The sequence below is a fragment of the Moschus berezovskii genome, chromosome 6 (assembly GCF_049115385.1).
Source record: "Moschus berezovskii isolate FMDL1 chromosome 6, NW_MosBer_1.0, whole genome shotgun sequence".
Taxonomy (NCBI): domain Eukaryota; kingdom Metazoa; phylum Chordata; class Mammalia; order Artiodactyla; family Moschidae; genus Moschus; species Moschus berezovskii.
This window is the reverse complement of record NC_142465.1, coordinates 109,832,005-109,903,849: the sequence shown is the minus strand read 5'-3', so window position 1 is coordinate 109,903,849 and position 71,845 is coordinate 109,832,005. Positions and strand designations below refer to the sequence as shown.

The window sequence follows — 71,845 nt, the reverse complement described above, 5'->3', positions numbered from 1 at the left end:
TGATGGGGCAGCTGAAACAGAGAGGGGCCACACGGCCTGCAAGTGCTCCTGGCAGGATGTGAACCCAGAATGCCTGGCTCCAGAGTCTATACTGCTAAATACCATACTGTGCCAGATACAAACATACAGCACGCGCCTCACTCACAGAGAACTGAGCAGTCTGGTGGGTGTATTCCCAAAATTCACTACTCTTTCAAAGTGGGGACCCAGCAATCCCACAGCAGGACATAAACCCTGAAAAGATCAAAATTCAAGATGACATATGTAGCTCAGTGATCACTGCAGCACTGTTTATAGTAGCAAAGACGTGGAAGAAACCGAGATGTCCACTGACAACAGATGAATGGATTAAGAAGTTGCGGTACATATAGACAATGGAATATCACTCAGCCATAAAAGGAACAAAGTTGGGTCATTTGTAGAGATGTGGATGAACCTAGAGTCTGTCACACAGTGAAGTAAATCAGAAGGAGAAATAGACAATTGCTTTCAGCTGATTTATTCGATCCAAGAAAACTGTATGTACATTAAATTATACTTTCTTGGTGAATATGGCAAGGAAACAATCTACAGGCTTCTAAAACAGGAGCCTCGGAAGACCAACAACATCTTCGGTCAGAAAGTAAGAAACTCACTGGGAGAACTCAATACATGAGGCCCCGCAGTAGCGCACACCACATCTCAAGTTTGCTGTTTCTGCTGGAGCAGCTACACCCATCACAACCTTGGTCCTCTGTGACAGGAGTCTGATCACCAGTTCTCGCAGTGGATTAGTGACCCGAGACAAGAACAAATCAGCTGAAGGAGAGAAACATAAACCATCACGTCGGGCTGTTGGCAGAGATCCTGCTGCCCGTGGTTCAGAGGCCAGATGGCAAGAGATGAAAATGGGCTCTGCGGGCGGAAGCAGCGCTGAGACCCACACGGGCCAGGCAGTAACACACACACACACGTATCAGGGCTCCAAGCACACATACACACACACACAGAGACGTATCAGGGCTCCAAGCACACACGCACACACACACACACACACACACATGTATCAGGGCTCCAAGCACCCTTTGGTCACCCGGCGACCCTCATACTGCCAGACAGCTGGAAACCTGCCTGCTCTTTTCAGGCAAAGCAGGCAGGCATAGGGCCATCTGGGCTTGGGCAGCCAGACTCCAGGACTGGTCTCGGAAACAGGTAGGGACTTAGCTCCTCATACAATTCAATTCATGTCTTTCTCACCCTGATGGACGGGATCCTCTATCCCACTGTAGGAGACAAATCAAAGAGACTAGTGTCTCTGGGCTCTTCCTCCTTGATAGATGCAGGTATAGGTGGAGATACATGTACAGATGCAGGTATTTGTATACATATACACGGGCTTCTCAGGCAGCTCATCAATAAAAGAATCCATCTGCCAGTGCAGGAGGTGCTAGAGATGCTGGTTTGATCCCTGGGTCGGGAAGATCCCCTGGAGAAGGAAATGGCAACCCACTTCAGTATTCTTGCCTAGAAAATTCCATGGACAGAGGAGCCTGGTGGGCTACAGTCCATGGGGTCGCGAAGAGTCAGACATGATGCACACACACACACACACACACACACAGATAATTGTGTATGAGTGAACCCAAAACAGAAGTTCATTCTAAAACCTCAGTTTAGGGGGCAAGGGAAGTTTGCTCTCCACCCAGACAGTCATCACACTCTGCATCCACAGGTTCCCCATTCATGGATTCAACCAACTGTAGATTTAAAATATTTGCAAAAAATAGTCCAGAAACCTCAAAAAAGTGAAACTTGAATTTTCCACATGCTGACAATTACTTAAATAGCATTCACAGCTATTCACAGCTCATTATTTTAGGTGTTATAAGCGATCTCCATTCCATTCCGTTCCATTCAGTCGCTCAGTCGTGTCCGACTATTTGCGACCCCGTGGACTGTAGCCTACCAGGCTTCTCCATCCATGGGATTCTCCAGCGATCTAGAGATGATTTAAAGTATACAGAAGGATATGTGTATACATGGTAGAGTAGAAAGACCCCGGGCTCACTTCCCTTCACGAGCACACCAAAAATCACAGCTATCTGCAGAACCACAGAAGAGAAAGACCAGAAGGGTTCAGTAGAATCTGATCATTGCCAGATGAGCAAAGTCCCTTGGACTGCAAGATCAAACCAGGAAGTCCCCAAGAAAACCAACCCTGAATAGTACTGGGGGGACTGAAGCTGAGACTGAAGCTCCAATATTCTGGCCATGTGATGCAAAGAACCAATTCATTGGAAAAGACCCTGATGCTGGGGAAGACTGAGGGCAGGAGAAGGGGGCAACAGAGAACGAGACAGTTAGATGGCATCGCTGACTCAGTGGACATGAGTTTGAGCGAACTCCGAGAGATGGTGGAGAGCAGAGAAGCCTGGCGTGCTGCCATCCATGGGGTCACAGAGAGTCAGACACAAATGAGCAACTGAACAACAGCAATGGCTGCATGAAGCGAGAAATTTAACCCTGAAGGAGACCTCAATTATGAGGTCACAGGTTTCAAATAAAAGGAAGAGCTTCTGGAGGATGGAGAGCTAGAATTACTCTGCTGCAGATTTCAAAAGATGTGACCTAGAGCGTTAAATAAAAAAGAAAGAAAGGGGACTTCCCTGGTGGTTCAGTGGTTAAGACTCTGAGCTTCCAACGCAGGGGGCTCAGGTTTGATCTCTGGTCCCTGGTCGGGGAACTAAGATCCCACATGCTGCATGGCCAATAAAGAAAAGAAAGATAGAAAAAAGAGAAGCTAGCAGCCCCCTCCTGGACTTAGACGTGGCCTTCTCCCCGAGGAGGACCGTGAGAGTGGAAGAGCTGGGTGAAATCAGAAATGGCCTGGGTGTGAGACAGCTGGTCTCCTCCTCGGTTCCCTTGGATGCTGGCATCCTTCAAAACGCCTCCTAGGCCTCAGATCACTTCCTACGACTACCTTAGGTGAGCTCGTTCACTTCCAGGGCTCAGACAACCTCTAAACCAAACAAGGCCTTCAAGTCTCTATCTCTGGTCCTGCTCTTCCCCTTGAGCTCCATCACCACCCAGAGAAGTCTTTTAAAGGGCAATGTATCAAGATCAGACTTAATTATTTCCCTGTCTTCATTAGTCAGGACTCTCGGTCGCTAGTGTCAGAAACCCAAGAAGAACTACCTCCAGCAGAAAGGGTAATTTATGGGTTCACGTTAACCAAACTGTAGGACAGGAGGGGATGAAATTGACTCCAGGGATGCCTGAAACCAGAGGCCAAAAGGCCACCAGAACTAACTTCCTTCTGGGCCTCACATCTGCATCTCTGCTAAGGTTACACTTTTTTCTACTGAAGGCTGTTTCTTTCTCCAAATATTAGAGACATAACCATTAGCATCGCTAAACTTGCAACTTGACAGATTCACCATCAGATTTAAAAAAACAGCTCTTTCCCTAGTGACAATTCAAAATTCAGAATTATCAGGCAAGGTCTCAGATTGGGGTCACATGCCTGTATGTTGGTCAAACACTCCAGACAGGGTGGAGACAATAAGATAATATGATTGAACCAGCTTGTATCTGGTATCCAACCTTAGACCAATCGCTATAGCTAAGGAGATGGCTTTTTATTAAGTGTTTTATTATTTTTAAATTTACATTTAAAAGGCAGTTCTCGGGAAGTCTGACATATTGAAGTTGGGGCAAGGGAGAGCAGGTGCATCCAGGTGTGTCTGCTGTTCCCAGGAGATGGGAGCTGCGCCAGGTAAATAAAACATTGATGTCCGCTGCATTCTGCAAGGATGCTTGCACTCTTTTTCTTAGGCTGCATGTGGATTTGTGGGGTCTCGAACCTCGGCATCAAGAGCGTAGAGCCCTGATCACTGGACCTCCAGGGAATTCCCTGTGCCGGTCATCTTGATCTTGATCTCCACCAACACCTCGATTTATCCCGTCTCACCAATCGTGCCTCAGCTTCCTAAGAATTTTGGTCAGCTTCCCAAACAAGATCCAATCTCCTTCACTTAGAACATGAAGCCCCTCCCAGCCTGGCCCGAGCCCTCTCTCCAGCCGTATGCCCTGTGATTCAGCTGTTCCACTCTCTGCTTCCTGAACAACCACACGAGGCTGCCATGCCTGCACACTGTTCCTCTGACACGACTGCCTCCGTCCCTTCCAGCCTCATACACTCGCCCAAGCTCATGTCCGCCTGGATTGCACTGTCGTTTCTCACTTTGTCAGCTGTATATCTTCCTTCATTGGAAAAAACCCTAATGCTGGGAAAGACTGAAGGCAGGAGGAGAAGGGGGAGACAGAGGATGAGATGGTTGGACGGCATCACTGACTCAATGGACACGAGTTTGAACAATCTTCAGGAGATACTGAAGGACAGAGAAGCCTGGCGTGCCGCAGTCCATGGGGCTGCAGAGCCGGACACGACTGAAGAACCGAACAAGATTAAGGTTGGACGTGGCCTTACCCTCAAGTTAAAATCTACCTGTTCTCCAGGCACGTCTGACACCTCTGTATGTCCCAGGACGTGTGAGTTCATCTCTCTGATCAGCACTTATCACACGGAGTTATCATTCACTTGTTGAACTGCGTGTCTCTTCACTTGACCAAGAGCCCTCAGAAGGCAAGGACCACACGTTGTTCACCTTTCAAGTTGGTCCTAGCACCAGCCTGGTAGCTGAACGGCTATCCCCTGGCATACAGTGGATGGCCAATCGATGTTTTTTTTTTCTTTTTTTTATTGAAGTATAGTTGATTTACAGTGTTTTGTTAATTACTACTGTATGGCAAAGTGATTCAGTTATACATATATAGCATTCTTTTTTCATATATTCTTTTCCATTATGGTTTATCATAGGACATGGAATAGAATTCTCTGTGCTGGACAGTCGGACCCTGTTGCAATGTTTAATGAATAAAGCAACAATGAACAGTTTCTAATTCTGAGCATTCATTTGGTAGTTTTAATAACTGAAGCCTGATCTTACCAAAACTTCTCAGTTCCTTTTATTCTTTTTAGGATATGAGAGTGAGTTAAAGGCTAATGAGTGGGTGGATTTGGTTTCATTACTCTCATCCCAAACACTTTATTCGGATTTGCCAAAGTGAAAGTGAAAGTCACTCAGTTGTGTCTTTGCGACCCCATGGACTATAGAGTCCATGGAATTCTCCAGGCCAGAATACTGAAGTGGGTAGCCTTTCTTTTCTCTAGGGGATCTTCTCAACCCAGGGATTGAACCCAGGTCTCCCGCATTGCAGGCAGATTCTTTACCAGCTGAGCCACCAGGGAAGCCCAAAATGCTACTGCAATAACCACCACCCCATATTGCTGTATATTTCTGAAGCTTCTTCACATCATATTAGTCCAGATAGTGTACACATTTTTATCTTCCCTGAGTTCCAAAGAGCACACTGTGCCACTGGCAGGTAAATGAACCATAAACCTGTGGCACTGGCTACACACTAAATAATGCAAATACCTGGTTTTCTGTCCTGAGTTTTCCTCCTTGATTAGCAGATTCCAAATAGCTGTGATGTGTAAATTGTTATCACGATGAAGGGCATTTATTTTTGAGTGATCTAACTTTGCATGTGCATTGGAGTTGATTCGAGGTGAACGCCCCCCATCTCACTTCTCTGCAATTTGCTTTCTCATGTAGAAGACCAAGGCATGAAGTCAGCCTCTTGGGATGCCACCGTATTCTCTCTGCTCTAGATGGGGAGGTACCATCCCGGGTTGTGCCAACTGCCTTATCCTGCATGACCTCAGTCATTAGGGGAAATTTCTCAAAATCTAGATCCCCTATGAGGTTCTTCCCAGCCCGTGGGTGACAGCACAGCACACCCCTGGTGCTATCATCCCTCTTATTACAATGGACCAGACTCTCAAAGGGCATCCGGCAAGAGGGTCCACACTCTCTCAAACAGCTCTGGCTACACTGAAAACACCCTCGCTCTCGGCTACCTCACCCTTTATTTCAATATATGCTGCTTCTTATTTGGTGTTCTGTCTACTTGCCTTTTTATGATCCACATCTGATGCTAAGCCAGAGAGTTGTGAACATAAATTGCTTTGCAGAGGTGACCTTGCTTTTATTTTCGACAGCTTTGAGAGAGTGGGAACTGTGTTTCACAGAAGACAGGAGCTGGAAGGGGCCTTAGACCACCTCCTCATTCTACAGACATAGAGCTGAGGCCCAGGGGGAGGAAGTTACCTGCCAAGGTCGGGGAAGAGCCAAGATGAGACCTGGGTTAATGCAGGTGACTCTAAAACCAACAAAGAGACGTGCCAGTATTGAAGGCAACAAGCTAGGTTCTGCCAGAAGAAAAGAGAAGAAAATGGTTCAGATGGTACAGAATCTGCCTATAATGCAGAAGACCCAGGTTCAATCCCCTGGGTCAGGAGGATCCCCCTGGAGAAGGGAATGGCAACCCACCCCAATGTTCTTGCCTGGAGAATCCCATGGACAGAGGAGGCTGGCGGGCTACAGTCCATGGGGGTCACAAAGAGTCGGGCAGGACTGAATGACTAATTCTTGCACTTATGCTGAGGACCTGACCGCAGGTGATGGCAGGTTCTTGACCGCAGGCCATGGTCACGTAGGAAGAGCCGAAGCATTAGGTGCTATCGCTGTTATGGTTGACTATGAAAGTGTAGGAAGGCTTCTCAACAGAGAGTCCTCGGGCTGGAAGGAATGTCTGAAATCCTGCTAACCTGGCACGCAGCATGCTCTGCCGCCAGCGCACCGGGGTTGTCTGGAAGTCGGGAGGTGGCATCCAGATCACAGATGGGGTCTTCCTCGTGCTGCCTGACCTATCTGTGCCTCACTGCTCCTCTCTGGCAGCTCGTGCTCTCAAGCTCTTTAAGAGGCGAAGGTCTGTGTTGGGCTCTGTTCTGGCTACGCAGGGTCACTTCTCCCAAACGTTCTGAGCCTCCACCTTGGCCTGAAGGGATGGACACCCACCTCCGGGAAGAACTCAGCCAGCCAGAACCGGGCCCCAGCGTGGAGCTGCCAACATACGTCATACACTGTGCGGAGCGCCTTCATACGCCCAGTCTCTGATACCTTACGGTAACAGCATTAAAAGACAAAGAGGACTTCCTTGGTGGTCCTGGTAGTTAGGGATCCACCGGCAAGTGCAGGGGACATGGGTTTGACGCCTGGTCCAGGAGGATTCCGCATGCTGAGGGGGCAACTAAACCCAAGCACCCAGATTACTGAAGCCGGTGAGCCCTAGAGCCCATGCTCCTCAATAAGAGAGGCCGTGCTCCTCAGTAAAAGAGGCCAATGCAATGAGAAGCCCATTCACCACAACTAGAGAGCAGCCCCCACTTGTGGCAACTGGAGAAAGCCCATGCGACAGTGAAATAAATAAATACACCAATACGAAAAAAAGACAAAGCAGCAGCAGCTCGGAGGAGCTGCGTGACTTCTCCCAGGAACGTGGTTAGAAAGGGGCTGAGCTGGGTCTGTCACGCAGGGTGGTCTGAAACCTGTATTTTCCATGACAGCACACTGCCTTACAAACAGAAAATGCTAAACCCATGACACATATATTTTTTAAATGTTGATCTTACAACACATAGTTGTTTTTGTTTTTTAAATGGAGGGTATCAGTGCCAAGATCAGACAATGACAGCCATGTTACAACAAAGATGCAGGAAAAGCTAGATCACTGGCCGGGTGACCACAAAGCCTGTGTCTGGGGTCTCCGCCAGCTCTGACCCTGACATGTGACCTCGGGAGTCAACTTCCTGTCCTCGCGGTGACAGGTTATTACCTAACCCTCCACCCCACCTCCATTTCACAGGAACAGTATGAAAGTTTACCTTTTAAAACTCTGCAGTGTACCAAGTGCAATTCCTTGGACTTTGAGAGAGGGATTTCAGAAATGCATATTGTGGGACTTCCCTGGGGGGTCCAGTGGCTAAGGCTCTGCACTCCCAATGCAGGCAGCCCGGTTTGATCCCTGGTTGGGGAACTAGGTCTCACAGGCCACAGCTAGGACTCAGCGCAGCCAAATAAGTCAATAGATAATATTCAAAATTTAAAAGAAATATGTGTTGATATGTCAAAGATTCCCATTTTAAGCTAAGTTTATGGCCCAACTTTTGGACACATGCTTGGTACAGAACATAGCATAGGCAGAATGTCGTAAGGTGCTGACTTTGCAGTGGAGTAAGGCAAGAAATCACGACCACCCCCAAGAAAAAGAAATGCAAAAAAGCAAAACGGCTGTCTGAGGAGGCCTTACAAATAGCTGTGAAAAGAAGGGAGGCGAAAAGCAAAGAGGAAAAGGAAAGATATACCCATTTGAATGCAGAGTTCCAAAGAATAGCAAGGAGAGATAAGAAAGCTTTCCTCAGCGATCAATGCAAAGAAATAGAGGAAAACAATAGAATGGGAAAGACTAGAGATCTCTTCAAGAAAATCAGAGATATCAAGGGAACATTTTATGCAAAGATGGACTCAATAAAGGACAGAAATGGTATGGACCTAACAGAAGCAGAAGATATTAAGACGTGGCAGGAATACACAGAAGAACTGTACAAAAAAACTGTACAGGTAATCACGATGGTGTGATCACTCACCTAAAGCCAGACATCCTAGAATGTGAAGTCAACTGGACCCAGATAATCATGATGGTGTGATCACTCACCTAAAGCCAGACATCCTGGAATGTGAAGTCAACTGGGCCTTAGGAAGCATCACTATGAACAAAGCTAGTGGAGGTGATGGGATTCCAGTTGAGCTATTTCAAATCCTAAAAGATGACGCTGTGCAAGTGCTGCACTCAATATGCCAGCAAATTTGGAAAGCTGAGCAGTGGCCACAGCACTGGAAAAGGTCAGTTTTCATTCCAATCCCAAAGACAATGCCAAAGAATGCTCAAACTACCGCACAATTGCACTCATCTCACACGCTAGTAAAGTCATGCTCAAAATTCTCCAAGCCAGGCTTCAGCAGTACATGAACCATGAACTTCCAGATGTTCAAGCTGGTTTTAGAAAAGGCAGAGGAACCAGAGATCAAATTGCCAGCATCCGCTGGATCATTGAAAAAGCAAGAGAGTTCCAGAAAAACATCTATTTCTGCTTTATTGACAATGCCAAAGCCTTTGTGTGGATCACAATAAACTGTTGAAAATTCTGAAAGAGATGGGAATACCAGACCACCTGACCTGCCTCCTGAGAAATCTGTATGCAATTCAGGAAGCAACAGTTAGAACTGGACATGGAACAACAGACTGGTTCCAAATAGGAAAAGGAATACCTCAAGGCTGTATATTGTCACCCTGCTTATTTAACTTATATGCAAAGTACATCATGAGAAACACTGTGCTGGAGGAAGCACAAGCTGGAATCAAGATTGCTGGGAGAAATATCAATAACCTCAGATATGCAGATCACACCACCCTTATGGCAGAAAGTGAAGATCTAAAGAGCCCCTTGATGAAAGTGAAAGAAGAGAGTGAAAAAGTTGGCTTAAAGTTCAACATTCAGAAAACTAAGATCATGGCATCTGGTCCCATCCATGGCAAATAGATGGGGAAACAGTGGAAACAGTGTCAGGCTTTATTTTTCTGGGCTCCAGAATCACTGCAGATGGTGATTGCAGCCATGAAATTAAAAGACGCTTACTCCTTGGAAGGAAAGTTATGACCAACCTAGACAGCATATTAAAAAGCAGAGACATTACTTTGCCAACAAAGGTCCATCTAGTCAAGGTTATGGTTTTTCCAGTGGTCATGTATGGATGTGAGAGTTGGACTATAAACAAAGCTGAGCACAGAAGAATCCATGCTTTTGAACTGTGGTGTTGGAGAAGACTCTTGAGAGTCCCTTGGACTGCAAGGAGATCCAACCAGTCCATCCTAAAGGAGATCAGTCCTGGGTGTTCACTGGAAGGACTGATGTTGAAGCTGAAACTCCGATACTTTGGCCACCTGATGCAAAGAGCTGACTCGTTGGAAAAGACCGTGATGCTGGGAAAGATTGAGGGCAGGAAGAGAAGGGAACAACAGAGGATGAGATGGTTCGATGGCATCAGCGACTTGATGGACATGGGTTTGGGTGTACTCCGGGAGTTGGTGATAGACAGGGAGGCCTGGTGTGCTGCGGTTCATGGGGTCGCAAAGAGTTGGACACGACTGAGTGACTGAACTGAACCGAAGGCAAGAAAGAAGTTACAGGATTAGACATGGTGATTTTATTTAATTTGATGACTGGAGAGGGAAGCTTTGAAGAGTTAACTATTTTTGTCTTTATGGACTCAGAAAGTACTCCGAAATTATTTGCTGCTGCTGCTGCTAAGTCACTTCAATCATGTCCGACTCTGTGTGACCCCATAGACGGCAGCCCACCAGGCTCCCCCGTCCCTGGGATTCTCCAGGCAAGAACACTGAAGTGGGTTGCCATTTCCTTCTCCAATGTGTGAAAGTGAAAAGTGAAAGTGAAGTCGCTCAGTCATGTCTGACTCATAGCGACCCCATGGACTATAGCCTACCAGGCTCCTCCATCCATGGGATTTTCCAGGCAAGAGTACTGGAGTGGCTTGCCATTGAGAAAAGAAAATAAAGATTCAGTGACAGTATGGGAAAAGGTTATCTGGGCAAATATTTTAGAGAGGTTAGATGTGCTGTGCTGTGCTTAGCAGCTTCAGTCATGTCCAACTCTTGGCAACCCCACGGACTGTGGCCCGCTAGGCTCCTCTGTCCATGGGATTCTCCAGGCAAGAATACTGGAATGGGTTGCCATTCCCTCCTCCAGGGGATCTTCCTGTCCCAGGGATCAAACCTGGGTCTCCTGCATTACAGGCAGATTCTTTACTGACTGAGCCACTGTTTGGACATAATGCCAATTTAAAAAAAAAAAAAGAATGGGACAAAGAAATTTTCCCCCCAGTCCTTCTGAGAGCAGGCTTCAGACAATACCCCATCACACTGTTTGGTGGTATCTAAAACAGAAGAGAAGATGTGTATGTTTTGAAGAATCTGATGTAGGGGGTTCTTACATTCTGTGCTTCAAACAAAAAGCAATTGCTTTAAAAATAAATAAAACCAGTTAAGAGGTTACTGTTGGAAAGGGGCTCACTTTTCCCAGAAATTAATACAGAAGGGATGAATGCAGGCCCACATGGACTTGAGCAGAGGAGACCAGAAACTTTCTGGGGGGTCCTTTCCCCTTGTTCTCCCCAGTTCAGCGCTGGGAGGCCAGCACCTGACTGCTGTGCACAATCTGGGTGAGATGCTGCCCTCTAGTGTCCACTGCTCACAATAGCATCTCACCGCCCAGATGCTGGTCTAATTAGGAACCCCCTGTAATGCGATGGGCATGAGTTTGAGCAAGCTCCGGGAGTTGGTGATGGACAGGGAAGCCTGGCGTGCTGAAGTCCACGGGGTCACAAAGAGTTGGACACGACTGAGCGACTGAACTGAACTGTAAGGTGGCCTCTGTCCTCCAGCCAAGCACAGTCACCCTACAGATCAAAGCCAGGCAGAAAGGAGAATCAGCGTTAAGGAGCTTGTTGAATTAAAATCATCTTCTTTGAGAACTATGAGAGGAGTGCGTACAGCGCTGAGATGTGAGGATGTCGAGTTCCCCTGCCCCTCCTGATTGTGGACCGCACGCGGATAGAGCACGGAACACGCACAGAACACCTGCTCCCTGGGCCTATCCTGGGCAGACACAGTCTGAAGGGTGCAAGGAATGGGGAGGGGTGGCAAGTCCAACCTTCACACTGAGTTCTTAACCCAGCCTCGTGGAAGCAGGGGTTTGGGAGTTCCAGGCAGGATGGAAAACTTCTTGGTGGCAAGCTGATGAGCAAACTAGACTGACACAGATGGTCTTTCAGTCTTGACTTGTGGCTTGGAGTTCCTTGAAGGAAGGCAGGGTTTTCACCTGGCACACTGTCCATATAGATACTCAGCTAGCGTTTGGTTGCATGAATTAATACATTCACTTAATACTTCTCTTAAGGAAGAAAAACTAGTTCAAATAAATAATTAATGGGCCCAGACAGAAAAAGAGAGCAGCCTCTGGCATTTAGAAAGTGGCCATAAACTTGCAGTGGGTCACAAAGAGTTGGACGCGACTGAGCGACTGAACTGAGCTATGAACTTGCAGAATACCAACCTCAGGAGAGGTTACGAGGAGGCTCTGGCCAGATGAGACAGAGCAAGGCCACTTCATAACTGTGTCTAAGCACAGACGAAAATAAACTCAGTGAGCCACCCACGGAATACCAAACACCCACCCCACAGCCAGAAGGAGCGTCTGCTGCTCCGTGACCAAGTCCAACTCATCCTCCGGCTTGTCTTCCTGTCCCACAGATAAGACTCATCAAAATGCCCAGTTGCAGACTTGCATGCTTCTTGGCAGCCTCCAATCTTGGGCAGAGCCCCATGTCCTCAGAAGCTCCCCCCAAAGCCTCAAAAAGTTCTTCCTAAGCCCCGCTTGCTGGGACTCCCCACAGCTCCAGGTCTGGACTCTCATTGGTTACAACCCTGATTGTTTAGCTCCAAGGCTGCTTCTGGGGCTGTTTTGCTGAAGGGCACTGACCAAGTAAGTGATAAGAAGAAAACAGCGCCCAGGACTCCAAGTTCTGTGTGGAACCTGTCAGGCTCCCAAGAGCTCTGGGTCTTAAACGTTGACACCAAATAACCCTTCCTGAGGCATTCTCCCAAGCACTCCACAATCAGCTCACGACAGGAGGTAGGCACTGTTGTTGTTTAGTTGGACTCCGTCGTGTCCAACTCTTTGCCAGCCCCCTAGACTACAGCTTGCCAGGCTCCTCTGTCCATGGGAGTCTAGGCAAGAATACTGGAGCGGGTAGCCATTCCCTCCTCCAGAGGATCTGCCCAACCCAGGGATGAAACCTGTGTCTCCTGCACTGGCAAGCGGGTTCTTTACTGCTGAACCACCGGGGAAGTCTAGGCGCTGTTATTACCCCCATTTACAGACGCAGAGGTGCAACATGGAGAGGTTACATAACCTCTGCCTCTGCAAGGTCAAACAGCTGGCAGGAGATGGAAGCAGGCTTCAGCCTGGTTATCTGACCCCAGAGCCCAAGCTCCAGATAGACGAGACTCTGAAGGACTCTGAAGGGAGGAATGTGCATGCGGTTTCTGGGCTGGCAGCGGGAGCGGGGGGAGGCATGAGCAAAGGCCCAGGAGCAGGAATGAACAACTCTGCACAAGCAGCATCGAATAAAAATCTCTGCAACATCCGCTGATGCCCCAGTCACCACGCCGCCTCCCTTCCCCACCCCCAACCCCGGCACTGACCCAGCCCCCTGGAGGCCAGACCTCAGGGCCAGATGCAGGCACTGGGGTCACAGATTCTGGTTCTTGAAGTGGCTGGGATACTGCCATCTTCACTTGAATGATAAAGAATGTTCCACTGGCCCACACCCACACCTGTTCCTCATCTCCTGGAACCTGGAGGCATAGAAGGGTACGGCCAAGCCCAGAGTCCCCCTAACTAGCACCCGCCCCTCTTTCTGATCTGTGTGTCTAGATGTCACTTCTCAGGGAAGCCTCCTCTGATCCCCTGGGATTGGTTACATCCTTGGTCACAGGCTGCCAAGCAGCCTTAACTTCCCCTTTACTAAAGCCTGTGACAGTTCAGAATGTCCTCCTGCTGGACTATGAGTCACACGGGGCTGGGGCTATGCTGGACTGGGTTGCTTGCTGCCTGACTCACCCTGCAACTCAGAGACGTGAACTTGAGGGGGACAGATTGAGTAGCGGGAGATTCGGGGAGAACTAGGTCAATCCTTTTCCTTTCCTGTCCCAAACCCTTGCCTCTTGACCCTCAACCAAGTCGGGTGTTTCTAGAGAAATCCAGCCACAGGTTGTTCTTCTACCAAGAGCCCGGTCAGTCCCCAGTAAACTTCACCGTCTGAGACGTGACTGTTCGCCTCTGGTGAGTTATCCAAGGTCACCCGAAGCCAGCAAAGTCAGAAATAAGACTCAGATTAGTGCTCCCAAGATGGTCCTTTTCTTAAATGAATAAAGAGGAGGAACTGGGCTGGACATTGATTCTCTAAGAAGGTTCATCAAATGCGAACTGAGAACGTCTACTGATTCTGTATGGGACCTGCGGAGATACTCAAGTGTCATGAGCCCTTCAGGACAAGGTATTTCTTAAAAAGGAACAGGGAAACACAAGAAGCACCATCTGGGTTCATGGTTAACATTGCAGAGAGGAGCTGAATTCAACTCTGGGTTGCAACTCTCCTGAGCTGGCTTAAACAGCGGGGTGGGAGCCGGGATCAGCTTGCTGTGTGGCCTCTCGCTGGAGGGCAAAGCACAGCGGAAAAAGCTGCAGAGAACACAAGCGTCGTTAGCATATCCCTGCATGTTCCCTTCTCACGAGAAGCCATTAAAAATAAATAAAACCAGTGCTAATTTCTTAGATCCACAGCCACACAGGGAGAAGGTTCAAATAAAAGCCAAGCTCTTAGCCTGCAGGGCTAAGGAACGAAAGCCAGGCAATTAGAGCTGAGAAAACGCTTTACATAATCTTGAAGCAGGAGGCCGAGCTGAGTCATATTCAGGAAGGAGCCCTCAGGTGTTAGGAAGAAGCAAGATGCCTTCCCACCTGGGATGGATGGAACACAGGACAGCAGGAGTTGGGGGAGAGGCGGGACACACCAAATTAACTCCCCAGCCAGCTCCCAGTCTAGAGTCTGGGAATGAGGCTCCCTGAGGAATAGCGGGGGTTGGTGATGAGCTGTGAACATCCTTCCCAGACATTTGGGACTCACCTCTCCCATGGACATCATTCTCGATGAGCGGGCCGCCCCCGAGAGCCGTGTACCTCGTATTTCTCCGAAATGTTCCTCTTTTCCGTCAGCAATGCCCAAGCATTATGATCCAGTGATCCGCGGGAAGTGAGGCAGGATGGCTTCTTTCACCAAACCTTTCCCTGCATTTAGGGCAAAGTCACGTTGTTGAAGCTTCTGATCAAAAATAACTTTTGACAAGGCTTCGCTTTTCTTTTCCTTGCTATCTTTTCATTACCTTCCCTTCTTCACAAGTACAGGGATGTATACTTGCATCTAGAAACGGACTATCTTATGCAAAATACAATGTTTATTGAAAAATAAATAAATCATCCTTCCCCCAGGGGCCAGAGGGCAATCTGGGATGGAAGGGCGACCAGAAACACTCACTATAAGATGGATTTTAGCGCTGCTCTTGGCAATCTGTGTGTGTGTGTACGTGCGCGTTTAGTTGATCAGTCATGTCCGACTCTTGGCAACTCCATGGACTGTAGCCCACCAGGCTCCTCTGTCCATGGGATTCTCAAGGCAAGAATACTGGAGTGGGTTGCCATGCCCTCCTCCAGGGGCTCTTCCAAACCCAGGGATCAAACCCAGGTCTCTCGTGTCTCCTGCTGATCCACTCGGGCAACCTGGGAGGTGACATCAAATACCTGGATGGCTCAGACACATTTCTGTAAAGATATCACCTTTCTACATCATCCATCACAGCTCAGCAGAATTTTCATCATAATGAGTCCCAATAAAAGTCCAATTTAGACAGACCGGGACACAGCTTCAGCAAACGGAAAACTTGACTTGTTTCTGTGGGTAGGTAGTCTTAAGTCATTCTGTTTTGCCTTTCTCCCAATGTACAATTAAGGGATCTTTTAACACCTCCCTTTTTGACCAACAGAAGCCGAAAGATTAAGTGAAGTGTCTAACTCGCTTCAAAAAGACATACTCGGGAGGGGCTGGAGGCCGGTGGACTCAGGAAGCTCACTCTTTGGGTGAGGGCAGACAGCCTCCTGGGTTTTCCTCTGGGCCAGGAGTCACCGAGAGTGAAGGTGCCAGGCCCTGGTCTGTTTCGGAATTTTCAATTGCATGGAGTAAATGTTTCCGCCACGGGTTATGCGTTTAGCTGTTGCTTGTGATGATTCAAACTGAGAACAAGAGATTTCCCACACCTGCAAGTGGGTTCTGTAAGAGTTACAGGAAACAAACACCTCAAGAGTCCATTAACTGAGCTGAGAACTGAGGTTTAAATAATGCAAGGTGGAGATGAGACACAGACGCCGCAGAAAGAAATATATAACATATGCAGCCCTCCATGACCCGCTAGAGGCAGCGCTGATTACTCCAGGTACAAAGAGTGTGAGTCCAGAGCGGCTCCCAGATCTTGACCATCCTCACAGGAACAGTCTAGAAATGAAAGCGATGCTGATACAAAACCTTCTTCGTCATCACCACAAGATTTAGGAGATTGTTTCTTATCAACACATTTTTTTTTTACCCTGGGGCTAATATTACCAAAGTGATAAAGAAAAGTTACTATCAGCTGCAGTTTATTCAGGGCAGAATTTTAAAAATCATTTATTCATGAATCTGGAATGGATTCCCTCTCCCCCAATCCGCACACACATGATGACAAGAGGAAAAGATGGCAAACAGTGGTGTCCGGTCTTATTACACAGTGATGATACAATTCTCAAAGCAGTCTACTGATCACAGCAAAGAGGACGCTAACATCAATGAACTCAACACGATCACGTTTAAGAAGTTCATCAAAATCGGGTCTTTCTTATGAAAGAGGATTTGGAGTACGACCTCAGACAAGAATAACAGCACAGTTCTCTCTTACAATGTCTATTTCACCGCGCTCTGCCTATACAGAGGAGCTAGCTAGTGAAGTTCAAAGTTCACCTGGGGGGTTGCCTTGCAAGTTTCAACCGCAGGCTTTTAGTCTCCTGGAGGTCAGATCAGCTAATGTCCAGAAGTTGTGTGTGTGTGTGTGTGTGTGTGTGCTCATGTGCGCACGCACACACATGCACTCAATCACTCAGCCCTGACTCTGTGACCCCATGGACTGCAGCCCACCAGGCTCCTTTCTCCATGGGATTTTCCAGGCAAGAATACTGGAGTCAGTTGCCTTTTCCTTCTCCAGAGGATCTTTCCAACCCAGGGATCCAAACCATGTCTCCTGAGTCTCCTGCCAAGGAAAGTGAAAGTCGTTCAGTCGTGTCCAACTCTTAGCAACTCCATGGACTATACAATCCATGGACTTCTCCAGGCCAGAATACTGGAGTGGGTAGCCTTTCCCTTCTCCAGGGGATCTTCCCAAGCCAGGAATCGAACCCAGGTCTCCTGCATTGCAGGCGCATTCTTTACCAGCTGAGCCACAAGGGAAGCCCAAGAATACTGGAATGGGTAGTCTATCCCATCTCCCGCAGTTCTGACCCAGAAATCAAACCGGGGTCTCCTGCATTGCAGGCAGATTCTTTACTGAGGATAAAATCTACAACAGTTATTCCATTCAAGCATTGGGGAGGCCATCAAATTAAAACCGGAAAAGATAGCTGTGTTGAATTGGGGACTGTGTGAACATCAGTTTGTATGTAAGTAAGAAATAAGTAGGAGAAAAAGATTTTCAGCATCTGCCTTCCTAATGTCTCTGAGGTCATTTTTGTAAGCAAGTCCACAGAAGCGGTGAGCCACCTCCCACAGGGCAGCAGCCTGGTGACTTTCTCTCCTGTATTTCCATGGTGACTTCCACATGTTTATAAAATGTGTCCTTTCTAAAAACACTAACAGCACTTCATCAAAACCAGTTGTTCCTCTGCACATCAGAGTTAGGAACTCTTGGCTGTCACTTGGCTTCAATGTACTGGACATACAGCTTCCAGTGTTCCAGGTGTCAGTGTGCATGACTTACTCTCGGTACAGTCACATGCCCTCAGGGCTGCAGTGAGTCTGGGGGAGGTGGCAGCTGAAGAACCACCTCACCTAACCTGCTCCCTACGCCTTATTTGTATTATGTCTTTGCAGTCCAAGTGACAGAGCTGAGTGTCCCAGGTGTGGACTTTTACTGGCTTTTTCTTAAGAAGTTAAATCACCTTCACCACCTTTCAGCCCAAATTGGGTGAAGGTAATGGAGATGGAATTTAGTACCAAAGTGAGTTCGAAAAAGGTTTTCCAGGAAAGATACCAGTATTCTGGGGATTTCTCTGGTGGTGCGGTGTTAAGACTCTGCTCTTCTAAGGCAGAGGTGTGTGGCTTCAATCCCTAGTCAGGGAACTAAGATTCCACATGCCCTCGAAGTGCAGACAGAAAATAAATAAATAAATCTAGGAACTGGCAAAATTAAAAAAAAAAACAATGTTCTTCTTTTTTTCAGGTATAACCGCAGAAAATCAAGGCTTGAAAAACTCTTTAACAATCATATGACCAAATCCTCCACCCGACACCTGAACTCCTATGTAACACCTCTGCCAAGCTGCTGTCCTGTCTCTGCAAGAATAGCTTTAGGGGCAGGAAGTTCTTTCAATGTCACTTATTCCTCCTTAAAATAGAACAGCCAGGCAGATGGAGCAGGTAAACAAACTTCACTGAGCACGATTATGAATTGTACCTAATTTTTCAAGACAGTGAGCAGACTGTCTACTGCTACTCAAAAGAACAAATCAGATTTGTTGCAAGCATCTCAGGCTTTCTGCGACGATTCAAAATGGGGAATTTAGAAGTGTGGGTTTTATAAATCATAGCTGAATAGCTGTGCATTTGGTGGGGGGAGGATCGGATTAAATATCTCTTAGAAGTAATCATTGTAAGGCCCCAAAACAAAGGGAAAGTACGTGCCTGGTGCTGGAGAAGACTCTTGAGAGTCCCTTGGACAGCAAGGAGACCAAGCCAATCAATAGGATCCTAAAGGAAATCAACCCTGAATATTCATTGGAAGGACTAATGCTGAAGCTCCAATACTTTGGACAGCTGATGTGAAGAGCCGATTCACTGGAAAAGCCCCTGATGCTGAGAGAGACTGAGGGCAGAAGGAGGAAACAGAGGATGAGATGGTCGGATGGCATCACTGACTCAATGGACGTGAGCCTGAGCAAACTCTGGGAGACAGTGAAGGACACGGAAGCCTGGCGTGCTGCAGCTCCTGGGGTCCCAAAGAGCTGGACACGACTGAGTGACTGAACATGTACTGTAAGAAAAATTTCCTTTTGAAGATGCAGTAAGTACCTTGTGCAGTGAGTCTGGATGTAAGAATTGGGAAGTTCTAGGGGATAAGGTGCCTGCTGATTGCAGTCAGTGGGGCTGCAGGAGGCAGAAGAGGCAAGCAAGGCCAGTCACACCCCGCAGTGACTCTCTGCCTCTCCCAAAGGCATCAGGAGAGGGTACCCTGTCTTGATCCTCTCCTTCTGGCCTGCTTGGCAGCACTGCCAACGATTCTTTTGTGTCTGATTTCTCTCAAGTTACTCAGGCTGCTTCAAGGTTTTAAACTGCCTCCCACCCTCCCAAAGACTAACAAAGCAACACATGGATCAGTGGAGGTCATTTCAGAATTTGTTTACAGAGGCTCAGTTCCTCTGAAGGGACGCTTCTATGTCCACATTTTTATTTTTTGATCATATATAGGAATAAGTTTACTTAACTGAAAACATTCACCCTAAAGACACACGTGTAAACTTTAAAGATGGAGTGACTCAGACGATTCCATTTTGAGCACCGCCCTTAAACAGCAGTGGCATTGCGCTTTAACAAACATCAGTGACGAACAAAAACAGAACAACAACAAACCAACCATAAAGTCAGTGTGTCTTTTTATAGAGAGGCCTCTTTCTGCTTCAAAAGGATCAGAGGAGTAACACTGATTGGCGAGATGATCGGTGAGCAGACCTCCCTGCGAAAAAGAATATAGCTCCCTCAACCGCAGAGACTCAGATGTGAAATCAGTGAAAGTCTATCAGGTACTCGGGGTAGATCTGGTTGGCGTCGAACACCACAAAGACCCTGGGATTCCAGGTGTCATCCACGCAGCTGTCATACAAGTTTACATAGCTGCCGTCTTTGGAGGGAGGGCGCATATATTTGGAGTCTCCATTTATGTAGTCTCCAATCAGCACTCGGGCGAGAAACATGGATTTGTGTGTTCTGAACAGAGGCCGCTGTTGCAGGCTGACCCCGTGGATCTGGAATGTGTTTCCGTGCTTTACGTCATCTTTGCAGAAGCGGCTGGAGTAAGCAGCATCTCGAGCAAAATAGGTTCCTTAGACAAAAAGGGCCCCGGAGAGCCAAGGTTACTCCAAGGAATGTATGAAACACAAGTGAAAATACTGTGATGGCTAGGGGGACAGACACATGGAATCGTATAGCCAAAACAGACGTGGAATTCCCTCGACTGTAGGTATTAAAGAACAGAACAGAAATCTGTCTGTTGTGGACAGCTGCGATGCAGGCAGCCACTGGGGTATGTCTGTTAGTACAGACCAGTCCCCACCACCAAAACCATCCCCATCCCCACCAAAATGCAACCGCTAGACTAGTGGTATTCAAAAAGAATATTACAGGGACTTCTCTGGCAGTTCAGTGGTTAAGAGTCCAACCATCCAAGGCAGGGGTCCCGGGTTTGATCCCTGGTTGGGGAACTAAAATTCCACATGCCACGTGGTGTGGCCAAAAAAAAAAATCTTATAAATAAACCCAATATGTAAGACAGACACAAGCTGCATCTGTGATTACAAGTGGCAGGACCCGCCTCATAACTGCTGGGACTCCCCACCCTCTTCTATTTCCTTCCACCCTTTCTGCACCTGTTACCCACCCATCTGAGCACCCATCACTGGGAAGCACAGTGAAGCCATGGGTCTGCACAGATGATTTCAAACCCCAAGAAACCATGTTTCTATTTTACAAGGTTGACAGTTCAATAACATTTTTGGAGATGATAGAACCCCACATCCAGGAAAAGATTTCTGGAGAGAATGCAATGCAGCTCACACCCAAATGTTCCAGAAGGACAAGCTCACGGATCCACTGGCTAAACTGGAATCTCCATGAAGTGTCTGACTCTTACAAGTTGGGAGGTCTAGGAGGCTGCCCTCAGTAAGGGAATACTTACCCAAAACACTTTGGAAATGAATTGCAAAGTACCCTATTACCCAAATCCAGTGGGATTTATGTAACACCTTTCTGATCCTCTTATACAGTTAAATAAAGGGAATGGCCTTTTCAGCCGTTATTTTTTAAATTAATGCAGCCCCTCTTGCTGGAGGGAAGGTACAAACAAGGACCAAGCAATGTCTGCATACATGCTAAGTCGCTCAGTCGTGTCCGACTCTTTTTGACCCAGTGGACTGTAGCCCGCCAGGCTCCTCTGTCCACGGGACTCTTCAGGCAAGAATACTGGAGTGGGTAGCCACATGCTCCTCCAGGGGGTCTTTCTAACCAGGGATCAAGCCTATGTCTCCTGCCATGCAGGCAGATTCTTTACCACTGAGCCACCAGGGAAGCCCAAGTTAAGGTCTACCTCTTAATGTTAATGTTTCCCCTCCCCTCTCTCCTTAATGTGCTTGTCTAGTGAGCAAAGACTAATGAACTCAGACTTCTACAACATTAGAAAAAAAGGGGAGGATTTCCCCCATTATTCCTTAAAGCTCATCAACATTCTAACCTATCATTTTCTAAAACAACAAAAAACAGACCTATGGACCATGTATACATTAACTGATTTATTTTTTAGTGTTCTGTGTACTTGACATAAAATAGTTTGGTGTACAGAGTTATCCATGGAAAGGACTTATAAGTGGAAACTAAATGTCATAATGCAAAAACGAGCAAATCTAGACATGATGCCCCATCTTAATGGCTGGGGCTTGGCGGCAGCTGTGGGGGGTGGTTATCTGACCTCAGTGAGATGTGAAGTCTTCCTTCCATCTTACACAAGCAGGAAGTGGCTTTCTGGCGGCTCGGAAATTCTGGGGGTGTGCCAGGAACCCAGCATTTAACATTTGCCTGTAACATTTATGCCTCTCGAGCCCCTGATTCATCAACACTCCTCTCTCAAAGAGAAGCTGTCTCCTAGCACTCCAACCAGGTTCGGATGATTACCTTTTCCAAAGAGAGCACCGTGGATGCCGTTGACTCTCCAGTCAAAGTTGTGAATGCAAATCGCCTCCACGAACTCACTGCTGGTGCCATGGAACAGCATTTGTTCGTTAATCTGAGGCACGCCTCTTTTTTTCTTGAGCTGAGCCTTTTTCCTAAAAACACAATGCACAGACACAAAACACACAGAAATCTACTGTAAGTGGCATCATTGATTCTTCAAGGAGTGAAGTGCAATAGAAAGGGTGAAAGAGAAAACGGTAATTTAACATCTACCATAAGTGGACATATAATAGCTCTGGAAAAAAGATAATCTCAGATGCTCTTGGGACATCTAAATTGGTTCATCAAAAATTACTACTTTACAGACAAGGGTTAAAATTATACCCAAAACTACAATATAAATCAACTATACTTCAATTATTTTAATTTTAAAAATTAAAAAAAAAAAACAACTATAGATGTCCTAGATGATGCCCCATCACAGTAAAATGACTGATTGCTTAAACCAGTCAAGCTTTACCGACACCTAAAAATGACACTATAGACAGTAAATAACAGAGTTCACAGAGTATTTAAATAGTGAAATTCCTTGAGCAAGGACTATGCCTCGATCATTTTATCCCCAGAGTGCAACATGTTGGTTGAATTGCACGGAATTTTGAATCTGCGGACTGGAAGTGACATAAAACCATCCAGTTCAACCCTCTTCCCAGTGGACAAAGCTATTCCAAAACATACAAAGATATACCATGTAGGACTTACTGTAAAAGCAAAAAACAAACATACTGAAAGTGGCCTAAAATCCTCTCAAGAGAAAAAACTGAACAAATAATTACATATTTAGATATGAAAATTAAAATAATGAAATGGGTATACATGTATTAACACTGATAACTCTTTTACAGACAACATTATTTTTCAAAAGAATGATGCAGAGAGAGACCTATAACTCAAAATAATAATGTGTTATTGTAGAAGTATACAAACGAAGGTAGTAAAAACTATCAAACTGTGGATAAGAACGGTGGTCCCCAACCTTTCAGGCACCAGGGACCAGTTTTGTGGAAGACGATCCTTCCACAAACCGGGGTTGGGGGATGGTTTCGGGGTGACCCAAGCAAATGACATGTATTGTGCACTTTATTTCCATTATTATAGTATCAGCTCCACCTCAGGGGGTCAGGCATTAGATCGCAGAGGCTGGGGACCCCTGCTATACAGGAAGTTGGCGGCTTACAGAGCAGCTCTCCCCGGGGATGAGGAAGAAAAACCAGGTCAAAACACATGGAGAAGAGGACGGGGTGCCGCTGGCAGTGAACACCATTGAGCATTTGTGCTTCGCCATCTCTGAGGCTGCAGAAAGTCTCAGAGGCCAAGGAGCGGGGTTCCGAGTGGAAATGGTCTCACCTGCAGAAGAACTCCCACAAGTCTAGGTTTTGAATTCTCTGAATCCTTTTAATTCTGTTGCGGTCCATTGTTTTCCCAAAGAGACTAGCAACTTCATTGTATTCGTGTGTCTGAGTGTGCAAAGGAATAAGCTGGAAAGAGAAGTTGGCACTGTGTTACCAGGGTCCTTCCCACCTCTCCCGCAGGCGGGCGGTCGTCGGGTGCCGCCCTCACCTGGTAGGGCAGCTCGGTGTTCACGTTCTCCCAGTGTGGCGGCATGGGGATGGCCTCATTCTCACAGATGTAACTTGAGGCAGAAAAGACGAAACAACATTTTAGAAGCCAATTATAATCACTGTCAATGACTCAGACATTTTCTCCCAAGCTGAATTATCATGTGACAAAAGCAATAACGTGTCATCCTTGTTTTTTTTATTTTAAAACGTTTACTGAATATTGGCTTGTGTGCAACTTTTTTAGGGGCTGCGTTGAGAAATCTGAGGGGAAACTTCAAAAATGATCTTATTTCAATCTTGTTTCCTGAATTTGCCAGTTTCTTTTAAATGTAGGAAAACTTCAGGTGAAGAAAAGTAATTTCCAAGAAGAAAATCAACTTCTTGATTAAAATAAAACTCCTTCAACAGATTTACAGTGTCTATTAAATACCATCCAGAACCCTCAGCTACATGTTCAATGTCCTCCAATATCTATTACTAACTCAAATCTAAACCGTTCTCTCTTATTGTCCACTAGGCCCCTGCACGGTCCTAATTAATTCACCTGAAGCAGAAGCCTGTAAAGTCATCTACCATGTTTAAGCCACTGGATGTGAACACAGAAAAAGGCCAATGACCTTGGGGAGCTTGATGGCAGAAGGTTATAACTGATACATGAATCCTGTCTGGTGACTGGAGGTTGTGGAAGAAATGTAGCAACTTCTAACCTGTCTTTAACTTATTTTTTTAACTCATTTTACCTTTGGGGACATCACACAATCATGATTTACAGACGGGGACAAGAGTTTGAGCAAACTCAGGGAGACAGTGAAGGACAGGAAAGCCTGGCGTGCTGCAGTCCGTAGTGTCGCAGAGTCGGGCATGACTCAGTGACTGAACAACAGAGGTGTAAGAAAGTGAATGGTGGACGGTTTCCCTCCCTCCCCAGTCCTCGGTCTAGTTCTCACCTCGTGCCTCCCCGCCGAGGAATCACTGCTTTTAGTCTCCTGGGTATTCTAGAACTTGAGGTATTCTATGGGGGTTTTTGTTTGTTTGTTTTGCACACTGGAATGGTAGCATATTCCTGTGTCTTTTGCAGCTACCCTATTTTTTTCACTATGTTCTCAGAGACCCTTCTGTATCAGGGAGAGGACTCCCTAGCACACAGCCTGGTACAGGGCAGATACTCTGGACACTGGAGGATGAAGGCGTGCATTCTACTGGACTGATGCAGGGTACCCCAGTGTGTGGACACACCCCCTCCTACTGATCACAAGTTCCCTATGGATGACATTTAGCTTTTTTTCAACTCTTTGCTGCCATTAAGGATGCTACAGAGAAAAGTCTGGCCACTTGTCATTGTACATGGCCACTTGTCAAATTTTAAGATAACATTTTTGGAATGGCATTTCTGGGTCAAAGAATATATTATTTGTCAATTATTCAATTATTAGTCAATTATTCAATTATTATTAGTCAATTAGTCAATTATTCTTGACTTTAACAGAAACTTCCCAGAGGCCCTCCTCGAAGGGTACAGTCACTAACATTCCCAGCAGACATGTAGAGAATGCCTGCTTGTCCACAACCTCTCCGAAGAGGCGTGTTATCAGACTCTGGAATTTCTGTCAATCTGATAGTAAGAAATAACCTGGTCTAATTTGTATTTCTCTTTTTTATAAGTGAGGCTGCATGAACTGCACAAATTCTTTTCTGGTTCTTCTAAGGGGCTATTGGTTTTCTACTCAGAGATTCTTCAAAGTACTTCATATACTACAGGGATTGTGATACCACGGAACAATTCCTTTCTCAGGTTTTCTTTGGTTTTTGTTTGTTTTTTTCACTTTGCCTGAAGTATCTTTTTGGCTTCCCAGGTGGCTCAGTGGTAAAGAATCTGCCTGCAATGTAGGAGACCTGGGTTCGATTCCTGGGTTGGGAAGATCCCCTGGAGAAGGAAATGGCCATCCACTGCAATATTCTTGCCTAGAGAATCCCATGGAGAGAGAAGCCTGGCAGGCTACAGTCCATGGGACTGCAGTCAGGCACGACTTGGTGACTAAGCAACAACAGAAGTATCTTTCAGCTATGTAAAACATTTTTGTTTGCTTATTTGTTGAATATTTACAGCCTTGGTTAATTGCAAATTCCTTGCCGACAGGAAATGTGCTATTCACTTTGCATGTCATAAGCACTCGATGTATTCCTGCCATAAATAAATGAGCATTTCTGTATCAACACCTCCTTGTCGTCATTGCTCGTCTGGGTCCTGCCTAACCATTCTTCCTTTTATTATCCTGCATCTTGGACTCCGTTCTGGTTATTTGTCCCCCTCTCCTGTCTTTGTGCCATGGCTTCTATGGTCTGTGAGAGAACAAAGTGCCTTGCATTACATGCTTCTCCCCACAAAAGGACACCAGATATAGTGACATACAATTACTAGAACATTTTCCTTTATTACTTCTCATTTTTCTCTCAGATTACATACCCTTTGAAGATAAGCAATTCCTCTCTTAAATTCCTTGTAGTTAAGAAAGAGGATATGATGTAGCTGGTAAGGAAGTAAAGTTCTCTCCTTTCCTAGAGCATTCATTATACAAGTACTTGCATAACTTAAAAATCATGATCCTAAAATACATGCCAAAAGTCCCAAGCAGCAAACTGATGGAAACTTCAGAAGCTTTTTCTTTAATCCTTTCAGAACATCTCCCTGGAAGAAGCAAGTGGGCATCTCCTACAATCCACATGCTATTAAACAGCACTTTTTGTTTGTTTCTTTTAAATTCTTCGAACAACAGGAATGTCACTACTCGACTGAGGAACCATTCCCACCAATAGGAGATGCCCTGAAGTTTTCCCTTCAACTTTCTTCCTGTGAGTAACACCTATTTATTCTCTCGTTTCTCTCGTGGCATTTACAGCAGGGCTTCCCTGGTGGCTCAGCGGGAAAGAATCTGCCTGCCAATGCAGGAGATGTGGGTTCGATCCCTGGGTCAGGAAGATCCCCAGAAGGAGGAAATGGCAACCCACTGAAGTATTCTTGCCTGGAGAATCCCCATGGACAGAAGAGCCTGGTGGGGCTACAACCCATGGGGTCGCAGAGTCAGACATGACTTGGTGACTAAACAACAAGGCATTTATAGCTTTTCAGGATACGGGCAGCAGGCAGCTGGGCCATCGTCCCATGCACTCCTGTCTTCCCAGGCCCCCTTTAGTCACTGCAGATCTGAAATTACCTCGAGGAGTTGCCCAATGGGGTTCAGTGGAGGTGAAGACAAAGTAGGTAATTACTTAGGATTTACAACTCAAATAATTGGATGGTTCCAGGAGAGTCTTTCCAAGCTAATTTGAACTTGCCTCGGTAGGTTATTTTAAGGATTTATAGTAGAGACCATCAAGCATTCTTTAAACTACCACTCAAACTGCTCTAAAGAATTGAAAAATACATCTATCTAAGGGAAATGAAAAGGACGACAGGAAAGGAAATGCCAGTCGAAAGTAACAGTACAGCGGGTGCATCAACAAATGTGAAATTAAGTAAAGATTAATATTAAGATCATTAAATAACCCACCAAAACATTTTCCATCTACTTATTCTCCTGCAAAACGTTAAAGAAGAGGAGAAAGAGAGAGTGCCCACTCTCTTTGCACCCTATTCCCCCCACAATACCTGAAAGCACTGATGGAAAATGGGGCTCTTTTTATTAAGCGCTGCCTCCCCGTGGTGAGATTCATCTGCTTCATTTCTGTGTACAGAGACAAAGAGGTGAGTCACGGGAACACACTGGGCGATGCAACGCCACGAAGCTTTGCAGCCGCACAACGTGACAGTCAAGGACCAAGGGGCTTCAGGAGCAGCTGCCAGCACCAGCGTTATCAGGGATACCTGACCACACGTCTGGTTATCAGCTTCCCTGCTTGATCTAAGCTCACACAGGACGAAGCCAGCCTCACACACGGCTCAGTATGTAGAGTCTATTCCTTTTCGTACCATGCTTGAGTTAAACACGTGAACAGAGAGGGGTTCTCAACTTTGGAAAATTAAAAGTTCTAGGAAGAGAAAGAAAGTACTGAATCTTCTGACTGGCTTCTTTAATGTTTACTTTGATTGTTCCAAAAATTTTGGAAATAACAACAACAACAAAAAATATACATTACCATGATAAAACTTGCACAACTCACAGTTTCAAAAATTTGTACATATCTTGCCTTCTTTTTAAATTGTACACCTAAACCAGAAAAATAGAAAACCTAGCTAGACTCAATACAGACTTACACAAGAGATGCTAGTGGTAAGAGGCTAATGAACTGACTGACTCTCTGCTTTCCTCTCTTTCTCAGCCATGGCCATATTCACCAGGTCCACCTCATCATCCCCACCGAGGTAGGTGCTAAGTCTTACCGAGGGAATTCTCGTCAGTTTACCACCTTGTCTAAGTAGGTGTCATTCCACTCCAAGATGAGGTGGTTCACCCAGCCGGGCTGATGCTGTGAGAAGTGTGTTCACCCCTCCTGTAAACTCCTAGGCTCTGCACACGCGGGCACAACCACCACGTGGCAAAAAAGCAAGGTTGTCCCAGCACATGGAGTTAAGCCTGTGATGCCTTCATCTTATAGCAGCTTGTTCTGAGTTTACGTCTCATCAGTTTTTTTACAAAGAGAAGTTGAGCTAGCTTGCGACAAAATGATGGGGGCTAATTTTGCCAATGTACGTGGGAAATGCTAAAACCTACACTTTCGAAACAGTGTCATTATATAGAGGGGTGGGAGCTGGTGTTTATGTGACTCCTGTTCTTTGATAAGACTTTTTTTTTTTTAAATAAACTGCACTGTTGGAGAGAAATGTTCCCCCAAATACAGTTCACTAGAAAGCATTCTTTCAAAGACACGTGGCTTATTGGACCACCAACCAAATGCTTTGACGAGCTCTGCCCTCCACGTGAAGCTTGAGGTCTGCACGTCCTGACGTCTCTCAGTGTGGCTTCAACACTGACAGGCGTGCACCAGCCTCAAGTGTCCACTAGCACCTTCCGCCTAAAACAAGTGTCGGGCTTCTTCAGTTCAGTTCAGTTCAGTCGCTCAGTCTTGTCCGACTCTTCGCGACCCTCCTTAAAGGGAGTCAATTGGCCTAATGTTGTAAAAAATGCTATGCTTAGTCAGGAGTAATAATCTAATGCCACTAACTCTTGATTAAAAACAAATAAACAACTCTGGGGGCACAGCAGTCATTGGAGACGTGGCTGCATCAATGTCTTAGTGGACAATTTAACCCCCTTCAGCATGTCTGGGCCTCGGCTCCTCCAGGGGAATCTCCTGGGTTTCACCAGCCCCCCAGCCCCCACCACAGCCAGCACTCACTGTTATAAGGACTCTACTGTCAGAAACCAGGAAAGAACACCTGACCTGGATGACAGAGCTGTGTGGCAGTGCAAAGGCACTTTTGTTAAGAAAGTCGCCCTCCCTCTAGGTCCTGTTTGCCTCTGAGCAGTAAACAGCTGAGGGTGGCAGCTAGAGACGGCAGTGTGAGTGCAAGAGGTTTGTCATGGGGTCCCTAAAAGTATGCTCTTGGATTTCGTCACAGATGAATGTTCATCCCGGATTAATTTCATCACGGATGAAATCCAAGTGGGGCACATTTCCAGATTAGCTGGCTAAGCCATGAGAGAGCCAGAAATCAGAAAGTGGCTGAAGGCAATGTCCACTGAAGAGTGGTTTTCTAGGAAAGACACCAAGAGATGGGTCATTTGGCTGAACTTTGATCTTAAAACTAGAACCGGCTACCTAGGACTTTGTCACGTAACTGCTCTGATTGATCCTGAAATCACCTGATGGCTCCTACCTATTTCAAGAGACTGGAAGGATGAGGAGCAAAACAATGGCTTAGAGGTGTTTTGTGTTCCTTAGGTGAGAAGCATTATATGAACTCAAGATATACGAAACTCTCCATATACATCAGTATCTGTAAGCATATGAACACACCTTTATAAAAGGCAAATCTAAAAGATTTTAAATGTTGAATTTTTGTGGAGGCATCTTTATGTGTTACAAAAAGGGTTTACTTCGCTGTTTGCAAATATTAATATATCAACTAATCCTAATCCATATCAACACACTAAGAACACACAACTATTAGGGAAAAAAAACATACCTGCAAAGTCTATCCTGTAGCTGAATTTGGAAGTGGTAAAAGAAATGGAGCCACAAGGGTTTGCTTTGAAGCTTTTTTCGATATCTTCACTGCTAACTGAACACTGACTGTTGGTATCCGGCTTTAAGACAAACCAGAAAGTTCATTTACCAGCTGTTCACAGAAACGGCTTGGCCACAGAGGCAGGTACTGGGGGACAAGACAGAGAATGGAGGGACAGAGGAAGCTTGCTGACCTGTCCTAGTTACCAATACATGGGGAGAATCGGCTAAGACAACATGTGGGCAATGGCTTAAGGATTTTCAGCACATACACAAAAAAACCTTAAACAACTGGTTAAAAGGCCTTTTTCCAAAGTACTGCAATGTTTTCAGATTATTGCCAAAATGACACATCTTAAGTGGCTCAAATAAAATCTTTTAAGTAGCCTCATAAGTGAAAAAAGAAAAAAGACCACAAACTTTTGAGTGTGGGCTCACGTCTCAGCTTAACTGCTAATTAACTGTGTGACTTGGGACCAATGACATTAACTTTCCTGAGTTTCCCAGTCTTTGGCTGTAAGAGAGTGTCAGCATCTGCTTTCGGGCTGCTATGGGGCTGGAGGAGAACACATATCTACACCCTCTGATCTGACACCGGGAGCACAGAGGCGCTTCATGCAGGCTTGGTTTCTTCCCTGACCATTTGTCCACCAAACCAGGCCTGGCCTTGTGCACGCATGCCCAGACCACACACCCCGCAGACACGCTCACCCTGCAGACACGCTCACCCTCTGGACACACAGAATACACACACCATACCGTCTAAGAAAACACTGTGAAAACCTGGGGAAGGGGAGAGTAGTCAGAAGAGTTTGATTTTTCTTTTACTTCCGCTCTCTGACTTCTCTAAGGTTTGGTTTCTGACGGGAGAGGCTTCTACTGATTTTTCACGTGAGCATGACGACGCTCCGTGCATTTAACCCCCGCCACCCCACAGAGGGGCGCTACCTGAAACATGTGCCACTTGCCGCACTCCGCCAAGTAAAACCAGCCCCACTGTGTGTCTGACGTGTCCATCTCATCCACCTCACTGTCTGTCATCTTGGGTAAGAATTCTTCCGCCTTGTGAAACATCTCCTGAAGTGCCGGAAAGAGACAGAGGAAGAGATCGTTTCCTTAGTAACCAGTGCACTGTTTATACATCATTTTTCTTTTTTAACTTATTTATTTATTTACTTGGCTGCAGGTCCAGGAGGCGCTAGTGGTAACGAATCCACCTGCCAATGCAGGAGACTTAAGAAACACAAGTTTGATCCCTGGGTCGGGAAGATTCCCTGGAGGAGGAAATGGCAATCCACTCCAGTATTCTTGCCTGGAGAAACCCATGGACAGAGGAGCCTAGCGGGCCATGGTCCATAGGGTCACCAAGGGTCGGACATGACTGAAGTGACTTAGCATCCACACCGCATCTTGGTTGTGGCATGCGGGATCCCGTTCTCTAACCAAGGATTGAACATCGGCCCCCTGCACTGGGAACACTGAGTCTTAGCCATAGGACACCAGGAAGTTGCTACACATCATTTTTCTTCTCACAAAGAGCTGTATGTCAACTGCTATGCTGACAAAACAGCATTCTGTCTCTCATATTGGCTCTGAAGATAAACATTTAAAATGATGAATATCACTTTTGCACATCGGACATGGAACATAAAGTTCCAGTTTTTAGCAACAACTGCTGGAGAAACAGTTTGGAGGTTTTGGATTAACTGCTTATAAAAGAAGTTCCCAGAGTGGGCTGTTTAAAAAAAAAAAAAAGGAAAGCTTCAGTTTGCATGTGCTCAGTCTCTAAGTCATGTCTGACTTTTTTGTGACCCTAGGACCAGAGCCCGCCAGGCTCCTCTGTCTGTTAGATTTCCCAGGCAAGAATACTGGAGAGGGTTGCTGTTTCCTTCTCCAGGGAATCTTCCCAACCAAGGGGGTCAAACCCAAATCTCTCATGTCTTCCACATTGGCAGGCAGGTTCTTTACCACTGCACCACCTGGGAAGCCTCGATTCAGTCTGGGATTATGAAGTAAACCACAAATTTTAATTTTACGTTTAAACTGTCCATGATCTGTTTAAAAATCTTGGTGTTTATTTAAAAAAAAATATTGACGATCATTGCTTAACAGATAAGACAACCAGACACTTGGGTGCACGTATCGGTGTCCGTGCAGCCACTGAAGCAAGCTGCATCAGCACCCAGAAGCACCCCAGCCTCAGTCTAGCGCCGAGAAACGTCTTACCCTATGTTCATGCATTTGGCTAAAGGGTCCACGCTACCACAACTAGTTAAAACCAAATACTGACACACTTGATTCTTGTTTTAAACATTCGTATTTCGGGAACTCCCTGGCGGTCCAGTGGCTGAGACTGAAGAGTTTTCACTGCCAGGGCCCAGTTCAATCCCTGGCTAGGGAACTAAGATCATGCAAGCTGTATGGCATATCTTTAAAAAAAGCAATTAATCAAGTATTCATATTTCATTTAGTGGCATGGAAAGATGTTTATAATACACAGTATTGAGAGTACAAAGAAGGCTATAATAAATGGAAACCGTGTGCCCCAATTTTAATAAAAACATCCATCCATCTTTACCCACGTGAATGTGTGCACGTCTATACATGCACGTGTATATGCACACACAGAAAAGTCCGAATGGATAGACGTTTAACACGGCTTTTCCCCTGAATGTTAGGATAATAACAGTAATAACAGTAACCCTTACATGACTCTTCAGTTCAGTCGCTCAGTCGTGTCGACTCTTTGTGACCCATGGACTGCAGCATGCCAGGCCTCCCTCTCCATCACCAACTCCCAGAGTTTACCCAAACTCATGCTCATTGAGTCAGTGATGCCATCCAACCATCTCATCCTCTGTCGTCCCCTTCTCCTCCTGCCCTCAATCTTTCCCAGCACCAGTCTTTTCAAATGAGTCAGCTCTTTGCATCAGGTAGCCAAAGTGTTGGAGTTTCAGCTTCAACATCAGTCCTTCCAATGAATACCCAGGACTGATCTCCTATAGGATGGACTCTTACCAGGTGCCAAATGCTGTCCCCAGTACTGCACAAGTAACAACAGCCCTATAACATAGGTACTATTATTACCCCACATTTATAAATGAGGTCACAACAGGGAAGCCAGGGTTCAAACCCAGGCAGTGCAGACCTAGGGTCTGTGCACTTCCACACGATGGAACACTGCCTTATATTTCCGTTTCAATGACTTTATAATCTTGTCTATATCATGTACATGTTATTATTTTTGAAAGTTCTAAACATTTTTGGGTGGAGAATGTGATGAAGAGGAGGTCACCAGAAAAGAGGGAGAGAGGTGACTCACAAGGATTCAACTTTACCTAGAATGTAGCTTTCTGTCCTCATTCTCTAAGGGTTTTTAAATTACTAAATTTGCACAGCTAATATATGAATATATTCTCCCTGCAAAAAAGCAGAACACTCAAGATAAAGCTAAAGACTTCTTTGACCGTCACTTCCCTTCCTGGCAGCTCTCACCTTCTTTCTCCACAGTTAATCAATACTATTCACTTATTTGTGTATCATTCAGACTTTCTGTGTATGTACATGTGTGTGTGTTTCATCATACACACACATACAGAGTTAAACGGTTACTGGTGATTTATCAAAACTAATTTCCTGTATCTCTGAATTTTTTTTTTTTTGGCAAAGAATATGTACTACTTGGGTAATTTGGAAAATCCTTGTTTTAAATTTCATTCTTTAAAGTATCCAAAAGTGGTGTCACCTGGGATAAGCTTCTATGCCCTTGTTGAGACCACGGTTTCCTTCTCACAAACCTGAGATGAGAAGATCCTTCTTCCCGGGCTGCTGGGAGACATGACACCCAGTCCTGCAGAGTACCAAGACAGTACCTGAGCACAGGGGATGGGGCTTGTTATTTTTTCATTCATGTTTGGAAACTTTCTCCAAGGAACGCTTTGTAATTATGTTCAGGAATTTCCCTTCATGTTTTAAAGTGGATTGGCTGCTAAGAAATGAAAACCAGAACACCCTCGGAGCAAGAGCTATAGATTTAGGCTCTGCTGTGTGGCTCAGCAGGTAAAGAATCTGCCCGCCAACGCAGGAGACACGGGCTTGAACCCTAGGTCGGGAAGACCCCTGGAGGAGGAAATGGCAACCCACTCCAGTGTTCTTGCCCAGAAAATCCCACGGACAGAGGAGCCTGGCAGGCTGCAGTCCATGAGGTCGCAGAGTCAGACGTGATTTAGCAACTGAGCATACATGCACACGCATTTAACCTTACATATTTTAACCCAGTAATAAAGGCAGTGATGTAAATTTTAAGATCAGTTGTGTAAGTTACTCACAGCGCCGGCTCTTCCTTCTTTATTACTTACTGTTCACCAAATTTGCCCATTTCACTGTGAGAGACACCAAAAGCAAGAGTGACCTAAATTTAGTTTTTCTTCCCAAAATAACTTGAAAAATTGGGAAGGATGAATTTCAAGGAAATAGTTCAGATAAATATTTGGCTTATGAGTCCCATCTAGGAGAAGAGGGATGGGAAATAGAAAAGGCCCCTGGACACAGCATGCATGCAACCGGTGTGCTGTAGTGCGTCACACTAACCCAGGATCACACTGTGAGCCAGGTCACAAGGGGGTGTGTTCACCAAGGTCCTTTCCAGGCGTCCTGTCACAGGCAGCTGTGTGTGTCAGCAGGCCAGAGAGGGGGCGCTCAGGACAGACTTGTCTCATCATCCCTGTACAGAAAGGGCAATACCACAGGCTGGTACCACTGCCCTAAAGCGCTTCAGATTTTATAAAATTCCTCATCAATTTACGTTATTATATTCCTCCACAACCCAAGGCACAAGAGAAGTCATTATTTGCCAATTAATGTTAGGAGGGGGAAAAAAACGAAATACAGTAAAGATAATTACATTGGCTAGAATCACACAGCTCACAGCTGGCAGTTCAACGAAGATTCTAGAAACACCTGAGGCCTCTGGAGTGTCGGTTCTTCCCTAAGATGCCAGTCCCGTTTCTTCTCTCCTCTGGGGCTAAAGGTAATGTGACTGCTTTGCTTCACAGATGCTATGACTTTCTACAAACTCAGTTCCTCAGACTAATTTGTATGGTTTTCAACAAGTTCACCCTCCAAAGGATTGGCTAGTCTATATAATTAGGCTCAAAGAGTTAAGTCAAGCTTCAGTGAATACCTTTAAAATACTGTAACCACGGAAGTAATGTATCGAGGTTATAATACATTTATAGGCAACGAAAGGACTGTGTACAAGCTGTCCACCAGGGAAGAGGCAGTCAATAAATGTCGGTGAGATGGGTTCGATCAGCCAGGATGCCATACTCTGCTCGATCTGGTTAACTGGCAGACAATGATACTTCCTGCACGTCAGGCTGAGAAGAAAAAATAAAGTTAATGTAAAATGGAAAAAAACGTTTTGTAAATTTTCAAGTGCAACACGTATGCTGGCGGAGCCTGTCTACTATGCTAGCTATTCCAAGGGAAATATTTATGGGGCCTACGAGCAATCAGTTTGGACCATCAAATTGAAAGGCCAGGTGGAAGATAAGTTTAAAGTCAAAATCCTGGCCTGTGGGAGAAAAATAACCTTCCAGATGGCTAAAACCCTCTGATGAGTTTATTAAAATAAATATCACTTATTTGGCTTGAGAAAATAATATTTGGTAATGAAAACCTCCTTGTTTCTTATATGTGTCAAAGTGTGAAGTGTTAGTCACTCAATTGTATCCGACTCTTTGCGATCCCATAGACTGCAGCCTCCTCTGTCCATGGGATTATCCAGGTAAGAATACTGGAGTGGGTTGCCATTTCCTGCTCCAAGGAATCTTCCCAACCCAGGGATCGAGCCTGGGTCTCCTGCATTGCAGGAAGATTCTTTACCATCTGAGCCATCAAGGAAGCTCCCGTTCTTATAGGAAGAAGGTCCAAAACTAGATATAGAAAGCTTCAAAACAGGGTGGAACTTCTGGAATGACAAAACTGCATTTTAACTTGTGGACATTATTTAAAAGAACAACATTTAAAGTCCCTGGAAACTGTCCTAAGAGCATACAGCAAAAGTATTTGCTCAAGAAAATCTACTAAATCTCAGAGCATGCAAGGGAGGGTCTGGCCTTTGAGCTGAGGCCTGCTCCATCAGCCCCGCTCCCCCTGCTCTGCGTTGCAGACGAGAAGACAAGGGCTTCCTCTCTCTCCAGCTGCTAGTCTGGGGCTATGATACCCTGGAAGGGGCCGACTGCCCCCACGTGCAGAAGGTCTGTTTCGGGCAGGCAACACCAAGGACTCATCTCCTTTCCTCTACCCAGTCCCCACTCATTTGGTGGAAGTGCCTGTCCAGACCCAGCCAGATGTGAATACCGGGCCGGACTGCTTCCACCTAGTTTGCTCCCAGGGTAGAGGTTTCATGGCAGGAGAAGTCAAGAAGACCAAGGCTGTCACCTCCACTCTCGCCCAGTGCCCACTCAGAGAAGGTGGCACTCTGGGAAGAATGGGCTCCCACCTCCAGCTCCAGGTGCAGTGACACTGGGGTTTTATTTACAGAAGGAAAGGTACACCCCCGCTTAGGGTGTAGAGATCCATGTATCTGCCTGAGGGGCTGGCTCTACCACTAGTGCCACTTAGGAAGGCCACAGTTTCATACTGCCTCTTTAAATCAGGTAGCATTAGCATTCCAAATTTGCTCTCAGAACTGCATTGGCAAGTCTAGGTCCGTTCATGCTTGATAGGGATTGAATAGTGAGTGAGCTACCCGGAAGAACTGGCACCTCAACAATATCCAGTATTCGAAAAACTGGCATCTCAACAATATTTAGTATTCCAACCTGTGAATGAGGTATGTCTCTTGACTTATTTACATCTTCTTTAACTGTTTCCAGTAATGTTTTATAGCTTTTGGGGTACAGATCCCACACATCATTTCTGCAAGATTCATGACTAGGTACGTCATATTTTTGATACTACTGTAAATGGAATTGCATTTGAAATTTCAATTTCTGATTGAATGTTGCTAGTATGTAGAGACACATTGATTTGGGGATATGGTTTCTGTACTTGGCAACCTTAGTAAACTCACTTATTAGTTTCAGAAGACTTCTGGACACTTCATCATGTTTTCTATACAGGCGTCATACAGACAGCTTTCCTTCTTTCTTCCAGCATACAGAGGCCTGTTGTTTCTTTTCTGTGCTCTTTTTCTTGCCTTATTGCACTGGTTATACTCTCCAGGATAAAGGTGCATAAACAACAAGCATCACTTCCTCATTCCTGACTTAGTGGGGAAGTATTCAATCTTTGACTACCAAGTTTGATATTAGATACAGGTATTTCATAGATGTCTCTTTTGTCAGGGGTCACCAAGGTCAACCTCAGGCTCATGAGAGAAGAATTCACAGGACTCAGAGTTGGTCGATTCATGGCTACAGTTTATTACAGTAAAAGCATACAGAGTGAAATAAACACCATGGGTAAAGTGGACGGGGTGAGGTCCAGAGGAACCATGTTCAAGCTTTCAAGTGTCCCTTCCCACTGGAGTCACACAGGACACTTAATTCTCTCAGCAACTATGTGGGCAACAAAGTGCCGCCCACCAAGGACATTCACCTAAGCCTAGGTGTCCAGGGGTTCTACTCGCTATTGGTCATGTAAGCATTTAGCACCTGTGTGGGTGACCTCAGCTGCCAAAGTTCCAGACCTCCAGAAGGTTAGAACTCACCATAAATCACACTGCTAGTATAAACTATCTGGACACTGGTAGAGCAAGGCTGAAGATCTCGAGCATGCAATTACACTCATTAGATAACCAATTCCAAGAGTTCAGTTCTTTGGAGTTCAGCAAAAGACAGTCATGAAAACAGGCTTTTTCCTGAGAATGTACAGAGTTTGAGCGGCCCAGACCTGTTCAGTTAACCTTTTCTGTACACCCCTTCTCAGGCTGAGCATGTTTTCTTCTGGTCCTAGGCAGCTCAGAGCTTGTATCAGGAATAGATACTGGATTGTGTCAAATGCATTTTCTGCCTGCATTGAAATACTCATATGGTTTTTCATTTTAAGGTGTTTGCAGATGAGTTATACTGATTGCTGGGCTTCCCTGATGGCTCAGATGGTAAAGAATCTGCCTGCAATGCAGGAGACCTGGGTTTGATCCCTGGATCAGGAAGATCCCCTGAAGAGAATGGCTACCCACTCAAATATTCTGCCTGAAGAATCCCATGCACAGAGGTGCACGGTGGGCCACAGTCTATGGGGTCACAAAGAGTCAGACACGACTGAGTGACTAACACATACTGATTGCTATTCAAATATTAAACAAACCTTGAATTTGGGGGATAAACACCATTTTGGTAATGACGCATTAACCTTATATATTATTAGGTCTGGTTTACTAAAATTTTCTTTAGAATGTTTGCGTCTACGTTCATTAGGGATATTGATCTGTAGTTTTCTTATAGCCTCTGTGACTGGTTTTGGTATTGGCATGGTGACAGTTTCATAGAATGAGTGGTGAAGTATTACCTTAACTTTGATTTTCTGAAAGTCTGCGCAAAATTGGTATTATTTCTTCCTTAAATGTTTATAAAAATCACTGGCCAGCAACTGCGCCTGGAGTTTTCTTTGTGGGTAGGGTTTTTCCTACAAATTTAAATTCTTTGGTAAATATTGGGCTACCTGTGTGATTTACTTCTTGAGGGTGCTTTGGTGATTTGTGTCTGAGAGAGAGCGTGTCCATTTTACCTCAGTCATCACGCTCACTGACACTCCGTTGTTCGTAACACCCCCTTACTATCCTTTCACGTTTGTCGAATGTGCAGTGACACTCTCTCTCTCAATCTCGATGTTGGTAATTTGTGTTCCCTTTTCCTATTTTTTCTTCTGGTTTCATTTTCATGATTTTCACTCTGAACTTTATCTCTGTTCCTGCTTTAGTTTAATTTGCTCTTCTTTTTCTCATTTCTTAAGGAGGAAGCTGTGGTCACTGATTTGTGACTTTTTTTTTAATATAAGCATCAGTATAGCTATAAATTTCCTTCTGAGTACTGCTTAGCAGCATACCAAATCTGATAGGTTTTCATGTTCTATTTTCCCTTATTTCTTTAATAAATGGGTTTTGTAAGGTTACTACTTACTAATACTTGAGGATTTTATAGATCATTTGTTTACTGAATTCTAATTTAATTCCATTTCACTCAGCATACCTATGACCCAAATTCTTTTAAATGTATTTAGACTCCTTTCATGGCCCAGAAATATGATCTATCTTGCTAAATATTCTCTGTGTAGTTAAAAAAGAAATGTGTATTCAGCAGTTGTTGGATATAATTAATGGTCTATGAATACTGATTAGCTGAAGCTGATGTTGATAATGCTGTTCAAGTCTTCTACACCCTTGCGCATGTCTAACTACTTATTCCATCAATTATTGAGACAGGAGTACTAAAATCTCCAACTAAAATGGGATTTGTCTACTTCTCCTTACAGTTTTATTAGTTTTTGTTTCATTTATCTTGATACTTTATTATTGGGTGTATAAATGTTTAAGGTTGTTTCTGATGAACTGACTTCTTTATCACTAGGATACAGCATTCTTTATTATTAATAATACAATTATCACTAAAACCTACTACAATATTAATATACCACTCTCTCTCAACTAGAGTTAGCACTGTATATCTCTTCCCATTTAGTTTTATCCTACTTGTGTCTTCATTTTCAATGTGCGTGTTTCCTGTAGACAATTTACAGTTGGGTTTTGCTTTTTAATCCAGTCTGACAATCTGCCTTCTAACTGGGATGTTTGGAGTATTATTTGTTGTTACTGATTGGTGAGGTTTATCATCTTGCTATTTGCTTTTTATTTGTCCCCTTTTCATCTTTTCTTTTAATCTTCTTTTCGGTTGAGTACTTTGGGGATTCCACCTCATCTCCTTTGGAGGCTCACTAACTATAACTTTGTGTGTCTACAATACACACTGTGTTTATTGTTTCACCTTCCAGGCATGCCAAAACCTACACTCACGTAGGTTTTCTAGCTTCTGGCCCAGTATCTCCCACTGTCACAGACAGACACACGCAGGCACACAGGCACTTGCCAGGACCTCCAATGACCTTTCCTCAGTCCTATGTGCTTTTATCCGACCTTATCTTATTTAACCCCTCAGTAACATTTTACCCTTACTTGGAGAAGGAAATGGCAACCCACTCCAGTGTTCTTGCCTGGAGAATCCCAGGGCCGGGGGAGCCTGGTGGGCTGCCGTCTATGGGGTCGCACAGTCGGACACGACTGAAGCGACTTCACAACATTTTACCCATTAATCTAAATTACTTTCTTTTCAGTTTTCATTGAACCACACTCTCCAAATCATCTCAGGTTTCTGGCCATGCTTCCCAGCCGTTTGCAACTTTACATCTATTCAACCGATAATGTCACAGGTTCCTGGTGCTCGGTCCTAGTCCCTTTGTCTTCCCTTAGTCCATCTCCAGTCAGCGATGATGCACGTCTGTGATTCTTCCTCCAGCCTCACGCTTCCTCTGACTCACCCCTATCTCCGTCTTTTGCTTTTAAGGACCCCAGTGATGACGACACTGGGTACACCTGGACAATTCAAGATACACTCCCCGTTATTAGTCAGCTGACCAGCAATCTTAACTCCCCTTTGCTCTGTGACCTGTAAGAGTCACACTTTCTGGTGACCAGGATGTGGAGATCTTTGGCAGCCCATCACTCTGCCTCGGGCACTCTCTAACACAGAACTCATTTTCCCCACAGCAGCCAGAATGATCTTTGTAAAACCCCTCCACCGAGGGTAAAGGTCACATCCTAAACAGGTGCCACAAATTCACACGTGGCCTGTTCCTAACTACCTACCACCCCGACTCCTGGTTCCCGGCGTTCCAGCCACAGACGGTTTCTCTCTCAAGCTCCTTCTTGCCTCGGGGCCTTCGCTCGGGGCATTTCTGCTGTCCGAACAGCCCTCCTCCCCTCCCACGCTGACTGTACCTGGCTAACCCTTGCTCAGTCCCTCAGAGCTCTGCAGAAGGAGCTCTCACCAGGTGGCCTGACCGGATCTCCGAGTCCAGCACTAGCTCCTCCTGTTACACATTCCACTGTGTTTTTTCTTTCAGAGCTTCTACTACGGTTGGAGCTGAATACTACAGTGCAGTTATCGGTGTAATGTCTGCCTCACTGCATAGACCGCAAACCCACAAGGGCTGGGCCTGTTGGGTTGCTCACCACCATGAACTCTGGGCCTGAGAACTGACTGGCTTATAGTAAGTGCTAAATAAATGAGTGCGCACCCTCAGACCTTATTTCCAAAGCAAGTCTAACTCTGGGAGGGGAAGCTGCACGTGCCAAAGGCCTCAGCACCCTGCGTGAGCACCAGGCCAGGTGAGGCTCCCTCGGTGAACCACCCCACACCATCCCTTCAGGCCTCAAACATGAACATGCACCCCCAGCCTTGTCCCCAACTCTGTGTTCTGCCCTGACACCAAAACTATCAGACTCACCCCTAAGCCCTGTGCGGTGCCCACCGTGCCAATCCCAGGAAGGCTGCGTTGTCTCTCTCCTCCTGCTCGTAGGCGGCATCACTGGAAAAGTCCTGAATCCCCAGAGATGTCACCACAAAGGTCTCCTGCGGCTCAGGAGCCCTTCCTTTAGCTCTGATCCCCTGCAGCTCTCTCCCCACAGGGTCTTTTCTGCTCACTCTAAATCCTACATCTCAAGTTGCAATGGGAAAAGCACTTGTTCAGAAAGTTTCGTGTTGAAAACTGGGCTGCCCTTATTCAGAACGTGCACCCAAGGTTGAGCCTTTGTCTCATCATTAAACAAGACGACAGTAATTTTCAAGTCCCCACCTCACAGAGGTATCAGAGGACCCGTAAACTATTCAGTGTTGCCCCCAGCCACCAAACACCGCACACGTCACACGCCTCTCTAAGCTCAGCTAAACCCACTGTCAGAACAATTATAAAGAATGCCAAGACAATGCCAAAGTTCTCGATTACCTCTCAGCAAGTCAGGTGCTGGGACAGAGGCGGGGCTGAAGTTTGAGTAAGAATGACAAAAAGTGTTAAGACTATTCTCTCAAGACACTGGACAGAGAAAGGAGAGAAGTCTGGAAGCAGCTGTCAGTTACCAAATCCTGAGTGGATGCTGATCTTGAGAACACGTCTGCATAGACACTACACTAAAACTTTCCCTGAGAGGAACCCACCCTACCTCCATCCCCCCTCCAGCCCAAGGGTACGGCTATAAAAGACGCTGCCTACTCCACACACACACAGCCGCAGATGTCAGCTGTTGCCCCCTACAGCCCTCCACACTCATTCTCCTGCGATGTCCTCACCGAGACTTGACCCACCAGCCATGCTCTTTTTCCATGTCACTCCTCCACTGAAGCTGTACGCATCATTCTCTCTTGCTTTCGCGGGCTTCAGCTATTTTGCTTCCTTTGTCCTTTCCATGAGACCACATCTTGTGACTCGGACACCTACCTCAAACTGTAAGTTACTTCATTAAACCTTCCCAGTCCCCTAGACACCCTCTGGCAACACTGGCCCCATTCAAACTATACCTCCAGCCCTTGAGGACAGGCTCTGGTGTGGTCCAGGTTTACACTGGTCCCTTCCTAGTGTCTGGAGTAAGCAGGCATCTATCCCGTGCTTGTTGATGGAGTGAAATCATGACTCAATGGCTGAGGGAGCTGGGTTTAGACATACTACTTGTGAACTCTTGGACAGACAACCGGTAGCTCTGCCCATCGCCCAGTTCAGAGAGGGGGTCAGGACTAAAGGTGTACATCGGGCAGGCGCAGCCATCAGAGTGATACCTTAAGTCACCACAGAAGAACGCGCCGAGACAAGAACAAGGGGAAGGTGGAACATTGTGAGGCAGAAGACGGCAGTGCAGCTAAGCCAAGATCAGGATTCAAGGATAAACCACAGGAAGGAAAAGAAATCCAAAGAAGTACAGTCCCAGAAAATTCCAAAAAAAAGAGAGCAAGTTGTGAGAAATGCTTCAAGTGGCACCAATGTTGCAGAAAGACAGAAGAGGGCCAGGTGAGCAGGTGGCCGCTGCGCGGTGATTCAAAAGTGCTCAGTGACCTCCCAGCAAGCCACATGCTGGGGCAGAGGCGGGGCTGGCAGAGCTGACGCTTGAGTAAGAACGACAAAAAGTGTAAGACTATTCTCTCAAGACGCTGGACAGAGAAAGGAGAGAAGTCTGGAAGCAGCTCAGCTGTGATGATAAAACAACAGAGGAAAAGGAAGCTTGGCAGGTGGAGCGCTGCACTGACTTACAAATGTTATCACAGCTCCCGCCAAGCAACAGGACGGAGGCAACGAGGACACGGGTGCCAACAGTTCCGTGGCTTCCCCACCTGCCTGATCTTGGGAAAGTCATTTTCCCCTCCCTTCACTATGTCACAAGACTGCTCTCACTGTCCGAGCTAACAAGGGAAAAGGAATTTTGCAAGAGTTTATCACTCTTTATGAACTAAGGCCCTATTACTGCAAGAGATGAGACGTTATCTTAAGAGACGTTTGTCACTTTTCACTTTCTGTCATCAGAGAGAAGCTGGAACTCCCTCCCATAAATCTATTTTCAGCAAAGAGGGGTAAGACAATGGCAGAGAGAGCAAAAGGCAGGGCAAGGTCAGGCTACGCAGAGTCAAGACAGTGGTGGTGCCCCTTCCAAGTCCTTTCTATAGATCTTGACGTTTTCCTAAACTGGGGGATACTGGCCAAGGGCTGCCTCCCCCAGTGGGTGGAGAACTACCAGAACCCCCACGGGAACTGAGAGCCTGCCACCTGTCAACCGGGTCTGCCTGGGTTGGTGCCTGGCTGGTAAAAGACTTGAACAGAATCACCACCAACCCCGTGACTGTCTTGAAAAAGGAAAATAAAACTGTGTGCTGAGATAAAAGTTTATTTAAATCTCCTTGGTTTTCTTGTGTGGGGTTCCCCCCACCCAAGGAAATGCTGCAAGTTCGTGGTGATTTTCCACACTCCAAACATGTCTGGGGGAATTTCCAGGTGGAAGGGGGTGGCTGCTTCTAGTATAACCACAGCCAGAGTCAGTGCAGTATCTCCCCAAAACACTTGCAAGTAGGATACAGTATCACACAGGAGGTGTATTTGCCAGAGGCGATATATTTGCAGATTAGGGGTGGCATATCAGAGTCATGGATACTACCAAAACAGTACAGGGAGAAACTAGCAGACGTCTTCAATCAAAGCCGTTCACTAAGCCTTCCTCTACAAAGTAGAATTTATTATACCATTCAATGGAAAGAAATGGTAAACAGTAATTTACATTGGTGGGTAACACAGGGTCATCTGTATTTATCTTTAGGATGCACTTTTTTTTCATCTTCCCAATTGTGTTTGGTTTAGAGAAACATTAAAATTAAGTTTTACTCCAGGAGCACAGCTGGACAGACAATCCAGATGCTTCTTCTATTGAAAGAAACTAATAAATTACCAGAGGAAACCCAAATGCAGGGTGCTGACTGTATTTATACAAAATAGACCAGGGTTCAATCCCTGGGTTGGGCAGATCCCCTGGAGAAGGGAAAAGCTACCCACTCCAATATTCTGGCCTGGAGAATTCCATGGACTATATAGTCCATGGGGTCGCAAAGAATTGGACATGACTGAGCGACTTTCATTTCACAAACTGTCCTTACTGACAGCATCCATATGCTCAGAGGAAGAAAAACAGTATCAGTAAGAAAACACAGGAGCATTAAGACATATTAGACTGGCATGACAAGGGTCAGAAGAATGTGGGTTTGTAGGTGGAAAGTTTATCACAATTAACAGAAGTCAGTCTAAGTACAGGAGATATTCACTAGCACCTCTATAACCCTCACAAACACACCAGTGACCCAACAGTGAATTCTGATACGTACGTGATGGAGAAGGAGAAAAAAAGTGGAGCAATGGAGTCTCCCCAGTGTTGATACAATGGCCTTCGTTAATTCACCGGGCATTTACTGAGCACCTACTATATGCCACACTCTCTTCCCTAGTCTGTGGATGCCACAAGAAACAAACAGACAAAAATCTCTGCCCCTGTGGAGCTTACAACATGCTGAAGCATTTAAGACATGTGACTTTGAGCAAGACATGTACTCAGATGAGTAAAGATGTGTTATGGGAAACCAGGAAGAGGCCAGCCAATAAAAACTGAATATACACACAAACACACATATAATAATAATATATGAAACCGACTGATGACAGCAAAAGTGAATACATAAACAGAATACATTCTCACAATCTGCAATTATTTTTGCGAAAATCAAAATCCGGCAGTTACTTTCCTCTGATGTGGCCTTATATTAGAGGATTCTATATTAGAGCAAAAAAAAAAAAAGGTCTTAAATGATGACCATCATTACAGAAGGTCTGGGATGGAACCACAACATGCAGCGAAAAAATCGAGAGCAACAGACTACTGGGGTAAAGCAGATGGGAATTTACTGATAACTCTCTTATTTACCTGGAAATACATTCCAGGGATGGGGAAGATGTAGTACAGATGACAGAAACGAGTTACTGTAAATATGGAAACGGGGTTATTAAAGCAGACTCAGGAATTTCTCTCAGCAGACGGGGTAGCTGCACGTATTTTGGCCAACAATTCGCTGATACATGATTCTGCCATTTTCCAATTAACTCAGGGTGTAAACAGCGTCTATTTGTGTTACCAGGCGACTTAGCCTCTAACAGGAGACTAACAGGAATACTCCTGGCAGACGGACTCCTCTCTTTGAAAGCTGCATATTAAATGAAGGTACAAAAGCAAAATAAACAAAAATATATGTAGACACAATGCAAATACGGGAGGGAGAAAGACTTGCAGCGGAAACACTCCAGGTCACCACTTCTGTCCACCCGGGGAAGAAAAAAAAAAATCTAAGAACACACGCTCGCCCCTCCACCCCTCCCACCCCAGCTTTCGCAGGCTGTCCATCAAAAAGAGGAAAGGAGCCCCGGCGGTTCCACTTAGGCCCATTCAGGGGCGAGTCCAGAGGGAAAGCCCCTTTGCTTTGGATACGGGTGAGGTGGGGGGCTGGCAAGTACACCTGAGCCTAACGAAGACTCACAGGTTCGAGGCCCAGGAAACGCCAGCCAGACAGCAAAACGCCGTTTAAAACGACGGTGTGGAGGGACGAGGGCAGAGAAACCACAGCGAGTCCAAATCAATCACTGGGACGGGACAGCCAGCCTGCCCGGCGCTGGGGACCCACCGAACCTTCTCCACTGTTCGCAAGGCGCTGCCGGAGCCGCCGAACCCGGGGCCCCCGCGTTCCCAGAACTCAACAGCCGGCTGGCGGGGCCCGGCGGGGCGCGGGGTCTGGGGCGCAGGTCCCCGGAACTCCGCCCGCCCTCTCCCGTCAACCCCGCCCATCGGCCCGCCCCATCCCAGCCGGCTACTCACCGGATTCGCTTCCCACATAGCGGTGGCGAAATCGAGCGGACAGAGACTAAGGGAAGGGGCCGAGGGTCCCCTGGAGCCAAGGGACAGAGAGCCAACCTTCTCGTAGGCCTCCTTCTCGCCTCCTTCTCGCCTGTCACAAGCCGGCGTCTTCGGACCCCAAACCTCCCGACTTCCGGCTGCAGCCGGCCAACCAACGCCGGCCCCGCCCCGGAAGCCCGTCCCGCCCTCGACGCTCCCTTCCGGCCTCGGCGCGGGGTGGGCGGGGCCTGCGAGGGTCTGCGTTTGAAGGGCTTTCAGTCCAAGCAGCCCCCAAGGGCTGCAGTTGCAATGTAACGTCCACTCTCAGAGAACCTCAAGCCTCGCTGGCTGTTCTTCCTCTAATATTTATTGATCACCGCGTAGTGACCAAGAGATAGACAGGCCTGGGAATTAATAGCCCGCAGGACAAGCTTCCACGCTCAGAACTGAGGCGGTAATAGTTTCTAAGGGTGTAGTGAGGTCGTTAAAGGCACCTAGCGCGGTATTTGGTAAACGGTAAGAGCTCAATTAGTGACGGTTATTTGCCAGGCACTGTGCTAGGCTCCAGAATGAATAAGACTGACCTGTATGCAGCCCTCATGGAGCCTGGTCCCGAGAAACAATAAGGTGTAATTTAGATAAGAACGTGCAGGGTGATTTGTAGGTAGTATGGCAAGTACAGGATTCTTTGAAAGAATGCTTACCTAGGACAGGGTGTCTGCCTACCCACTATGTCGAGCCCCCCCCACACACACCCACCAAGAAATTTAAGCTAAGACTTAAATAGGATGCCCTCCTGTGGGGAGCGGTGTGCCTCGGGCACCTGCCCTGGGAGCTGCCCTGTGCTTAACCAGGGGCCTATATAGGCATTAGCCCCCTGTCCCGCCACCCCTTTACCTTGATCGGATAAGCAGCTGCAGGCTACAGGCGGTGGCTACGTGCAAGACGTGCAAGACGTGCAGGAGAAATGTTTCTTTAAAGTATAAACTAGTCTGTTATTTCCTGGCCTATGACGTCTGAGGGAGAGGGCAATTGTTCTTGATAACAATCTGTTATGAGCTCAAGATGTTTCCCGTGCTTTATGACTTTGTTTGTTGCAGCATATATAAGTGAAGCAAAGGCTAATAAAGACATTTCTGGTTCATGACTGCAATCCTCTCGACCCCATCTTTTCTTTGGAATTTCTCTAAGCTTACAGGATCCACGGAGAGCACTTTGTTGATTTGTCCGTGCGGGCACGGACAGTTGGCACCCAACGTGGGGCCCGACGGAGGTTTCCTGCTAGCCGCTACCCGGGAGACGTGAGTTTTTGGTTTCGTTTTGTGTTGTCTCGTATTGAGGGGTAGGAAGGTATATTGTCGAGAGTATAAGCTATGGGGCAAGATCATAGTAGACATCTGTTCGCTCATATGTTACAGATTATGCTTAAAGATCGGGGCGTCCGTGTGTCTTCCCCCCGATTACATGCATTTCTCAATTTTGTAGAAGAAGTTTGTCCTTGGTTTCCTCGAGAAGGAACCGTTAATTTGGATACTTGGAAGAAAGTTGGAAAGCAAATTCAAATGCATTATACTTTACATGGCCCTAATAAAATTCCAGTAGACACCTTTTCCCTGTGGACCCTGATTCGTGACTGCCTTGATTTCCAGCAGGAGGAAGGAGAAAAGGTAAGGAGTATGGTCTCTGAGGAACCTGTATATGCCACACCCGGGGGAGATGCCTTAAAGTTGACCCCCGAAGCATCACCCCTGAGTAAAGGTGCTGATAGATTAGATCCAGGGGACGAGGAAACCTTGGAGGAAGAGGCAGCGAAATACCACCAAGATGATTGGGAATTATTGGTCACGGAGCCCAAATCTGAAGGTCAGCGGCTGCCTTGTGTAGCTAACTTAGAAGCACTAATGAAGCAATTATTGCTTACAATGAAGGGAAAACCACAGCCATTTGACGAAGGGGACGAGGATAAGAGAGAGGTTTATATAAAGCAACCTCCGCAGGATATTCTGCCGACCGCGCCGCCGGCTTATGCTGCTGCGCCTGAGCCCCATTTGTCTCCCTTACAACAGGCTCTTCGGCACGCGCAGAAACTTGGTGAAACACTCATGGGATTCCCTGTAATTTGCCCAGTATTTAAAAACGCTAATCAGCGATTCTATGAAGCTCTACCTTTCAAACAATTAAAAGAATTAAAAGTTGCTTGTGCCCAGTATGGCCCCACTGCCCCGTTTACTCAAGCTATGATAGAGAACCTTGGGGGTCAAAACTTGCCTCCCAGCGATTGGAAACAGATTGCTCGAGCATGTTTAACTGGGGGTGATTATTTATTATGGAAATCTGAGTTTATGGAGCAGTGTGGCGCCATAGCTGAGATGAACCAAAGACAAGGAATCAATACAACATATGAAATGCTTATAGGAGAAGGGGCTTATCAGAATACTAATGCTCAATTGAATTATCTCCCTGGGGCATATGCACAGATATCTAATGCTGCCCGTCAGGCTTGGAAAAAATTACCTTGCTCTAACAATAAGACTGAAGACCTCTCTAAAATTAGGCAAGGACCCGATGAACCTTATCAAGATTTTGTCGCTCGACTCTTGGAGGCAGTTGGGAAGCTCATGGCCGATGAACAGGCTGGGATGGTGCTCACAAAGCAACTAGCTTATGAGAATGCTAACTCCGCCTGTCAGGCAGCACTTCGGCCTTATAGAAAGAAGGGAGTCTTATCTGATTACATTCGCATCTGTGCTGATATTGGGCCCTCTTATATGCAGGGTATTACTTTGGCTGCTGCCCTGCAGGGGAAAAGCATAAAGGAGGTTCTATACCAGCAGCAGACAAAAAATAGAAGGCGGCCTGCTGGCAGAGACAACGCAGGCTGCTTTGTCTGTGGACAGCAGGGACACCGTGCCGCCTTCTGCCCCCAACGCGCCGATCCCCATTCTGTAAAAACCCCCAATCTCTGCCCCAGATGTAAAAAGGGAAAACATTGGGCAAAGGATTGTAAATCAAAAACCGATGTGCAAGGTAACCCACTCCCTCCACAGTCGGGAAACTGGGTGAGGGGCCAGCCCCTGGCCCCGAAACAATGTTATGGGGCAATGCAGAACAGTCCAGCAAGCGACGTTCAGTCACAGACTTGTTCCGAGCTACCCCAGGAAGCGCAGGCTTGGACCTCTGTTCCTCCATCTACACAGTATTGACTCCTGAAATGGGGATGCAAGCTATACCGACTGGCATTTACGGGCCATTACCATCAGGAACTGTGGGCCTTCTACTTGGCCGCAGTAGTATCACACTAAAAGGATTGTTAGTTGCCCCCGGAGTTATTGATGCTGACTACACTGGAGAAATTAAAATTATGGCTCATTCTCCTCGAAGCATCAGTACTATCAACCATGGCCAGCGTATAGCTCAGCTGATTCTGATCCCTGTTGTACAGGTAGGGAAGACTCTCTCGACCAACCGGGGAGACAAAGGTTTTGGATCATCTGATGCCTATTGGGTGCATGCCATCACCAAGGAGCGTCCTGAATTAAATTTACGGATAAATGGCAAATCCTTTTCTGGAATCTTGGATACGGGAGCCGATGTCTCTGTTATTTCTGATAGACACTGGCCCAAAGAATGGCCCAAACAAATAGCTATGTCCACTTTGCAAGGTATTGGCCAGACTACTAACCCTGAGCAGAGCTCAGAATTATTGCATTGGAAAGATGATGAAGGCCATGAAGGAGACATGCGCCCTTATATCCTTTCTCATTTGCCCGTAAACCTGTGGGGGCAAGATGTTATGGGAAGCATGGGAGTGTATTTATATAGCCCCAGTGAACAAGTGAGTGCTCAACTTTTTGATCAAGGGTTACTTCCCTTGTCTGGACTTGGAAAACATAATCAAGGAACAACTACTCCCCTTCTGCCTCAACAAAGACCTTACAGGGCAGGCCTTGGGTATTTTTAGAGGGGACCACTGACTCTCCTGTGGCCCATGCTGACCCCATTATTTGGAAATCTGATAACCCCGTATGGGTTGATCAGTGGCCCCTCTCCAAAGAAAAAATTGACGCGGCTCGACAACTGGTGCAGGAGCAGTTGAAATTGGGTCATATTGAACATTCTAATTCCCCTTGGAACTCTCCTATTTCTGTTATTAAAAAGAAATCTGGTAAGTGGCGCTTATTGCAGGATTTAAGAAAAGTTAATGAAACTATGGAAATTATGGGTGCTTTGCAGCCTGGACTGCCATCGCCTATGGCGATACCCCGAAGTAATCACATCCTTATCATTGATCTGAAAGATTGTTTTTATACAATTCCTCTAGCACCCCAAGACTGCACTCGATTTGCATTCAGTGTTCCTTCCGTAAATTTTTCTCAGCCTATGTCTCGCTATCAATGGAAAGTTTTACCCCAAGGCATGGCTAATAGTCCTACTTTGTGTCAAAAATTTGTTGCAGCTGCTTTATCTTCTACTCGAGCTCATTTCCCTGATGTCTACATTCTGCACTATATGGATGATATCCTTTTAGCACACCTTGATGAAAATTACTTGCTACAAGCATATGCCCCTATGGAATCCTCTTTATTAAATGCAGGTCTTCTTATAGCTAAAGAAAAGGTGCAAACCTTCCCACCTTATTCATACCTAGGCTTTCGTTTAGAACGAGATGGATTCTCTACTCAACCCATTACTATTCGTCGTGATAATCTTAACACTCTTAATTATTTTCAGAAATTGCTTGGAGACATCAACTGGATTAGACCAAATTTACATTTAGCAACTTATGAATTAAAACCTCTCTTTGACATACTTAAAGGAGATTCCAATCCTACATCACCACGATCTCTTACACCAGAAGGAGATCAAGCTCTTAAAAGGGTTGAGGTTGCATTGACTCAACAGCAATCAGGATTTTGTGATTATAATAAACCCTGGGGGCTCTATGTCCTTGCCTCTAGCCATTCTCCTACAGGAGTTCTTTTTCAAGACAAACCGCTTGATGGATTTATCTCTCATCTTCTCCCACTCGTGTTCTGGCCCCATATCATACCCTTGCTGCAAGAGTTATAGCTAAAGGACGGCAGGAATCCCTCATCTACCTCGGGCAAGATCCTTCTTTTATCTGTGTCCCCTTTTCCACTGAACAGCAATCTTGGCTTGCACAGTTTTCTGATGATTGGGCAATTGCCCTTGCAAATTTCCTGGGAAAATTATACAGCATTACCCTTCTAATAAACTTTTACAATTTGCTCAAATGCATCAATTTATTTTTCCTAAAATAGTACCGGCACAACCAGTACGAAACGCTGTCACGATCTTTACGGATGGCTCTTCTAATGGCGTAGCCAGTCTAGTCATTGAAAATGCCTCTTACTTTTGTCAAACCACCTTTGATTCTGCCCAGGAAGTAGAATTGTTTGCTGTTTTACGGGCTCTACAACGTACCCCACAGAGTTTTAATCTGTATTCTGATAGTCGTTATGTTGTACGTGCTTTATCAGTGATTGAAACGGTGCCATTCATTGGTGCTGTGAAATCGACCATTCAATCTTTGTTTGAACAGATTCAGAGTCTGATTCGGTCGCGATTTTCTCCTTGTTTTTTCGGGCACATCCGTGCCCATACTTCTCTTCCAGGTCCTCTCGCTGCAGGAAATGCTTTGGCTGACCAGCTTACTCATGTTATCTGTTATAACTCCTCCGTTTCAGCAGCGCAAGCCTCTCATGCCATACATCATCAAAACAGCCAATCTCTAAGGCTGCAATTTGGAATTCCGCGTGAAGCCGCTAGGCATATCGTAAAAACCTGCTCTACTTGCCCACAATTTTTTGTGCTCCCTCGTTATGGAGTCAATCCCCGTGGTTTACTTCCCAATGATTTATGGCAAATGGATGTAACTCACATCGCTGAATTTGGCAAATCAAAATATGTACATGTTACAGTAGATACTTACTCTGGATTTTTAGTTGCAACTCTCCAGGTTGGGGAGGCCAGTAAGCATTGTATACAACATTGCTTGCGTTGTTTCTCTGTTCTTGGTATTCCACGGTGTATTAAAACAGATAATGGCCCTGGGTATACTGGCCGAGTTTTTCAACAATTTTGTGCTCATCTGCATATCGCCCACAAAACAGGTATCCCTTACAATCCGCAAGGACAAGGCATTGTTAAACGAGCGCACCAAACGCTCCAGCATCAATTGAAAAAATTAAAAAAGGGGAATTTATATACCACTACGCCTGCCAATCTTCTTCATCATGCTCTCTTTGTATTAAATTTTTTGAGTCTGGATCATGATGGCAAATCCGCAGCACAGCGCTTTTGGCATCATGATGCTACTAAAACACGTCCATTGGTAAAGTGGAAGGACCCATTGGATGGAAAATGGCATGGGCCTGATCCGCTCTTAATATGGGGAAGGGGCCATGTTTGTGTTTTTCCACAGGATGCCGAAGCACCGCGCTGGCTCCCAAAAAGGCTAGTACGCATGGCGGAGGCGGTCCCTCACTGCCAGGATGCAACAGCTGTCCCTGCAGGAGACCATCCCACTGCTGACTAGTCAGCAGTTGCAGGCCCTGCTGCAGGAAGCACGTTTGAATGCTGATGGACCAGCGCCCACATCTCCTACCGCGATTCTCATATCTCTATTACTTCTCCTAAATCAGATAGGGTTCTCACGGGTTGAGGGTAATGTCTTTTTATCCTGGGCTCACTCCTATGCGGGTTTTCATAATAGTTCTGCTTGTTGGGTGTGTACTGCTATGCCACTGTCAGTAGTCGATGGGTTTCCTTGGTGGGTATCTCCTATACAAAAAATGCACTTTCCTGCGCTCTGTAATTTTTTAACCCAGTATAAACAAGCCCACAGAAGTCTCAACACCCTAAATGTCTCCGCCCTTCCTGAGTGCAACGGCATGGACAATCAGCAGCTGAATTCCACGCTGCAGTTCAACGTTAATGCGAGCTATAAAGCTGTTGAAGATGCATACCGTACGTTCTCTACTACCAGCAAAAATAAGACTCGTTCAAGTCGATTTTTTGGGGACTATTATCAGATCTGGGATGAATACTTCTGGATGACTCCGGAAAAGGGACAGCTTCTGAGGCGAGCAGATATTTGCTGGGAACAGCAGGAACATCAGCCCCGCTTTGGAGAAAGAATCTTGGCAAACACCTGTTGAAACATGTAGGCATCACCCCTATATCCATGTGTATGCAAGTGCGAAATGTTACTTTTACCTGTAATGCTGCCACTCCTTGGCCAGGGTCTGATTGGACAAATAACCCTGGTATAAGATGGGCAGCTCCCAATGGGACAAAATGGATTTGTGGTTCAAACATTTGGCCTTGGCTTCCCATTGGGTGGGTGGGACGTTGTAGCCTTGGATTTGTGTTCGCCCCAGGTCGGATCACTTATTCCCCTATAAAAAACCCCGCTAACCTTCCTTTTGTAAGAGCACGATGGGCTCGAGCTGTGTTTCATTGGTATGATTATTTGGTAGCAGTGTTTGTTCCCTCAATTGGAACTGCAGATATAATGACTCATGTGGATGCCTTAACAAATTTTACTCAACAAGCCCTATCAGACACGAAAAAGGCCTTAGAAGAGCTAAATGAAGAACAAAAGCAAATGCATAAAGCTGTTCTACAAAATAGAATGGCTTTGGACATTCTTACAGCTGCACAGGGAGGGACTTGCGCCGTTATAGAGGTAGAATGCTGTACCTATATTCCTGATCTGTCCTCCAATATATCGGATGCTGTTGCTGATATGCAAAATCAAATTGATTCCATGCAAGACCCTTTTCCCCCGTTTTGGGATCAAGTTAAGTCCTGGTTCCACAGTGACTGGTGGAAAACTTTAATTGTAATACTAGTGATTATACTTTGTTTTCTTTGCTGCGGGCCCTGCTTCCTACAGTGTATTATGAACCTAGTTACTAAACGAATCATGATGTTTTCGCGTATAACCAGGAAATAATTTGTATCTATTTTACCCATATTAGTCGTGCAACTAGTCTTTCAGTTATTCTCATAATACTTCTCCTACTTGCATTATGCCTTTTGCCTTGCCTTCTACGGCGTTTTGGAAAAATTGCCAACATAAAGGCCGTTCTGCATGGCCATCATTTGCAACGCCGAAGAGCTGTCCGTGTTTCTAAAAAATTAAAAAAGGGGGAGCTGCGGGGAGCGGTGTGCCTCGGGCACCTGCCCTGGGAGCTGCCCTGTGCTTAACCAGGGGCCTATATAGGCATTAGCCCCCTGTCCCGCCACCCCTTTACCTTGATCGGATAAGCAGCTGCAGGCTACAGGCGGTGGCTACGTGCAAGACGTGCAAGACGTGCAGGAGAAATGTTTCTTTAAAGTATAAACTAGTCTGTTATTTCCTGGCCTATGATGTCTGAGGGAGAGGGCAATTGTTCTTGATAACAATCTGTTATGAGCTCAAGATGTTTCCCGTGCTTTATGACTTTGTTTGTTGCAGCATATATAAAGACATTGCTGGTTCATGACTGCAATCCTCTCGACCCCATCTTTTCTTTGGAATTTCTCTAAGCTTACAGGATCCACGGAGAGCACTTCGTTGATTTGTCCGTGCAGGCGCGGACACCCTCCTACTGAAGTTACCTAGGTAAAATGAGCTACAAGAGGGGAAGAATTTTCTAAGCAAAGAAGTACTCTCTGCCCGTAGGAAACAAAAAGGAAACAATATAAAGTCCTTCTGAGGGACTTCCTTGGCAGTCAAGTGGTTACGGGTTCAGCTTCCAATGCTTAGCCCTTGTCGGGGAGCTAAGATCCTACAAGCCCCTCCTCCAAAAAACCAAAATGTAAACAGCGGAAGCACTATTGTAACAATTCAGCAAAGACTTTAAAAATGGCCCACGTCAAAAAAAAAAAAAAGCCTAAAAAATGATACTTATGAGCTTTTATATAACTCCAGAGATTACAATTTTTTATTTGTCCAAGAATACCTACAGATAGAATCTGACTTTTTTCACTTATTATGAAATATAAGATATACAGATATCCTTCTATATGCATAGTAAATCTATTACAAAGTGGTGGGGAAAGAATGGATTATTTAGTAAGTAATACTGGGGCAACTGGTTAGCCATTTGACAAAAAATAAAGTGGAAAAAAAAGGTTAAGTAAAGATCCCTGCCCCATAGTTTGGTCATATGAAATTTCCATAATCTTTTATTGAACAATTCCATTTCTAGGAGCTAATTTCAAGGAGGTAAATAAATAAATGTACAGAAATGGTCTGTACAAGAATGTTTATTGCTACATTTCTTGGAATAGTAAAAACTTGAAAACGACTTAAATATCAATGACAATGGATATTTCAAATGTAAATGTGTGTTAGGTACATACAAGCTATGGAATACTGTATGTATTTATCTTGTGTAGTGCCCCACTGAAAATGTTTTATAGTTTTAATAGCTTATCAACTGATGTCTCTGAAATTTCTATTTTAACAATCATATCACCTACAAATAATACAGTTTTCACTCTTGCTCTTGCATTGGCCAAAATATCAATCAGTTCAGTTCAGTCGCTCAGTCGTGTCCGACTCTCCGCGACCCCATGAATCACAGCACGCCAGGCCTCCCTGTCCATCACCAACTCCTGGAGTTCACTCAAACTTATGTCCACAGAGTCGGTGATGCCATCCAGCCATCTCATTCTCGGTCGTCCCCTTCTCCTCCCGCCCCCAACCTTTCCCAGCATCAGAGTCTTTTCCAGTGAGTCAACTCGTCGCATGAGGTGGCCAAAGTATTGCAGTTTCAGCTTTAGCATCAGTCCTTCCAATGAACACCCAGGATCGATCTCCCTTAGAATGGACTGGTTGGATCTCCTTGCGGTACAAGGGACTCTCAAGAGTCTTCTCCAACACCACAGTTCAAAAGCATCAATTCTTCGGCGATCAGCTTTCTTCACAGTCCAGCTCTCACATCTGTACATGACCACGGGAAAAACCATAGCCTTGACTAGACGGACCTTGGTTGGCAAAGTAATGTCTCTGCTTTTTAGTATATTATCAAGGTTGGTCATAACTTTCCTTCCAAGGAGCAAGCGTCTTTTAATTTCATGACTTCTATCAGCATCTGCAGTGATTTTGGAGCCCCAAAAAATAAAGTCTGACACTGTTTCCACTGTTTTTCCATCTATTTCCCATGAAGTGATGGGACCAGATGCCATGATCTTTGTTTTCTGAATGTTGAGCTTCAAGCCAACCTTTTCACTCTCCTCTTTTACTTTCATCAAGAGGCTTTTGAGTTCCTCTTCACTTTCTGCCATAATACAGGACAAGAAAAAGGACATTCATTCTTTAACTTGTAATAACAAGTGTTTGCCCCTAGTTGGTGCTAGAACACTATCATCTTTATGGACTTCCCCGATGGCTTAGGGGTGAAGACTTTCCCTGCTAATGCAGAAGACACAAAAGACATGGGTTTGATCCTTTGGTGGGAAAGATCCCCTGGAGGAGAAAATGGCAACCCAGTCCAGTAGTCTTGCCTGAAAATCCCATGGACAGAGAGGCGGAGCGGCTATAGTCCAGAGAGTCATAAAGAGTCGGACATGACCAAGCACACACACATCATCTTTCTATTCCTTATTTACCATAAGTGTTGAATTGGGAAAGATATTAAATTTATCAACTCTCTATTGAGCTCTATCACTGTGCTCCTTTTTTATTCTGACTCATGAATATAATGAACTACACTAGGTGAAATGGAATATGTCCTGCCATATCAGTTAACAAAGGATGTCGCAGTCACCAACAATTGCAATCAACAGGGATGGTGAGCTGATGAGCCCTGAGGAAACTCAGGACGTGAAAATACAGGATACTGGCCCCAGACAGCTGAGGTGCAGATCAGAGGAAAGATTTCAGTGCCTTCAGGCTCTTGCATCTTCCCATACAAAGAAAAGTGCTAAATTCCTTAACTTGACATACCTGGTTTCTTTCATTAACAGTAATCTCTTGGTGTTCCCAAATGACTCCCTGCCCTTTGTTGCAAAACTCCTGCATATCCTGACTCCTCCTCTTGCCTCCTCCGGGCACTTTCTCAGAGCCGTCCACAAAGGATGTCTCCTGGGCTGCAGTCCTCATTTTGCCCCATACAAAACTTAATTCACAGTTCCCACAATTTTCAGATTTTTTTCAACACAGGTATGAATGTGCTTAGTCATTCAGCCCTATCTGACTCTTTGAGACCCCCATGGGCTGTAGCCCCCAGGCTTCTCTGTCCTGGGACTTTTCCTGACAAGAAGACTGGAGAGGGTTGCCATTTCCTTCTCCAGGGGCTCTTCCCAACCCAGGGATCAAATCTGGATCTCCTGCATTGCAGGCACAGATTCTTTGCTGTCTGAGCTACCAGGGAAGTCGTAACACAAGAATCAACAGATTTTCTAGTGTTCAACCCATCCTTACCTTCTTGAAATAAACTTTGCTTAGTCATATATTCATTATTCTTTGAATAAACTGCTGGGTTCAATTTTTTCATCTTCCATTTAGGAATAAAATTTATAATTATGAAATTGTTACTGGTGGTTTATGGTGATTGTCTTTAATAAATTTTGCAAAGTGAACAGTAGTAAATAATTTAGGAACTAACACTTCCTTGAAGATCGGAGAAGGCAATGGCACCCCATTCCAGTACTATTGCCTAGAAAATCCCATGGATGGAGGAGCCTGGTAGGCTGCAGTCCGTGGGGTCCCTAAGGGTCAGACACAACTGAGCGACTTCACTTTCACTTTTCACTTTCACACATTGGAGAAGGAAATGGCAACCCACTCCAGTGTTCTTGCCTGGAGAATCCCAGGGACGGGGAAGCCTGGTAGGCTTCCGTCTATGGGGTCACACAGAATTAGACACGACTGAAGTGACTTAGCAGCAGCAGCAGCAGCACTTCCTTGAAGATAGAATGGATTTTCACAATGAAAGTTTAACTGGAAAGGTTAGCGTGTTTTGTGGGGTTTCATTTCTATGAAACCTTGGGGTTGCCTGGCCTGGCGGCTGGAGAGTCAGATGCATAGAGCTAAGGTTCAGTTCAGTTTAGTCACTCAGTCGTGTCCGAGTCTTTGTGACCCCATGGACTGCAGCACACTGGGCCTCCCTGTCCATCACCAACTCCTGGAGATCTCTCAAACTCATGTCCATTGAGTCAGTGATGCCATCCAACCTCAGGTGGATATGTTTTTAAAATATACTGCTGTGTCCCAAATGTGAAGAGAACACATTTCAGAATCTGGAAAGAACAGTGCAAAGTTTTTCAATAATCTTTTTTCTTATTATTCTGGATTTATAACCACCATTACTTATGGTGGGAAATAACCGGAGATCATTAAGTCTTAGGGTCTCAAACTGAGGGCTAAGAAGCTTTAGCACACAAAGTATTTTAAAAGTTTTGGTAAGTGGCCACTGTTTTAAAACTTGGGAAATTTCACATTAAATAATAGGTCTCTCGAGCTCCCCTTACACAGCATCTCCCTGTGCCAACAACTGGCAATACCCACCACTTTGGACTAAGAACGGACTCTGTTTTACCTGAGTCACCAGACCAGTATCTCTTATGCTCATTCAAATTGCATGCCTGAGCCCCTTGGGTATTTGGGCTCCTAATTAATAATAACACTCCTCCTATGTTTCTGAGGAAATGGAATGGATCTGGAACTTTCTAGAATGTTCTCATAGGAAACATAGTCATGCACTTTTCTGTAACTGTCTCCAGAGATGGTCCAGACATGTGTTCAGCCTCTCATAGCCTCCCGAGACCTTAGTCTCTGTGACACAGTCTGGGGCTGGAACGGCTTCCCACTGCGTCATCGTCTGGGGCTAAATGCCACAGCCGTAGAAGCTATGCATCCTGACCACCGACAGTCACTAGCTTTCTCAGGAAAGCCAGACAAAGAGAAGACATTTTCGTTTATCTTTCTTGTGTTCTGGGTGGAGATGTCTTGCTGCTGCTGCTGCTGCTAAGTCGCTTCAGTTGTGTCCAACTCTGTGCGACCCCATAGACGGCAGTCCACCAGGCTCCCCCCTCCCTGGGATTCTCCAGGCAAGAACACTGGAGTGGGTTGCCATTTCCTTCTCCAATGCCTGAAAGTGAAAAGGGAAAGTGAAGTCACCCAGTCGTGTCCGACCCCTAGCGACCCCAAGGACTGCAGCCCAAGAGATGTCTTCAGTTCAGTTCAGTTCAGTTCAGTCACTCAGTCGTGTCCAAATCTTTGCGACCTCCTGAATCACAGCACGTCAGGCCTCCCTGTCCATCACCAACTCCCAGAGTTCACTCAAACTCATGTCCATCGAGTCAGTGATGCCATCCAGCCATCTCATTCTCTGTCGTCCCTGTCTCCTCCCACCCCCAATCCCTCCCAGCATCAGACTCTTGTTCCAATGAGTCAGCTGTTCGAATCAGGTGGTCAAAGTTGGAGCTTCAGCTTCAGCATTAGTCCTTCAAATGAATGTTCAGGACTGATTTCCTTTAGGATTGACTGGTTTGGTCTCCTTATCATCCAAGGGACTCTCAAGAATCATCTCTGACACCACAGTTCAAAAACATCCATTCTTCAGCACTCAGGCTTTCTTTATGGTCCAATTCTCACATCCACACGTGACTACTGGAAAAATCACAGCTTTGACTAGACAGACCTTTGTTGGCAAAATAATGTCTCTGCTTTTTAATATGCTGTCTAGGTTTGTCACAGCTTTTCTGGTTGAATGGATTAGATTTCAGAATGCCTAGAGAGCAGAGGAAAGGCCCAAGGGGCAAGGAGAGGTGGGGGTGGGGAGGAGCAGAGGAGATCCGTCTTATCTCTGGAAAGAAAGAAAATAACCAGATGGAGAAAACATGCGGAGGAAGGAAAAGAGTGGCAAGGTCAATTCATGGTGGAAAAAAAATCAATGTCCCGTAAGACAACAGAAAGAGAACAGAGAACTAAGTGATTGGTGAGATGCAGGTATTTTAATGGTATTTTTATAACTGATTATACGTTTTTTAAAAATTTGTCTATGCGGACCATTTTTAAAAAGTCTTTCTTGACTTTGTTACAATATCACTTCTGTTTTACATTTTGAGTTTTTTTGGCTGCAAGGCATGTGGGATCTTAGTGCCCCAACCAGGGATTGAACCTGCAACCCCTCCACTGGAAGTGAAGTCTTAAGCACTGGACCACCAGGGAAGTCCTTGATTTTATATTTAAGGGCCACATGGACAGCCAAAAATGGGGGCCAGCATACTAGGAATGTATAATATATGGGAGGCGGGATCCGACAGAAAGGGTAAGCAGGAGGCAGTGAGAGACATAGAGAGAGGATGAGGGGCCACAAGAGGGTCCAGGAGTGAGGAGAGAAAGAGCCGTATTTGTGCCCATCGGCCCTGAATATAAAGACCCCGCCTCCGCCTGAAAAAGAGCCAACAATGAGGCAGTCGCAGAATCAGCCCCGTTGTCGGAGTCTGACAGTTAACAACTCCAGCAGGAATTAAGAGGTGAAATAAGCAGATGAAACATTTGTCGAAGCTGGGATAAGTATCCCTGGGAAGGATTTTTTTGATCTGTTTTTTTTCCCAAAAATTAAGAACGAATCCCGTAAATCTTCCTAATTAGGAAATAGGACAAGGAATTAAATTCAACCGAAAAAGAAAATGCAGCATGAAGTAATTCACTCACACTAAATGGAAAGGCTGTCTCGAAAATCCCACTGATGATTACCCTTGGCTGCTGGGGGAAACGATGCAGGCACAGCAATGGACATCAGCATGCAACTCACAGTCGCCGCCCAAAGCGGCAGCTGAGATGAGCGACCATCCTAATTAGAGGATGGAGAACTCTGAAAAAAGCCTCTGAGGCTGCGACGTTCCTGGCCAAGGTTCTTCTTCCAGGAACGCCACTCCAGGGCTTGGGTCATCACTCTGTCAAAAAGGATTTAATGAGGGTGATCCAGAAAGAGACCACAGACATGACTCAGTGTGAGAAGCTTTGAGTTTAAAAGCAGAAAGCATGTCTATAAGAAATCCTTTTTAAAATTAGGAAGGAAACAAGGACAAGCCTTGAGTGGCAGAAAGGACAGCTGGAGGGTGTCCTGCCTGCACTCAGCTCACCATAGACACGGGGGACCTTGACACAGGCACTTTCGCAGGTTCTTAAGAATCACGTTGAGGGAGGTCAGAGAACCACAGCGGATTATCTAATATGAGTTACTTTTCAGTTCTTCATTCAACAAATATTTAGCAAGCTCCCTCCATATTTCAGGCACAGGCTCCAGCCTCTCAGGATGTATCAGGGAACAAAAGAGAGGGAAATCCCCACTTTTGTGGAATTTACATGCTGGGGAAGGTGGGGGGCCTGGCTTGAGGCTGGGGAGGGATGGTGAGAGGTGGCCACAGATACTGTAGAGTAATAAGTAAACACATTGTATGGTATGCTGTAAGGTGACAGCAGCTAAAGAAACAGATAAGAGTAAAGGATTTTGAGAGCATTCAGGATGGTCCTCATTAGGAAAGTAACATTTGAGGAGGTCAGGGAGCAAGCTGAACGGTACCCCAGCAAAGAGGGTTCCATGTAGTGGGAACAGCCAGTCAGAATTCCTAAGGAGTGTGTGTGCGCATGTGTGTGTGTGTGTGTGTGTGGAAGGTGTGCAGATGGAACAGGCCCTGGTATAACAGCAAGAATGGGCCTGACACTGTTTAAAGCACCCTATTCAGTAGGCACTGTCTTTACCCCCTTTTATGTGAAAGGAAATTAAGGCACAGAGGTATCATTTAACCCGTCCAAGAACAAGGGTCCAAACCTCGGTGCCTGACTTCAGGATTGTGCTCCTGACCACTGCTCTGCTGGGTTTCCAGTCGTCCACTACTGCCACCTGCTTTGGTCATCCAATCACAATTGGCATCCAAGTACTGCCCTAGGATAGATTTATGTTCCTTTTTCTTTTAAAAAGCAGTGCTTCTCCCTGCTTTATCACCTGCCACCCTCTCCCTGTCCCTTTGCTCCCTTTCCCGTCAACTCAGGAACTCTTCTTTCCTGCAGGTTCGTCACCGAGACCATTGTTTCTGCCCAGCAAATCGAGCGGATACGGATAGAGTTTCTGTTCAGCTTGGGAGGCGCGGTTGGGGAGCGGTGAAGGGGTGCTTCTGTGGATTAATAATGCCCTGCAGATCACGCTTGCTCCCGGAGGGAGAGCCATGGAGGGAGGCACCTGTGCTGTGCCTTACTTGGTGCCTCAGCAATGTCTGACTCTTCGCGACCCCACGGACGGCAGCCCACCAGGCTCCTTGGTCCATAGAAATTCTCTAGGCAAGAATACTGGAGTGGGTCGCCACGCCCTCTTCTAGGGGATCTTCCCAACCCAGAGACCGAAACCAGGTCTCCCTCATTGCAGGCAGATTCTTTACCAACTGAGCCATGAGGGAAGCCCAAGAATACGGGAGTGGATAGCCTATCCCTTCTCCAGGATGACAAACCTTGACAGCCTATTAATAAACAGAGACATCACTTTGCCAACAAAGGTCCGTCTAGTCGAAGCTAGACATTCCCTTAGTAATGTAGGGAAGTGAGAGTTGGACTTTAAAGAAGGCTGAGCACTGAAGAATTGATGCTTTTGAACTGTGATGCTGGACAAGACTCTTGAGAGTCCCTTGGACAACAAGGAGATCAAGCCAGTCAATCCTAAAGGAAATCAACCCTGAATATTCATTGGAAGGACTGATGCTGAAGCTGAAGCTTCACTATTTTGGCCACCTAATGGGAAGCGCTGACTCAATGGAAAAGACCCTGATGCTGGGAAAGACTGAGGGCAGGAGGAGAAGGGGGCGACAGAGGATGAGATGGTGGATGGCATCACTGACTCAATAGACATAAGTCTGAGCAAACTCTAGGAGATAGATAGTGAAGCACAGGGGAGCCTGGGGTGCTGCAGTCTATGGGGTTGCAAAGAGTTGGACGCGACTTAGCGACTAAACAACAATTACAGATCACGAGGGGCAGGATGGAGCATAAATGGGATTTAAAAATAAAAACTACACGTTGCTTTTCCTTCTACTCTAACAGGTGCTGTGTGGGGATGTGTCTTTGCAGCTGTTCACTCAAGACAAACACATTTATCCCCAAAGCCATTCAATTATGCAATTTAAATGGAGGGGTTGTATGGTATGTGAATTACATCTCAATAAGGCTGTTAAAACAGTTAATTTTTTCAAAAGATAGAATCTTGGCTTTCCCCTCCCTGGTTTACCCTCCTTCTGACCTCTATCCTCAGGAACCCAGAACCACACTCAGGAAGATGTTCAGGGCTCCTCAATCTCAAGCACAAAAGTCACAACTTTGTTTTGACTCTGAGGCTTGCACCATGATGCCAAGGAAGACAAACAACCCTTTTTCATTGTACTTTCAGCACCAAGTTTCCTCAAGAGAAAAAAAAGATATTCTAACACTTTCATGATAAAACAAACACATGCATATTATAGAGTAGAAGGCAATATTTGTATCCATGAGGGTTTGGGAAGTTTCTTGCTGGTGGCTCGCTGCTCTCAGTTGGGGGTGGGGAGGCACTCTGCCTCCCTTCCGCTGTTGAACCTGCCATGTTAATGTCCAGAACAGTCAGGAGATGCAGAGGCTGATCCCAGTTCTGGTTCCGATTAGCTGAGTGACGGACTTGAAGCAAGTCACATCCCTCTTGAGATGAGAAGAGATGAGTGGACCCAGTAATCTTCGAGGTGGCTGCCTTGAAGTCCATCATGATTTGATGCCCTAGGGAGATAAATCAGATACTGAGCTCAGGTATGCCAGCCAAGAGATACAGGAAGCAAAAGATACATGCTGTGCCTTTGAGGAACTTTTCATTTACCAGAGGAGACTGAAAAGAGCCATGTGTAAGATGTGGTAAGAGACATAAAGAGACAAACCATCCAAAGAATGTGAGGGACAGGAAGTAGCTGAGAGTCAGGAGTGATCAGTTTTCTGGTCCAGATCACCTTGCTTTGACTCACCTGTGCATCTAAAAGCAACAAGGAAGCTCTTACCCTTCCAGTTCTCAGGTCCCATGGGCCGGGTCCCTGGTTGCTGTTTAGTTGCTAAGTCACGTCCAACTCTTTGCGGCCCCATGGACTGCAGCACACCAGGCTCCCCTGTCCTTTACTGTCTCCGGGAGTTTGTTCAAATTCATGTCCATTGTGTCGATGATGCCATTCAAAACCACCTCATCCTCTGTTGCCCCCTTCTCCTCCTGCCTTGCACCTTTCCCAGCATCAAGATACTTTCCAGTGAGTCAGCTCTTTGCATCACGTGGCCAAAGTATTGGAGATTCAGCTTTAGCATCAGTCTTTCCAATGAATATTCAGGATTGATTTCCTTTTGGATTGACTGGTTTGATCTTGCAATCCAAGGGACTCTTTCTTTGATAGAATATCCTTAACATTATCCTCAATTCTGAATAATCCTGAAGCTAGAACAAGAATGTACATGATATCCTTCTCTTGAAAGCACAGTGGATTAAATATGAAATGACTTAAGTCTCATCACTGGCATAAAGCTGAGCAAGATCTACCCGGCAACCACTTCTCAAAAATCAAAATCCTGAAAAGAATTAAGTTCTTACCCCACTTTGTAGGGTATTTGTGTATTTTTCCATCTGGTCCGATCCCACTCGCTGAGGCTCTGTGAACCTCTGCAAGTCTCAGGTCACAAGTCTTTGCATCAAGTCTTAATCTGTCCTGATTTCTTTAAAAAAAAAAAGTGAAATGCAAAGGCAACAGGAAAAAATCATTATGATCTCTCTTTTTCAATTTGTTTGTTTTCCTTTTTCCTGGGGGCTCTGGTCTCCAGGATCAATGCTCACTCTGGGAACTAGGCTTATGTAGTCATGGCAAAGTGGTTAAGGAAATGAGCTAGAAATCCACTGGGGTCTCCCTGAGCAAGTTCGAATCCTGTCGACTATGCATTCCTTTTAGGGTTTCCCGGTGGCTCCGACAGTAAAGAATCTCCCTGGGGACTAGACTAAAATTGGTATCTCTGGGTAGGATCTTGGGGAAGGCCCACCTAGATAATACAGGGATATTAAATATTGGCCCCTAGAGATTTCTTCCACCCCGAATATTCTGAGGTCCAGAAAGGAATGATGATCCCACATAGATCTTTCCAAACTGGGATTTTTAAATCCTGGGCTAGGAAAAAGGTACTCAGAGCCCCACTAGGTGGCGCTGGCAGACAGGCAAGAAATGGCTCTGGTTTTCAAATGTGAGCACAAACTTCCTATAAGCCAGAGAATTCCTTTGTTTCTGGATGACCAAGATCAGCTTTTGTCAAGCACACGTCAGAATAGCTTTCTGGAGTAACGATAATCTAACTGTACAGCTTTACCCTAAATCAGCCAAATAGTCAAGACTGAATGAAAGCAGAAGGAAATACACATAGGGGTAAAAGTATGTTATAAATACTTTAAGAACTATAAATCTCTCAAACTCTGTAGAGTTCAAAACAAAGATGAGTGGTCAGGAGACTTAACTGTACACTATGATCAAAGGTGATAAATTTTAGATTCTTATTCTGATATGGATGAGTCTTTATCAATGAGATGATGCCGATGAGAATTCAGTCGCTCAGTCATATCCGACTCTTTGTGATCCTATGGCCTGTAGCCTACCAGGCTCCTCTGTCCATGGGATTTTTCAGGCAAGAATACTGGAGTGGGTTGCCATTCCCTTCTCCAGGGAATCTTCCCCCACCCAAGGATCAAACCGCGGTCTCTTGCATTGCAGGCATCTGAGCCACCAGGGAATTCAGGTATCCCCAAATTAAATTAGGAATTAGAGTAGGACCTCTCCTTCTTCCCAAGAAACCATATTGTTTTAACAAATCTAGATCTGTGCAAGGATTATCTGGTGGGTTGTTTGATGAATATTTCACTAGAGCTGGACAGGACTTAGCAACTCAACGAAAACAACAAGTAGGGTCGGATTTTGGATTTGGAGGGGCACATGCACGGCCTCTGTCTCCCTCTTGGCTCCCACCATAACCTCTTCCACTTTAACAAGGGCTTGTCCAGTCTTGAAACTGTCATGGGAAGAGCAAACTGACCGTCTTCTATTTCTAGATAGTTTTAATGATTAGAAAGTTCCTTCTTAGATTAAGCCAAACCCTGGCCCTTTTTATCTCCCACACATGTATCCCCGTTCTACCTTTTAGAGCAATGCAGAAAGAACTTTTTTTTTTTTAATGGCTTCTCCTTAAATATGGGATGGTTTAGGCCTTCTCAGCCTAAAACAATATCAGTTTTTTTCAACCATATTTCATATAACAGAGCTTCTGCATCTCTCTTAGTTACCTTTCTCTGCAGTGGGATCATTGGCTGACTTGATTTAAATACTATGTATCAATAAATGCAGCCAAATTTGGTTAACTCTCTTCACTGTTTTTCCTTTGGAGCCTGGGGGCAACTAAAACCCCCCAGGTCATTTCCGTGGGTGTGGTAGGTCCCAACAACCCAATCCTTGCATACGCCATTGATCTTTAGAATTAAAATGCGGACGTTGGGCTCTGTGATACAGCGTGGATTTAAGCTCAAAGCTGCAGTCTGTCGAAATGACACATGATCATTTCATCCCGACTCTGGTACCAGACATCCCTGGATTCAAAGTTTTGTTCCTGCCCTCCTGAGCTCTGTCATCTTAAGCACATGACTCATCTCAGATCATCAATTTCTTCATCTCAGAAGCAGATCACATTCCCATCTGCCTCCCAGGGGTGGTTCGATGGAAATGTGATCATTTTGTGGGATAAGTATATGTAACAAAATTCACAGAACACAGCGAGGGTCCTTCGTATTAGCTATTCCCCCTTGTCCACGTCAAATGAAGATCAGAAAACATCCCCTTTAAGACACAGACAAAAATACTGAATATTACTCTCAGAGAGGAATAAAGAGAGACCTCTGTGGCTCAGCACCATAGCGTCCCTTCAAGCTGATGTACACACTAATCAGCAGTCTTTAGGTACAATCCTTACCCCAGCCATGGCTGTTCCCACTGGCTGTGAGCCAGTTCACATCTCACCCACAAAGATTATGATGGATCTTGTCAAGTGCCATGCTGAAAGCAAGCATGGTTTTGACGCCACTGCTTTCTACCAGTCTAACATCCCTATCAAAAAAGAAATAAATGAAGACATGTTTTGTTTCCCGAGATTTTGGGTTGGCTCTGAGTGATCTCTCCTTTTCTAAAGACTTACAAAGAGTCTACTTAATACTCTGTTCAGTTGATGGGTTAAAGTGGTCAAATTGTGGGTTATTTCCCCCTTCGTTTCTATCATTATAATAATGTTTGTGGAGTAAATAGCTTTTTAAAATTCTGTTCTAGAATTCTGCCAGGGATAATTGTCAAGCTGACTAGCTTATCGTTTTTATAATGTGCCCCTTCCCTCCCCCCTGGTTTTTTGTTTTTTTTTTTTTTTTTGAGAATCAGGACAACTTTGTTCTTCTCTTGTCTCTTAACAGTTCTGCTATTCTCCATGCTTTTTCAAAGATTATTGACAAGGGTTCTGCGAGTTCTTTGAGCAACGTGGGATGTGATTTGTCTACGTCTGGAGATTTGAATTTATTAAGGGTGGGGGGGGTGAAAAAACACCACACTGGTTTCTAGCTTTGGCTTTTCCCTTTATCCGCTGAGTGCGCGTGGGCAGGTTTTGGTTTTATTTCAGCTGAAATTTCCCCATCTGGGAAATCAGGCATTTGGATGAGATGAAGTTGAAGGCCCCTTCAAGGTCTGATGATCTCTGTTCTATGTTTCAAGCAATCAAACATTTTCTAACGAGTTGTTCTCGTTTGCCTTGTCTTTCAGTGTCCTCTCAATAAAATTTGCTCTACTCTTTAAAATTGAAGAACAGTTGATTTATTTTCTTAAAGTTTTATCTTATATTGGAGCATAGCTGATTAACAATGCTATGTTAGCTTCAGATTTACAGCAAAGTGGTTCAGTTATACACATACATATATCTGTTCTTTTTCAAATACTTTTCCCATTTCGGCTGTTACATGATAGTGAGCCGTTTTCCCTGTGCTGTACAGTAGGTCTTTGTTAGTTATCCATGTTAAATCTAGCAGCATGTACAAGTCCATCCCAAAGTCCCAATCTATCCCTCCCCACCACCCTTCCCCCCAGTAACCACACATTCATTCTCTAAGTCTGTGAGTCTAATTCACAATGTCATGTTAGCTTCAGGTGTATAGCACAGTGACTCAGATACAGACAGATAGATGGAGAGACAGGGTTCCCTGGTGACTCAGACAGTAAAGAATCTGCCTGCAATGCAGGAGATACTGGTTCGAGCCCTGGGTCAGGAAGATCCCTTGGAGGAGGGCATGGCAACCTACTCCAGTATTCTTGCCTGGAGAATCCCATGGACAGAGGAGCCAGACGAGCTACAGTCTGTGGGGTCACAAAGAGTCAGACACAACTGAGCAGCTAACCCTCCACTCCATAGATAGATAACTTTTTCAGATTATTTTCCCTTTTAGGTTATTACAAAATATTGAGTATAATTCCCTGTGCTATAAGTTCAGTTCAGTCACTCAGTCATGTCCAACTTTTTGTGACCCCATGGACTGCAGCATGCCAGGCTTCCCTGTCCATCACCAACTCTGTAAGTTAAGTTGTCTTTTTTCTTGTCATTGTGGTTTTGAGGATACAATGTGGTTTAGAATCCAAACACCTTAGTGTGGCACTTAGAACTGACATACCTGGCCCGATGTCTCATCGTGCCTGTGTCTCCTCCTCCTCCTCCCCCGGGTACCAGCTTTCTCTCCATTCAGATGGGCATGACCCCTCAGTCACAAGTGTGCACCACCCCCCATCCTTTTCCTAAGGTCTCTTCCCCAAGGTGGACTCTTATTTCCAGCCACCCCACTCAGATCCTACACTTCCTTTAAGACCCAGTTCAGTGCCCATTTCCTTCGGGAAGTATTCCCTCCGCTCTCTCAGCCCCAGGCTGTCCTTCCTCTAAATTTCTGCTGTTTTCAGAACAGATCATCTGGCTCTTCGTCCTGGCAATCCTTGTGACATCTGGGTGTGGGTATGTTGCTGAACTGTATAGTTATTGCTTTACCCTTGTTGAACACCGCCCAGAGAACTCAATAAACCAACGTGGATGTTGCATGAATTCCAGGCCCTCATCACTTTTCCCTCATCAGAACATGGAGATAATTACCTAACATGGTGGAAGTGCCTTTTTCATCTTAGGAGTCATGGAAAGGTGAGCTCAAGTAGTTGAACACTTGGTGTCTTCTTACATTTTAAGAAAAGAAAAGGACTCTAGTGCAAAGCTGATAGCAAAGGCAAAACTGGTTCACTTTCCTCCTGAAGCCAGTGCAGATTAGGGATTGAAGAAAAGTTGTTGAATGTTCAAAATGACAAATAGGCTCGGGACAGAGTCTGACTCATCGGTGCCTGAGCTAATCCAACCTTCCCTGTACTGACAAGCACGACCAAAGCTTTGGGTCAGAGGCCAGGTTTACACTTTGTCTGATAAACAGTGCAGTTGCATTTCTCAGGAAGGGAGAAACTACTTTTGTGTGTCCTACATCAGTACCCAGCAGACGTGGACTGTGCAGAAATGCTCACACTTGGAAAGGCTCCCCCTCCCATCTGTGAAATTCTTGTCCATAGGAAGTTGTAAACTGTAATGAGTAATCTTAACAGAACACTTCAGCATCACACCACTGTCATAAAAGTACCAGAGCTGTGAGAGAAGACTTGGGATGAGACAGAACAGAGGGAAAATAAAGTCTTTCCCCAAACGAGTTACTCATAAGCCCACAAAGCATGTCAGAGACACACACACTGGGCATCCACTGTGAACCAAGGGCTGCTGAGGGATGTAGAAATAGAGAAAAGATACACAGACTTTGCTTACAAGGCATTCATGGTGCTGAGGGAGAAGCTGCCAAATAAAGAGAGAATACCTGTGATACAAGAAGAGCTGTGACAGGGAGCTGTGGGCCTACAGCCGAGAACTTAGGATGAGGGGAACATCTTTGTTCTTGCGGGCGTGTCCTGGGCCTTACTGGCAAACACCCTTCTCCATGCTTCTGAGACCCCTGCTCCCAAAAACAGGTGGGAAAAAAGGCTCTCTCACTTCATTAGGGGTCACTACCTCTGCCTTAAGGGGAATCTTCCATATTCAGCAGGAAGCCAGGGACTGGGAGGTCCTGGCGTTTACTGTTAAAATGAAAGCTGCAAACCAACAAGTCACTCCCTTCTTGTAAAGCAGTGTTTGCACAGCACCTTCATTGCCCTGCTTGGGGGTGATAAGCACAAATTTCCCAGGCAAAGAGAAGTAAAAGGCTGGGCTTAGGAAGCTTGTAATAAATGGGAGTGTTTATAGCTGTTAAACAGAATGATAACACTGAAACTCCTTCCAGGAAAGCAAAAGTAAAAGTGTGTGAGAGAACGACCTGGCCATATGGGCTGCTGGATGGATCGTCGGGCGTGGGAACAGAGACTCCTGCACCTGGGAGCCCTTTCATGTAGCAATCATCCAGAAAATATAGCACCTAAGCCACAGTTCCCCTGGTTCTCAAACACCACTACTCACCTTGGAGCGGAGGAAGTGCTTTCCCTGGGAAATCCTATGCCTGGGAAGCCAACCTCATCCCTCCCATGCCTGAACCCCTGACCCTCACTCCACCCCACCTCCAGCCCTCCAGGCTGCAAATTCCAGGCAGCCCCTCACCTGGATCCTGGCTGCCCCACGGTTCCTCCCCTTTTTCTCCAGCTTGGCCTCCAAAGCCTGGGAAGGAGAGCTCCTTTCTGCCCACTCCCCGGCTGGACTTTTCCAGGGAGGTGGGTGAGATCACAGTCTCCTTTTTCCTGAGCAACCGGAGGCTAACCTCACACTTCCAGGGACCCCAGGATGGACTAGGTTGCCTTGTGAGCTCCTGAGTGGCTGCACATCCGGCCTCCCACCAGCAGGGGGCTCTGTTCCTGCCTTCTCCCACCCCCAGAGGTTCTCCTGAGGCTGAGGCATGCAAGTAAGTGGTCCAGGGCCTCCTGGAACTAGAGCATCACTGGTGCAGGAGGAGAAGGTGGTGATTCAGGATTTATGCCCTTCTCATCACCATGGTGGTCACAAGAAAAAAAACTGCTCATTAAACACCATCAAGGGTTATCAAGATTTAGAAACAAGCATTCAGGGGAGTAGCTGGGGCTTGGGACCCTGGCTCTGCCCTTTACCAGCTCTTGGTCTTAAGCCCATGAATGTCTCTGAACTTCCTTCTGTGCATTTATCAAACAGGGACAGTAAACACCTACCTCATCTGTTTGTTCTGAAGATTAAATCTGATCATGCCTGTCAAACCCAGGATTGGCATATTTCACGTATTATCAGCAATATCTGGGCTTTTTTTCAGAATTTTTTATGCGGATCATTTTTTTTAAGTCTTTATTGAGCTTGTTGCAATATTGCTTCTGTTTTATGTTTTGGTTTTTGGCCACGAGGCATGTGGGATTTTAGTTCCCCAACCAGGGATCAAACCTGCAACCTCTGCACTGGAAAGTGAAAGTGTTAGTCGCTCAGTCATGTTCAAGTCTTTGCTATCCCAAGGACTCTAGCCCACCAGGCTTCTCTATTCACGGCATTCTCCAGGCAAGAATACTGAAGTGGGTAGCCATTCCCTTCTCTAGGAGATCTTCCTTACCCAAGGAAACCTGGCTTTCCT

The 71,845-nt window shown here is 45.7% G+C and overlaps 1 protein-coding gene and 1 long non-coding RNA gene across 8 annotated transcripts; one reads left to right on the top strand and one right to left on the bottom strand.

Annotated features, from left to right (window-relative positions):
- Positions 1-16,332: 16,332 nt before the first annotated feature.
- PARP11 (poly(ADP-ribose) polymerase family member 11) lies at positions 16,333-47,228 on the bottom strand. 7 transcript variants are annotated; one of them, XM_088837410.1, is made up of 9 exons: positions 47,028-47,227; positions 34,848-35,043; positions 30,614-30,742; positions 29,625-29,745; positions 27,147-27,222; positions 23,499-23,571; positions 23,286-23,416; positions 21,879-22,030; positions 16,333-20,037 (listed from the first exon to the last, which is right to left on the bottom strand). In XM_088837410.1, the coding sequence occupies exons 2-9, from the start codon at positions 34,989-34,991 to the stop codon at positions 19,721-19,723; spliced, it is 1,143 nt and encodes a 380-aa protein (XP_088693536.1). In that variant the 5' UTR covers positions 34,992-35,043; positions 47,028-47,227; the 3' UTR covers positions 16,333-19,720. The 7 variants fall into 7 exon arrangements, with proteins under 7 accessions (XP_088693536.1, XP_055250410.1, XP_055250412.1 ...); XM_055394435.2 differs by lacking the exon at positions 47,028-47,227 and adding an exon at positions 46,113-46,304; XM_055394437.2 differs by lacking the exon at positions 47,028-47,227 and adding an exon at positions 41,174-41,950.
- Positions 47,229-47,424: 196 nt separating this feature from the next.
- Positions 47,425-55,654, top strand: LOC148777727 (uncharacterized). Its single transcript, XR_016037702.1, has 2 exons — positions 47,425-47,797; positions 52,576-55,654. It is a non-coding gene; the product is annotated as an uncharacterized LOC148777727 (long non-coding RNA).
- The last annotated feature ends 16,191 nt before the right edge of the window (positions 55,655-71,845 follow it).

Bases quoted from the DNA above. Each gene is read 5' to 3' on its own strand.
- PARP11 (XM_088837410.1), bottom strand. From the start codon at position 34,991: ATGGCATCCTGGCTGATCGAACCCATCTCACCGACATTTATTGACTGC. The intron at 30,743-34,847 runs GTATTCACTGAA...CCGGCACTTCAG, and splicing joins GTGGTTACAGTATTTTAAAG to GAGATGTTTCACAAGGCGGA. The intron at 29,746-30,613 runs GTAGCGCCCCTC...TTTGTCTTAAAG, and splicing joins GCAAGTGGCACATGTTTCAG to CCGGATACCAACAGTCAGTG.